Source organism: Barbatula barbatula (genome assembly GCF_947034865.1).
Source record: "Barbatula barbatula genome assembly, chromosome: 14".
In the NCBI taxonomy this organism is placed as follows: Eukaryota; Metazoa; Chordata; class Actinopteri; order Cypriniformes; family Nemacheilidae; genus Barbatula; species Barbatula barbatula.
Window position 1 is genome coordinate 16734759 of NC_136777.1, and position 72089 is coordinate 16806847.

A 72089-nucleotide genomic window follows, 5' to 3' on the forward strand; every position below is an offset into this window, starting at 1 on the left:
GTGTAGGTCTCTGTGTATGCATGTGTTTGGTGAGTGTGCTTGGCTTCGACGCTTTGACGCCTCACGGCACATTTCAGACATCAAAGTGTTTAATAGGATTGCATTGCGTCAACTAACTCTTTTCTAACCAGATCTTTCATGACAACTTTGATTAATGATATATTTGTGTATATTTTTGATTTTTTTTTAAAAATATATCAATATATTGTATACTATTTTCGTGGACGTGACTTATTGTAATAAAAGGTTAAAAAAAGATAATATAATAGATTTTTGTCAAATGTGCATTCATGCATATCTTAAGGGTGCCATCTGCTGGTAAAATATAGTTATTGCAGCTTTTTATTATTTTCTGTCTCAGTTCAGTGAGTATAATAACTAATTCAAAAGGCTTATACGTGTGTACGTATTGGAATATAGATCTGAGACCTTTGGTTTATAGATCTTAAGCTCTTGTCTTCAGACTTTTTCGTTCAGTATTATGTGTCACACCGTAATACTGTTGTGAGTCTCTAGATGGCGCTGAAGGCCAAGAAACAAAGTTTCTCTTAAGACTGGAAGCGATCATATACGACGAGACTGTCAGAAAACACAACTCATAATATTTTGAGCAAACATTTAGGAGTTGCATTGTTTAATTGCTCTTAATAATATATTGATGTTATTTATTAGGCGGAATTCCAATAAACTGCCCTCAGAAATGGTGCATACTTCGTACTGTATGGGTCTGTATGGCATTGTGTGTCTATCATTCTTGGCTCTTATGGACAGTGTCCGCATCTGAGCGTATATCAAGCAATTCATGTTTGTTTTATATCAACGGCATCATGACCACTATTGTAACGGCACTGAATTGTTATTACCATGCAGACACTATAGCTGATGTGCAAATGTTTTTTATTTAGTGCTTATAATGTGAATAAATTATTTGTATTAACTTTATTTCATTTTAATAACAATGTAGTTTTGGTTTAGCTGCTGTATGACTAAGGGTGTTTTCACACTTGGGTCCTCTTTAAAATAACCGTGCTCAGACCCCTGAAGAGAAGCAAGTGTGAAAACGCTCTTAGTGCATAAAGGATTTTCTCAGCAGACCTTAACATGTTAATAGTTCTGGATTAGAAAATGCAATTCACTTCATTCAATTCAAACGCAATCACAATTTTGCATGTTGAAAAGCAGCCTTACATACATATTGCATAAACAGAAAAAAATAGGATGGTATTATTGTCATTTCTTCAGTGAGCATCGACAAAACTTGTCAGTTGAAAGTTTGTGGGCCTAATAGGACAGTTCTGTTAGTAGTGCATGTAGTCGTATTTACTAGTAGGCCTAGTATTAAATGATGACGTACCTGATCTAGAAGAGCTTTCCATTTGCTCTTAAGTACTTGATCGGGATCCACAGCATCAGCTAGAGTCATCGTGACCATCTGTCCCTTTCTGTTGGATCTGTGATGTCCTCTCTGAATGTGGGATTCAGATCCCTTTTGAAGAGAGAAAACGCAAGACACAACCTGAGAGGCGATGCACAAACGGTCCTGAACTGGCTGAACAATTGCTTAAAGAGGAAAAATAAAGCAATAGTTTGCAAGATGCTGCTTAATAACATTGTCAACATGATTGTGAAAATGTCTAAAACCTCCCTTAACCATGATAAAATGGATAAAAACGTGTCCAAATGAGCGCAAATGCATTTGCTATTTAAACAACGCGTGGTAAAGTGAGAACTGCGTCGGGCTGAAACTAGCAAAAACACTTGCGCCGGGTGTCCGATAGGGCCCCCAGAACTTACAGCTGAAACATCTTGGAATTGTATTTTTCTACAAGTTGATTATAAAGTATAAAGATATATAACAAAAGAATTGTAATGTCTGTCTCAGCTCCGCTTCCGAGAAACCATTTCATTAAGCTGTTATTCCCCAGCACCTCAATACAAGATTGGTCAGAACAGATAATTCCTTCCTGTCACTTCTTCTGTAACACTGGCCTCTTACCGTTGACGTCACTTATTTTTACTCTTCTATGCACCGCTGACTCAGGAATCCTCTCAAACAGTTGGCAGGTGCAAAACTAGTTACGCTTTCACATGTATGGAATGGGTTGCATAGTTTAGAAGGTCTCAGACCATATTCAGTCGGTGTTACCCGTGGATACGGAATAATGTTTAACAAGTGGTATACATATACTGTCATGAGTCATTTTCCATTGTCAGCATTATGCAAAATAAGTGAAATTTGTAGCTAACTGTGCTTTCAGACATTCTTCCTATATGTAAAGTGGCACAATACTGTATTCTCTTATAAAAAAAGCTTCAAAAGGTTATTCTATGTCATAGAAGAACCTTTTGGGTTCTTGTGCTGAAAAAGGGTTCTTCAGACTATACAAAAAGAAAGAGATGTTTTTTTAAAAGAACCTTTGACTGAATTCTGTCGCATCGTTGTGAAGAACCTTTTTTTTAAGAGTGTAGGTGAAAATATTCACCTCTATGCTGTCCCTCTAATAACAGACTTCACTCTTAAAAATAAAAGTGCTTCCCGTAGATGTACCTTTTTTGTCGAAATGGTTCCATCCGAAGAACCTTTCTGTTTCACAAAAGGTTTTTTGTGGTGAAAAAAAGTTCTTCAGATTACAATAAAGTAAGGAAGAGTTGGTTCTTTAAAAAACCTTTGACTGGATGGTTCTTTGTGGAACCAGAAATGGTTCTCCATATGGCATCGGTGTGAAGAACCTTCTAAGCACCTTTCTTTTTAAGAGTGCAGGGTCAGAATAGAAAACGTTCCCACATTCTTTTCTCTTAGACCTCCTCAATAATCTGTGACTGACAGAATTAAAACACAGGGACATTGCAGTCTGGGTACAAAGAGTCAAACAAAATGTGCTAATGAAAGCGCAAAAGACTTGTGGAAAGAACAAAACCTTTTTTTTGTTCATGAAAAGGACTTGTAAATGTAACCAGAGGACTTTGTCGCTGGTTGTAACCATAGGGACCAATACGGCAATACGGCGGATGAGAACACAAAACAATGGGATTCTACAAGGTTCAAAGATGATGTAAGACGATTAAAAGAGTTCATCTGAACCCAGGCATCAATCCACAAATACAGAAATGTGTGCAGATGGGTCTGAAAACAATTATAATATGATATACTATTTGTTTTATTTAGCAAAAGTATTTCTATTTAACAGTCACATGACAAAAAATTCAATGATGTGAAGAAAAATGGAAGGTTACATCTTAGGCTTCTTTAAGAAATTATCAAATTTAACTTAATGTTATTTATATTTTCCTTTTGCGTTGCATTTGTATGATAATTGCACTTCCTACATTTCACTGCTGGTTGTATATTCTCTACATACTGTAACTGTGTATGTGACAAATACAAATCTTGAGGTTCGCACACAGCCTACCTTTTCATGACACTGTGCTGACAGGTAACAGTCCATGATGGGTGGAAATGAGTCTTCAGTGCCATTATCACACCAGTAAGCTATCAGATGTGAATGTTTGACTTATAACTTTAAACATTTCTTTCCACAGCATGTTTTGAAGGTAGCTATTGTGCTGTAACTAGTCGGCATTCTTCAATAGTTCTTCCAATTGCTTTTAAATCTCTCAACTGTTTTATTGAAGTTTGAATCATAAAAGGTGTATCATTATCAGCTACTGAACTTCATTCACATCTTATTTGTTTTTCAGTATCCAAACTTGCCCACATTGAATTAGGATTACACATGAATTAAACGTAAGAAAACACTTACCAGATATGCAGCAGCAGTCGGATCTGAGGCATTACATATCAGATTCTAACTCGGGTGTGCTTTTTTATTCTAAAGACAATAAGAATTTGACATTCTCTGATCCCAGAGTCGTATCATAGCACTGTGGGAACGAATCTGTTGTCAGTGTTTAAGGGCCCTGTTACCATAGCGCAACTGACCGCTTTCAGTCCTTTTGGTGTGACTCAGCCCATTCATTTCACCGAGGTCTCCGTTGTTATCTAAACTTACACAAGACAACTTGTTAGAATGACAAAAGATCTCCTCGCGGGTCAGGCAGCCACAGTGGAAACGTTTCAAATGTTTTTAAAACGAACGACATGTGCGTGTGAACATTTTAAGGTGAAAATATATGGTCAGTCGGTTCAAATAAAGATGAAGAGAAAAGTATCAGATTTTATTGTCACAACCCTTAAAAATGACTTGAAACACGGCATATAAACACACCTCCACATTTTCAAATAAATACTGTACGCGTCTGGGTTTCCAGTCCCATAACACACACACACTTTCATCAAGTTTAGATGCGAAGAGTCAAAGGCTCTCGAGCTCGTAAGACAGCTATTGTTTTCTGGCACAAAGGAGAGACTGCGGCCTATACGCATTTCGATGGTTCTCAGTTCGTCTTCGCCATTCAGAAAGAAAACAACAGACAAAACAGTACAATTTCTGTCCATGTGTGAAGTAAAACTTTACGGATTGATCCGCAATAGCCATTAATCCATTAACGGGTCCATCCCTGCGTCGCGTCTGCGCTTTACACTCTTCAAAATAAAATGGACTTTCTTTGCAGTGATGCTGGTTCCCCAACGAACCTTTCAAGGGTCCTTAAAAGATCCGATTCTTTCTAAGCTTTTTGGTTGTCTGTATAGCCTACAATCTTTTGTCCACTACAAAGGACCTTTATTTTCAAGAAGGTTTTTGAATGGTCGCATCCGACAAACGGTAAAACGCGTCTCGTGTTAGAGGTCATTGTTTCTAAAGGTGACTTTGCGTCTGATATGCTATACACCAACGCGTCGGCCGAGATCTTCACATCGGACCTGGACGAAGTTATCAACTCTTAAGGTGAGGCAACGATGACAGTTTATCAACTTTCCCGAAAGCCGCGGCGCTTTCCACGCCTTTCAGCCACTCTTTACATTTCCTCATGACAGTCTCGTCCACGTCTCCGTCCTCCTCCTCGTACTCCACATCATCGTATTTGTACTGATCGTTGAGGAGGGAGATCTTCACAATGGTGCTGATGTCGTTGGCCCCTTCGAGTTTGGCAACAGGTCCGGTGCTCTTGTTGTTGGAGCTGCTCTGCGCTCTCTTGGAAGGGAAAACCCGCCGGTGTCTCAGGTCCGCGGACGCGCAGCACTTCTGCTGCTTGGCGATCATCTGCTTCTCCAGGTTGCGCTTTTGGATGACCAGGATGGCTTCGGGCGTCAGGCTGAGTGAGAAGTGGATCTCCTGCTCGCTTTCTTCTTTTGGCAAAGGCGTCCTGGAGGAATATTTATGGCTGGATTCTCCAGAGCTGGACCGCGGGACGCTTTCGCATGAGGTGGCCGAGGGTTTGGGGACGCTCAGCCACGGATGTCTGCTGTCCGTCTCGGGGTCGGCAAGGACTCGGGTCGACTTGTGACGTCCGTGGTGTTTCAAATGTGCCGATGGCCACGGTGACGCCAGTTTATTCTTCTCCGACTCCTCGTCGTCTTCCGTCCTTGGACTCAACGTGGATTGAGGAGGCGCGACGTTGTCCCTGCTCTTCTTTTTCCTGAATAGCTCCTTTCTTGGCGATGCTATCCGCGAGTGCAGGTTTATCGGCGGAAAAGGCATTTTTCAAGATTATTCAAACGTTGATGGCGTGAGATAGACGTCCATTCGACAGCAGGTCTTTGGGAATCAGACGCGGTTGCCCATCGCGCTCCGCGTCGCACGGCTAGACTGGCGAGGGGCGGGGCGATCGCAAGCCTTATATCGTTTTAAACGGACGGGGCGTGGCTACATCGTAAAGGTAAAAACAACAAAGCCATGCTCACACATCCACAGGTCAGCTGAGAGCACACTGAAACACGTACAACATTGCGTTAGACAGTAAAACATATCAAATGTTAATGTAAATTTGCCATTTGAATTAGTTTTTAAAGACACGTCTATTGTTTCATAATGTAAAACCTTACAAATACGTTGTGTTTAAAATAGCATTTGGTTTGATATTATATACTTTCAAATGTCTTAATTATCTAAATCATTGAATTGATTTGTTTGCAGCCTTTAATCTCTTGAAACAACAGAGATTTTGGCCGATGGTCAATATTTTCTTCTTGGTGACCTTGGCAAAGCGCAGACAAGGTTAAAGACAAAGCCGCACTCATTGTTATTGATTCGTCATTCGTCATTCTTCTTTCCAACTATTTGTAATTTCACAGTGACAGCTGCTGTGGCACCCAGCCACAGTCAAGTGTTTCAGGCTCAGTGTGATGAAGAAAGATAATCGATAGGCTTATCATACAACACACACAGACAGATGCTTATTTTCACAAACGATAGATTCTCGATTTAATTTGATTAAACTCGCCATTTATTGCCATGAACATGTAAAGATTCTGTTGTATTTTTAAAGCATGTGAAACATTATACAACATTACAAATGTAGTAAAATAATAAATGACAGAGTCATTTTTTTACCCTCATCTTGTTTTAAATCCATATTTCTTTTCTGCACAATGAGAATTTTAAGATATCTATGAATTTATTTTGACCTATACAGCCCATGCACAATATTCATCTTCCAAAGCCACATGATGTCTCTGCGATTAAAAGGCAGACATTAAATAATTCATTAATAACCTTTCTCTTTACTGAGGCTCAAATAAATGCGTTAATGAATGTGCCATTTGTTCTTGCACAAACTGTAACAGAACACAATATAGTGAATGGATCTATAGGAGGTTCTCCTTTAAAATTCCATAAAATTTTTCATTTTCAAAGGAAAAACTATTGGAACTGAATGTTATTTAGGCACAGCCTACACATACTGACAGCATTCCACGTAAAGTGTAAAATATACGTATTTTAAAACCGGAAGCATTATATCCTCTCAGGATCTCAGGGGCCACTTTCACTTTCAGGGGTAATTACTGTCATGTGATCAGCATTGTGCACAACAGGAGTGTGCGGTGGAGGAGGGATGCTCAAGAAAACTGAGCACTCCCACAGTTGTCATGGAAACCGCATCTATGGAAGTACAGGCAGTCTAAAAACAGACAAGCCTCACTAGGTTATTAGGTCACGTTAAAAATGGTGGTAAAGAACAAACCTGTACATGCTCATGTTTAGATGATCATTGGTTTATAAAGATTAGGCGTACAGGCGAAAGCCAGAGTCAGACACATGGAATAGCATCATGTCATCTCCTGAGGTTCAGCGTGGCGAGAGACAGCTGTCACACTTGCCCTGGGCTCAGACAACCAACACACATCATTATTCAGAACGCATCTGCCAGATGAACATGACACATTAACTCCATTAGAAGCTGGCAAATAAAATCACACAACACTGAGAATGAGTACTGCATTTATTTGGTGTGTGTAACATTTCTTCATACGAAAACGTTTTTTTCTGTCTTTTGTTATATATTTGGTATAAATGTTTTTTTTCTGTACAAAGTCATCAGCAATAAATGATTTAAATCATAAACATCACACTTAATATTAACGCATTTGTTTTTCATTTAGTTTACATGGCAGTATGTCATCTATTAAGCATCATTTAAAAGAAAAGTACACCCAAAAGGTTATACTTTATTTGCCTTTATGTTTCATTATAAAGAAAACTAAAATGATTGAAATGTTATCCTTTTGAGTTCAACAGAAAAAGAGAATAATACAGGCTTGAGATGAGGCTTAATCATAAAATAAATATTTTGGGTACACTTACCCTTTGAAAGCATTTAGTCTCCACACACGCACAAACAAAATAAAAATAATACAAAAGCCTCAGGAAGTAAAACTTATTTTTACTTATTCCAAATGAAACTACATATTACATTTGCACTCTGACTATTCACACATTTATTTAAAATTATTATATTAAGACAAAAAAGGAAATGTTTTTAAATCACCAAGAACAGTGTGGCAGATTCTGAGATGAAAATAATCCTTAATATGAAGTATTTTACATATTTACTCTTTCGAAGCAGGACATCCAATGAAATACTGGATTATTTAGCTCAAGCAGGAGGTGAAGCACTTGATAACCGCATCTCTGTGAACATTAAACAAAAGACGTATACAGTAAGTGGGGGTTGGGGTTGTTACAGAATTTATGGCTGATATTAAATTTCAAAGAAACAGATGGTATGGAATAATAATAATACAGACATTTAATCCTTAATAAAAAATGCATTCTGTAAATGCTTCTTATAATCTTGAATTTAATAAGATAACAGGACGTGTTTTGATTTTGTCTGTTTTGTGGCAGGGCAGAGCTTTTGCATATCTTATTTTGTTTTGAAGTGAAAACACGATCAGAGTATTTGACCTTCTGGCAAAGACTGGAAACTAGATATATCTAATATTTACAAACTTTAGCCAAAATTCTGTCATCATTTCCTCATCTTCGAAATGTGTATAAATGTCTTTGATTTGATGAACACAGAGAAATATATTTGGAAGAATGCTCATAGCCAGACAGATTTAGCCTCCCATTGACTCCCATAGTAGGAAAAATACAATGGTAGTTAAAAGTGCCCCAGAAGTGTTTGCTGTCCTAAATTCTTCAAAATGTCCTCTTTTGTGTTCAAACGAACAAAAATAATAATATAGTAATTTTTCCTACTACGGGAGTCAATGGGGCCAATATCTGTTTGGTTACAAGCATTCTTTCAAACATCTTTCTATGTGTTCATCAGAACAAAGACATTTATACAGATTTGGAACAACTCGAAGGAGAGTAAATGATTTTTGGGAGAACTATCTCTTTAAGTCAAAGTTTCATGTTAACACCAAATAATTTTAATGCCCAAATTCACTGGTAAACAAATATGTAAATTACTTTTAAATATTGTACATTTCCTCTTAAAATGTTTTCTCACAAATAGCTTACAGAAATAGCAAGGATTTCAACGATTATACAGTTTTGCTATTAAATAGGTCAGATTGTATCAGTGAAAAGCATTTTTTTAAAGACACCGTGACTATGATTATCAAATGATAATGTGTCCTAGTAATCCTAACTTTATGAAGCTTTCTGTTTTGTATGAGACCAGTAACAAATGGATGCTTCTAGAGTTCATGAAATTAATACATTTTTATGAATTTTTGACACTCAAAATGTTGAAGGTTGAATTTGCTGCGAGGCATTTGTAAAGTAAATGTATTTTGTATATGTTGCAGTTTATCTCTTTGTGTTGTTATATAAATACTTTTAATGTGCATCCAGTAAACAGAACGAGAAAGTGTCTTATTTATTATTTCAATTCTTACGGTATTTCACTACATTAAACATCACCACAGCAAAAACAAAAATATTGACACCCACACTGAATATCATTCAGAGACTAAAAAACATCAGGATGTCATTTTTGCTATATCGCCCAGCCCTATTATGGATCGAAGTGATGAGGTAACCATCACAGTCTCCAAGGCAACAGCGGAACAAGGTCACGGTGCCTCCCGCCTCAGTCCCCGCCCCTTTCCTCTCTCCCCTGCTTCTGTCACCCTCTCTAAATGTGTTGCTATGCAGACTTTGAGATGCTCAAAATTCACAGGAAGTGGAGGAGGTGTGAAAGCAGTCAAGGTTAAAAGGAAGAGTAGAAAATCAGGCAAAGGATGAGACAAAAAAGGGAGATTGACGAATGTCTGCAGACGTTACGCGTCTCTTACGCATTAAATGGCCCACACGCCAGACGCGATCAGCCGACTAGTTTAGCCTTTAGAGCACTGCACATACAGCACATCAATAAATGATGGTCAGCTCCTACTTTCTGATGAAATATGGGAGCAACGGATGCCCTGGCTTCAAGAAAGATGGATTTCCAGCAAAAAAGCTGAATAAGCCAGAATGTAAATCGCAAACTAGAAAACACATTATACAAATGCAGAAACATAATGAGATTATTATTAGCATATTATTCCTATTAAAACAAATCTGTTATGTTGCTTGACACATCAGAAATTAGAGGACTGGAGGCTGGGTGTTATAACTAAAAATGATCGAACTTCAAATTATTTCTAATATATCACCATATTTATTACACATTTTTGGTGTTTTTCTTTTTTCGAGTCAGAGGAACCATCATCATCAATAAACCGCAAATATTTTTGAGCAATTAAAATATCTTGAATTTTAATGATGAAGGCAAACTATAGTCAAGTGGCAAAGCATTAATAAAACTGAATTGGCAAAAAAGCACGTTAAAATCATGACAATATTAGATGGTAGATGTATACCCGGCTCATGAATAAAACATCTAAATGTTCAAAACACAGACGTGTGTGACAAACAGCTCATGAAGTGATGGCAGCTCAAGCTAATCCGGTAAAAACACAGTGAAATAATTCCCCAACACAGGATTTAAAGCTACTCAACAACAGTATTACTGGGCTTGGGTGTGGGTATTTCTGGCAAAACAATCAACAATGACACAATGGGATTCAATGAAAGCTGAATCCTCCACAGGTAAATGGAGAGATTGGTCAAGGGTTTGGTCTACAGAAGAAACAAAAGCCGCAGGTGGAAAACCGAGGGAATCATTCAAGGGGAAATGTTTTCCTCTTTCAAGAGGATCCTGAAGGAGGGAGAGTGTCTGGAATGGGGGATGGGCTTTCCCGGCTGTCAGATGCTATCAGAAACATGTACAAGCACCTTTGGCTGAAAAAGGAGGAGGGTGCCGGCTGTATGGACCCTTTCTTCCGACATCCAGTGATGCTCAACTTTCAGAATTAGGTCAAGCGCCACGCCATGCTATGAAACTGAGATTAACGTATTCAAAGTGTTTTGACTGATTTAATATTAATGTTCACAATAGATTTTATCCTTAAAGATAAGATAAATCAGTATTTCAGAGGACAGATTGCAATCTAAAAATCGAAGAAACTCCTCCGTGACTTTTATCATTGCCACTACTTCCTTGTCACCTACATACAGTATAATTTAATGTAAAATAATGAAGATGAATCACATTTTTATTACTGTTAGGGATAATCCTTTTTATGATTTAAACCCTCTCCATGAAAACTAAATAAATAAAAGAACTGGAACGACAAAAGAATGAGTAAATGGTTGAAATATTTCAATTGCACAGCATGCAACTGAAATATTAAAAAGGATTTAACACCATCACCGATCCCAGTCTCCACACAAAGAAACAGATTGGGACGATCCTCCTGCCCAAACACAGCAGATATGACATTTAAATGTCTTTGTTAAGGCGTTAGATAAATGACCTTATGGTGCTCAAGCCGGGCAGGCGACAGGAAAACAAGCTGGGGTTTGTATGACACTGTGAGAGCGGCGCGCTCCAGTAGGGGATTACTGCCATATGGTGAAGGCCAACAGCCGTAAGGCCACGAGTAAATAAAAACATGTTTTCATTCAGGGAATTTAGCTCCCCTTGTGTACACAAACCCAGTCCCACCCAACAAACATCTTCTGAAAGAAACGCTGCCATTTGGAGACAAACTTCAGACTGCATTGGGATTGTTTGGGATATAAATAGGCAGTCAAGCTAATCTGGTTGGGCTGACTCATCAAACAGTTTGTTTTACATTTGTAGACAGATTCTGTTCATACTAGCTAGACTAAACTAACTAAAACAACTATAGAACAGACAATAGAAATGAGGATCGCTTCGTGTCTAAATAAAGTATAAATATTTAAATTAGGGCATGTACTATTTTTATTTGACTATAGGTGGAGAGTGTTGACTAATATCCTTATCCTCATGGAAACAGCTGTGACAAAAACACCAATATGCATTTACATCAAATATACAGGTATTTTCTATTATAAATTTCAAGTTCATGTGTAAATCAAATCAGTCGTTGTTAAAATAATTGTAATGGCTATGATCCATCTTAGAAAGATTTCATGATAAGAAACTGGTGACATGTTGAGTTTTATTTGTTGGAAGTTAGCTCGTCTGAGAAGATTTTAAATCAAATTTTGTTTTAAATATTTTTTTAAATCAAACTGCATTTTAAAATGAAATAAGAAAAAAGGCATAGTATGAAACACATGGAGGTGAGATGAGGTGTCTTCTTACCGTGCAAATGGAATGTAGGAGATGCTATACCTAAGAACACAGAGACACTGTATTAATACCGAAGGTCCTGATAAATTGTTACAGGAAATTCAAAAACAATGTAATAATAATGCAAAGTAAATCTGTAAGTGCGTCATAGACAGCAGTTACAGCTTGCTTTTAAAGTAATGAAATGATGTGCTTTATGCAACACTAAATGTGTTTTTACTGCAAACTCATTCAAATAAAATTCATCAACATGTGGGAATATAATGAGAGAACATGAAAACTCTTACATGTGCCTTTATGGTTACTTTATGGTTAGAAATTCAAACCTTTACCATTCTCTGATTTAATAAACCAATAAAGGAAATGCCATATACATAAAATGAAAAACAAATAAAACCTTATACAGATTTGAAAGAAACCACACAGAAGGGATTTTTATATAAACAAATGACTTCAAAAGAACTGCTAACGCTTCCCAGAAATGTGTGTCATCTCTGATGCGTCTGACTGGTCTTCAGGATTTCCCAGTATTCTCATCATACATGCTTCATGTGGTTGCTGGAGTGATATATCAGGCGGTAAGAGGAAGACTGCTGGTGGTCTGTGACACAGAGTGTGTGTGGAGGAAGAGAACGTCCTGACAGTAAACTGACAGCAATTGCATGGCCAATAAAATCTACCGCGGTGACTTAGAGCTGCGCTCATACACAAACAGGTTTGTTTTTAGACGTTCTACAGATTTTATACTGTACAAACTAACCCTAACCAAACCTTACCATCAAACAAACCAATTTAAATAAATAAGCAGTTTCCTCACGGGGAACAAAAACTGACTGACACACACGCAGTCGTCTTCCCTGCCTGTCCAATTATCTGTCCTTTATAATGCTAACAATGTCATTACAATCTTTTCTAAGTCTAACCGAGAAAGAAGCAGTATGTGTGGAATGCATATAAACAAATAAAACACAGCTAATAAAAGTCAATCTGCAAACACGTAAAATTGCTCTTTTGTCTGGTCTGGTGGAGCGGTTTCCGTTCAGTCCACCTGCTTGTGCACCTGTGCTCTGCTCATAGCACAGTGAAGGGGTCAAGACACTCTTAGAGGATCACATTAGTTTTACTGCCCACTTCTGCTTAACTGCTTTAGTGACACGGGAATACTGCCCACCTCTGTCTCTTTTGGCTCGGCTGGGAATGTACGTGTAACTAAAAAACCCTCTTGTAACAAAACCAGGATTGCACTTATATTCCCTTTGAACAAAACAGAAATGTCACAAGAGTTTTGAATTAAAATAATGATGCTCATCTGCATTGTGTGTCGTTGCCAAGAAGCTGTCTGGAGTGGATTTTAAAGCACGTCTATGTGCTTGCTAAATCTGCGTGGTTGCTAGGGCGTTGCTATGTGATGGGAGAAAATCTTTGAGAGGCCTGAAGAGTAATATTCATTTCCACAATGCTGCCAATTGAGTCATGTTCCAAAGCTTAATAACTTTGATAAAACTTTTGGAAAACTGTAATAGTGATGCTTGCCTTACATTACCAAACACTACTTATATTATATATTGCAGTGAGGTAGGCGGGACGAGAGCCGGGATGCGAGGTCGGTGCTGTACGCACACCACTCTCCAATCACGGAGGAGATTGGGAGCATATAAGAGGACGAACGACCGGACCATTATTTAATTAAGTTATTTTATGTTCGCCGGTTCCCGTCTCCTTCCTTCCCTTTATGGAAATTTGTTACATATATATAACGTATAATGCTGTTGTTCTCAACCAGGGGGGCGACGATTCCACAAAACCCCAACCTCGATCGTGAATGCATGGAGCACCATGATTGCTAATTGACGTAGGACAATGTGCCTTTTCACATATTTCTGATCTTGGAGGGCTGTTTAAAGATGTTAAAGATGTAATGCGCAATTTACACCACACCGCAGCTGTATTATAAACTGCAATTAAACTCTTGCTTGTGTTCAAATCAATGAAACGCTCACTGTTCGGGTGATGTGGCAGATTAATCCTTTTGGAATAATCCTTTTAATAATAATTTTCATATGGTCTTAATGCAAAAAGCTAATGGTTTACAATGGTATTTAAATGGAAACCATTAGCTTCCGTGATGGTTTCTTATGTTTTTATCAGCAGGGTTGTTACATTTATAATGTGATCTCTTGAGATCTGTCATATACAGATATTTTTTGCTTCTTTATACTTCAGTATATATATATATATATATATATACTATATTTTACACATCATCTCATCTATCCTCAATGTACAGTATGGGGTAGTTCCTTAAATGGGTTTTTTAACTTGAGATGCTAGTCGGATGATTCAAAGGTTAAGGGTGTCATAAATTCCTGCTGTTTGTTTTTGCCAGCTAAATATGCAAAGGCAATTATTAGCAATACGTTTCATTTTCTGTAAAATGTACACAAAGCTGATAACAGCAAAGACATCTGATTAGCCAGTTTTTGTGCTGAGCGAATCTGCATTTAACAGAAATCTGTATTAAATAGAAATCGTCAGTTGCAAAATCTACTGACACCCTGACACTCACTACAGGTGTATGTTGCTTTACATTATTCTGTTTGATAAGACATGTTTGTCTCAGACAGTGGCGTGAGTTCTTCTGGCGAAGAGTAGACGGCATAGCCGCAAACCAACACTTTCATCTACATAATCCAGCGTTTAAGACTGGTGTTGTTTGTGTTTGTCATTGTGCTGAAGAACAGTAATAATAGTTGTTGCATAAGAGTTGAAATGTACACCAGTCGTGTATGACAATGTTATAGGGCTGGTTCTTCAATCCTAAAGACCGTTAGCTAAGCATCACACTTTATTTTGCATGTATACTTACCCGACTAAATAAATAATGGTAAATACATGTACATAATATGGGTGGGATCATTTCTAATAATAATTACACAGTTAAACAGTATTTACATAGTATATGCAAGTAGAACAGGAGTGTTAACAGAATAGTAATCTCACGCAGACAACAGATCGTAATATTGTACAAATGCCAGCGGTATATAGAAAACTATAGTTAAAAGTTTTGCTTCAATATTATGTTTGACAGATGTGTCTGTCACCTACCATGTCATGGCCAAAAACTGCAAAATGCAGAAGATGATAGCCAGACCCTTTTTTTGCCACTGGAAGGACACAAAGTTAAATTAAATTAAAAGAATGTACAACAAACTGTCAACAGAAACATCAGCATCAAACCGTTAGTTTAGTTAGCTTACCCAAAAGGCTGCACATAACGTCAACACAAGACACAGCTGAGGAAAAACAACACACAAAGCAACAGCTATTACACATGCACAGAAAGTTATTATTTATTGTAATACTGAATCATTTTCTTGCATTACACTGATACATCGATCGAATGAAAGATCATATTTGAACCCTTTACTATGCACCTAGACATGCAATGCCAAGCATATACAATTCTATATATTGTAATCATGATAATCTGGTCATACTGTGTTGTATTTATACTACCGGTCAAAGGTTAGGATCACTCTTTATTCATATTTGCCCACAGCTTAGAACAATATTAAAACCATCAAAACCATGAAATAACATAAATGTAGCTTTGGGAATTATGTTGTGACTAAAAGCATTCACAATAAATGAACTGTTAGGATATATTTCGTTTACTTTGCACTTTGTCTCAACCTTGGACGTTTTTTATACAGTACTGAAGCATTAAGTGACTCTTATTGACTGCTTTTTATTTATTATTTGGTCCAAATAATCCATTTCAAAAATGATATTCCAAAAATACTTTTTAATAAAAGTTAGGTTTTCTAAAATAAATGATTATGTTGGTACAATTATATTTTTGTCAACAAAAGTGATTTCAAACATTGAAGATCATGAGAAACAAGTGATCCTAAACTTTTGACCGTTAGAGTACATACATAACATATACTGTAATATAATATACAAAATAGCTTTGTTTTCAGTAGCCCTCATGTGTCGCTTTCTCTTACCAGCATCACAACGGTGGCTATGAGTCTGGTGGGTTCAAACATACGCTTCAGCTGTTTAAGGGGTCCCATCAGGAAACATGTGCTGTAGAGCAAAAGAGAACAATGTGAAATCACAAGCCACACATCTACAGTATCTATTACTCACAATATTACTCGACAGAGCAAAAAGAATTTGTAACACTTTACAATAAGGTGCTTTTTGTTAACAATTAGTTGATGCATTAGCATGAACAATACTTCTAAAGCATCTATTAATATTAATTCATGTTCATTTCAGCATTTACTAATACATTAGTAAATGTACATTAGTACACTGTTAACGTAAATTATTTAGATTATTTAATATTTCCCTTAAATAGCCTACATATCTTACTAATTAATAAATGAAAATTGACACACGACATTTTTAAGTGATTCACAGAAATGAATTTACCAACGCTAACATTGTTTTTCCTGCTGAAATTTATATCAGAGATGGAAGGTAACAGTGTCAATGGTTACATTGTGTCTGAGAGTATTTAGGAAACTGAAATGAACGATTAAGGGCCAAATAAAATAAATTCACAATGTTGGTTGCTTTACATTGCCCCTAAAAACATTGCAAAAATAGCATGACTATCTTTTTAAAACCCCATATGTAGTAGTTTTCGATAAAAGTACATTTTGAATTGATTTCAATTTGAGAGGTAGAATGACATCAAAGGCATAATTCCAAAATCAATATGGTTTTTTATAAATTTACGATGCGGGACATCAGCAAAATAAGATGAATTAGAGACACAATGACGCAAACTGACTGACTCATTGAGATGAAATGAAAGGTACTCCGGTCCCACAGGGATCAACCCACCGGCCCCGCATTACCCAAGAAAGCTTAACCAGATCACATAAACACTAATGCATCAGGCAGCGATGACGGCACCCTCAGATGTACAGGATGGACATATTCTCAAATTCACTAACAACGTTTAAAATAAGAAAACTGTATTTGTTCGCGACTTCTATTAAAGGGATAGTTCATCCAAAAATGAAAAATCTATCATCATTCACTCACCCTCGGGTTGTTTCAAACCTGTAAACATGTCTTTGTTCCAAAAAACACAGAGAACCTCACCCACCAATTTACCAAATCATGTTACATTACAGCATTATTTTCATGGCAACCAAGCACATTTTCTTCCCCAATGCTCATTGCAGTAATGCATAAAATGGATATAAAGGAGGGACCAAAGCTGATGTACAGCTTAAGATAATGTATGCCTTCAACGATTGATATAATTATGTTAATTTTCTTTATGCAGGATACAATGTGATCATGACATGTTTTACCCACACAATTGAAAAAGGTTTTTCTGATAGAGTTGATGCACATGCCTACCCGTCAATAAACCTCATGAACTGTGTCCTTCTTTCAGTCTAACTAGGCCTTTAAAAGAAGGTTTCCCGATACATCCTGCTAATATATCCTGCCAATAGTTTTTTTTAAAGCTGATGTTGTGTGTATGTGAATCAGGTAACCCAGACAAGCATAACTTTGAAGGCTTAAGCTCCAGATCTCTGTCCGTAAGCCTCTGTGATTAAGGACAGATTTTGGTTACTAATCAAACCTCATTGAATCTTCACCTCTGAGGCCGAATGGCTCAGTTCAATGATTTGTCACGAGCGCAAGTGCTTCAAAGTGAGAATCAGGCCTCTGATATGCAGAGGTGCAGTCTGGGAGAACGCCAGGGAAATTCTTCTGGGCCATTTTTCCACCTCACTGCCCTAGTTACTAACCGAGCTTCTTACTGATGCCTGCGTCATGATGTGGAATAGCTGACCGCGAGAACACTGAGATACACCGTTGTTATGTTTTCTGGAATTTCAGGTGCACTGTGATTAAATTAAAGTCCGGCTTACATTTCACCCTAAAATTAAAGAAAATTATATGAATTACGTATATCATGAAGAATGTACAGACGCAGAAAAAAAGGAGACTTACGAGACAGAAGTTAATTTCAGAGACTGTTTTTCTGATTTTAAATTGTACTATATATATAGGTACATTCACTATTTATAAAAATATGATTTTTGTTACATTCTGTGAACCACAATATTTCTCCAACATTTCAAATAAAAATATTGTTTCTACAGAAAATGAAAACTGGATAAACAGGTCAAAATAACAGAAAGGATGCTCTGTATTTTTCAGACCTCAAATACTGCCAAGAAAACAAGTTCATATTCACTTTTAAGCAATACAACAGTTACACATGTATTTAGGAAAAGTAAAACATATTTTTTATGTGATAACTTTGTCACTCCTGAGGCTTGTTTTTGTTGAAATTCAATGACCACAATACATCTAGACTAAGGATTAGATGAACATTTGGAATGGTCTCTTAATTTGTTTCTGCGGCTATATACGCCTTGAATCTTTCCTTTAATTTAAGTCTATTTCTTCCCGTTTAATAGGACTGAGCTTGAAATAACAGTGTATCTTTCGTGAAAAAGCCACAGGATTCAAGGCCTTTAAATTAAAGTCTCTAATTCATTTCAGAATGATTTGAACAAACCCATAACTCAAAGTACAAGCAACAGTAATGGTGATGGTGTCCTTAGCAAACGGCACAAACGAAATAACATTTTAGGCAAATCATCCTGTTCAAACACAATCATTTTCTTTCATAAAATCAGCACCACAAATACTAACAGGATGTACAAATCCATTTTATTCTTTTGATTTTGGATTGTCAATAGAAACAAATCTAAGGAGTAACTGTTTTTCCAAACAGTTGCTGCACTATTTAATAATATGTTTGATAATTTAAATTGTTGATATGAAGCCACAGGACGACAGGTATGGAGAACTGGTATGAACGTCAGGATTCACCTGACCTTGATGAACTGGTTTGGCTATTGTCCGTAAAGAACCAGTAACAAGGCCACAGATAACGCAATACCTAGTTTCTTTGATGTGCTATACTGTGTGTTTCATGTAGGTAAGGCAAGTTTAAGGTTGTCGCTAACATATAAAAGTAAATAAGTAAGTAAGGGAATAAACGATCATCCACTCTTCTGCATTGATTTCAGAGAACTAGACAAACGTATTTGAGTCCTGGGAAAAGAACATCCTGCCCCATGGCAACCCAACAACACTGTATGAGGACAAGAACAATTCTCTAAACCCAACGAGAAGACAATGCGAGTGAACACTTGCAAAAAGGAGATCAGTCCGAGTTAAAGGCGTGTTATATTCTTTTTCCCCTAACATGTTTCTTAACAAAATCCTGTGCGGCTGCTTAGGTCATCACAACATGTATCAGAGCTGAACTGATCACTTTATTTAACGATAATAACTTAGTTAACAAAACTGACATTCTCTTATAATCTGTAACATATCAGAAAACAATCATAGGGCTCGTACCTCTCATGAATAAAAACATGAATGCCATTGAATACACCCAGAAAAGAAAAACCAGTACATCTCTGTACATACAGTATGCAGAGTAAATAGTAAGTATAATTATGTACACTGAATCAACATTTAAGAGATGTTCCCAGCTGTTATTAAACTTACCTTGAAAGTGCTGCTATGTTTCCTAGGGTGTAGAATACAGCAAACAACTTAATGCCGACTTTAGGCAAGAAGAGAAGTGCAGTTCCCTGTTTCAGAGGACATAAAGCATCAGTTAATATTCAAACCTTTCTGTGAAGCTAAACGTATTAAATTAAAACCCAATACCACACAAAATTCATCAATTTGACTTCTTTTACATCAACATGTAAAACACTTCTGCCACCTGGTGGTGTTGAAATCGGCCTTAAAGGGATACCAAAAATGAAAACTCTGTCCTGATATTACTCACCCTCTAGTTTAGGTTTAGTTCTTATATAGCACATTTCTACTGCCATAATATAGCCAATAACCATAAAACAAGAAATATAACATAACATATACAGTTCCCCAAACAACCCAAGACATAGTAAAATACAGTAAAAACATTACGAGTGATACATGCCTCTTAAACAAAGTCAAAACGCCACAGTACTTTGCCAAAGCCCTCTTAGTCAGTATCAAACGCCACACTTAGGAAATGCTTTGCCACGGCAGATTTAAAGGCGGGTAAAGAGGGAGCGGATCGAATGGACAACGGAACCTGGAGCAGTAATTTATCAGCAGATCAGAGGTTTCTTGCTGGCTTATATAGAGTAACCATATCTAACATATGTTTGAAATGATGAATGATGGTTGCAAACATTATTCCAAAATAATTTAACAACATTCTCTAAAATATCTGCTGAAGAAAGAAAGTAATACAGGTTTGAAATAACCAGAGGGCCAGTAAATGATGACAGAAATTTTCACTTTGATAAGGTCCTTTGACACTTAAGCCATGCTATAAAAAGATGAGTTCACAAACGTGTTTTAGTTGAGTAACCATTCTTCATCGTTTCAAACCTATCAAACATCCATTTGTGAAATGTTTGGTTTGAAAAGTCTGCAAAGTAAATGGCTGTGTTATCAGTAAAGTGTTATCATGACGTACAAGCAATCAGCAGTTGGCAGGAGGTGGTAAAGATACAACACTTTATACCACATTAACCTGTGGAAATCCACTGTATGTTTCTTTTTAGAATGCAAAAACATCACAAATATTGCTAATCATGCAGTTAAGAGCATAATATCTACTTTTTGGTACATTTTGAATGTACTGTCGCCTGTGTGATTTCATTGCTTCAATGCGCTAATGCTCTTTTCAATACAGCTGCAGTTCATAGTGACAATAGTCAAATGACACCCTGCCAATAACTACACGTGCAAGAACCCATTGTGGCAGTCACCTTCATTTTGTAGAGCAGTGATGAGGCCTGGAAATTTTGCAAAAACACTGGAAATTTTCGCAGACAAATTAGAAAGAGGTTGCAAATAGCAAGTGTCCTTTAAAAACATATTGTACGATATATGGTGTATACCTCTTTGAATCATATTTGGAAATGTTTTTGAAATACCCGTGAATAGCATCACTTTGCCAACATCATATAGGAGGTGGCCAAGTTAAGGTAAAACTGTGGAACTTTATATGTTAATGTGCATGTTAAAATGTGAGATAAACGAAACTCACAAGTATTGAGGACAGGATCCCTGCTGCGAAACAAATGACAAACCACTTCACCCGTGTGCTGTAACTGAGTGTGGTGCCATCCAGAACCTACAAAGAAGAATCACAGGATGTCACGTGACCCATAATGCCTCACGAACAATGACAAGTGCACATGAGAAAAAGAAATGTATGCATAACATTAAATACACAGATTCACAGAAAGAACACAAAAAGAATAGAATTACTCTACAAGGTTTTTCTTAATAGATTTTTCATATAGATGGTCACATGAATGGCATCACAAGCTAAACAGTGTTGTAGAGCACAACTTAAGTCACACTATGATTTTTTTACTAACAGACATCTGACGAAAAGGGTCAGATCATGCATTTTTATACTTTCTCTCTCTCTCTCTCTCTCCCCGGGGTCTACTCGTGTTAGTACAGATCCTTGTCACCATAAATATTCTCCACCCAATCTCGGACCTCAGTATTTAGGCCATTGGTTATGTGTTCACTTTAACGTAAATGCCAAACACAGTTAAAAATATATTTTTTTACAGTTAACATCAGAAGAATTGATCGGATTATTATATAGCTTTTTTATGCTTGGAAACTGATGATTTTGTGTCGCGTGCAACACACAACAGGAACAGCGCAAGGTTTATGTGACTTCATCACTAGTTCTTCGGGTGTTTCAAATAACAGTGTCTGACTCTTGCCTACTGTCTCTCCATGAACTCACAGTAACCGGATGAGTCTTTTTTTGATCATTCAATAGGTGTCGCTGATGCGTGAATGTAGGCGGTCCTTTATTAATGTATTCGACTGTTCGATGTCACAAAGTTGTGAAGTTTTAAGACGAGTTGTATTTCCACTGAGACTGAATTGCACTCTATAGTCCAGAAAGAGAGTTAAAACGTTCCAGCATGTTTACAAAATACAATCAACTTTTTTTCATGATATGACCCCTTTAAACACATTTAAAGGGACAGAGGGAGTATAAAATACATTGCAGACTTGCAGAAAGGAAACAAATCCGGAGGCCATGACCTTACCTCACATGATCTTTTCCATCAGGAAGCATGGAAAATCATCAGTTAACAAATGTCATTATCACATAACAAACACAATTCAACATAACTCTATCATTTATATTATCCCATTTAGAACTGTGTTATTTGGACATGCTGGTTGGTAACGTTAATACCATATGCTTGTTTATAACACCCTGAAAATACACAGAATGTAATCATTTGGTAGCACAGTGTGTTATAACTATGAGTTTCAAACGTGATAGTACTACTGTAAAGTTATACATGCAAACACGACACAGACACAGCAGTTTATAAGCGTTACAAGGGAAGTAAAGAGAATATCAGCACTGTGAATCGACTCAATGTGGCCTGACGTGACTTGACGTAACCTTACGTTCACTGCTGTAGGAGGAAAGACTGCAGATGAAATAAACTTCGTATTTATATACCTGTGCTGTAAGACCCACTTCCTCATTCTCCTCTCGACCGCTTAACACACGTCGCAATTTGTCCATTGTCGTAAAAAGTTTCTTTAGGTCAGAGATTCTCGGACACTTCCTCGAAGTTGAAGTTTCTTGACAACTTGACGCTTTATTCTGACGCCCGTATTTCTCCAAGCCACGCCCTGAAGCTCCTCTCTGCCTGCTCCGGTTGGACCGACTGAATAAACAACTTTTCATCTGGCCAATAGAAGACAACAGAGAGACTTGCTAGCCAGTACTGACTCAGAAGGCGGGACTTATCGTCATACCCAGTGGAATGGCATGCTCGAGGCGCATGCCCAGATTGGCGCCGTTTTTCTCTCCAACAGTGTCTGTCTGCGGTGTCCAAGAAAGGGGCGTACTGGTAAGGGGGCGTAACGTGTAATGGGCGTAACCCCTAGCATCCGTCAAATAGAACCACGCGAGATGTCAAAACGAGATGTTGTCGGCAAGATGGCCGCTCGCAGAGACCTTTAAACAAATTTGCGTCCCAATTCGGCTAATTCTAATAGAATACTTCTTTTGACGGCAGAGCAAAAGAGTTTGCCCACACTGGGACATCTTGATATATTTTTTTGTAAAACAAGCAAAGGTTAGTATGGGGCACAAATTAAGCCTATTAAAATTAATATATTTTTTTTATTTAAATAATAAAATAAACAGATACGTAAACTATTTAAAGTTTATATACATTGTTCAATAATATAATATGCATATAGCAAAATGTATATTGTCTTTTTTTTATCAGAATATTGGTTTATAGTTTGCACTGTTTGCCTGCACTAGATAGTGTCACTTGCCTTCTATGGAGCATTGCATCCAATACTTTCACTCACCAATCCTGGTTATATGACAAAGGTGATTTGATTTGTTAGATACTATTTGTGAAATATAGCCATATTTGCATTATGTTTTAAAATGTCATGTTAAGTCCACCTTTAGCTTTATATTATTCACATTTTATTTAAATGTAGTATTTTATAAAATACTTGAAGCTGATCTGATTTAGATTTCTCGACTGGTTGTATATCCTCTGTATGTGACAAATAAAAATCTTGACCCTAGAATGTGTTCCATTAAATAGTTCGTCACACACATTTTACAAATGGATGCATTTAAAAAACACAGAAAACATTTATTCATTCATTAAGTTTATTTATTGAACTCACCTCACTCACCGTTAACATGGCATTGACTTTTAAGCCATGTTCATCAATACAGTACGATAAAAATGTTTCCATGTCTTCTTGAAAGTAAAAAATGAACACAAAGGCATTCTTGTCCATGGAGACCTTCCTGAGTGCATTTTCTTTATCTGCGCTCTTCATTCCCAAAAAGGCCGGCTTTGTTACTTCGCCAAGGAACAGCTCTTTGTGACCCTTCACCCAGTCCCATGCTGTAAGTAGGTTCTTATTAATGGTAGGCTGCTACTCCTGGTGAAGTCAAGATGCAAGTTATATGTATTGCGGTTTTCCAGTAGCTCAATGGTTAGAGCATGATGCCATCAACACCAAGGTCATGGGATCGATCTCGGGGATTGCACATACTTATATACTATACACATATATAGTATAATCAACGCAAGTTTATTTTGATTTAAGCGTCTGTCAAATGCATAAATATAAGGCATACATTTTAAAATGTACTTTAGTTAACAAATGCAAACTTGATCCAGCAAATTCAACTTCTCTCAGAAATAGTGAAACTTTCAACCATTTAAACCTATTTTCTTATTAAGGACTGCAAGTAAATAACTGCAATTGGGCATCTGAATAAAAACTAAAACTATTTCATAAGACAGTAAATTGTGCACATTTTTTTTCCAGCAGCTGGTTTAAAAAAAAAAAATTCTACTTATTATACTCCCACAGTAGCAGCAGTGGTAATGATGGCTTTTTATACAAATACCATGAAATCTGTACATTTTATAACCTACAAAAATTCTCGTACACACTTTATTCGTATGGCAATGTTCAATATCAACACAAATTAACATTGGAAGAAACTGCTTAACATTACTAGTGGTCAATTTATATATGCAACGTGTATATAAACTGACAACTACCTCCATGCTTAACAGCGGTCTTCTCGTGGCTTTCCTAGAGGAGTTTAACTGCACTCATATTTTAATGTATTTTATAAATAATAATAACAACTTTATGAATAAATATCTCCACAATAATTAAACAAAATTACAAAAAATAAAGTATGTAAGTGGAATAAGACCCTCAAACTACCCCAACATATTGATTTAATCACATCAAATGAAAAGTTTTTTAACCAGTGCTGTTTATTTACAAACATTTGGTATGCAAGCCAACGTATAGCAAAAATTATGTTTTTTCTAGGAAGGATTGATCCCAATAACACTGAAGTTGGATGTGACTGCCAAAACTTTACACATGATGAATTGTTATGAAATAAATCCGTTCCTCTAAAACACATGTGATTTCTGTAAAGATCAGCAGCAAAAACTCATCAATTCATTTAAACAAAAATAAGCCACACCAGCAACACATTGTTTGGCTGAATGTCGTCATAATCTTACAAAAATATCGGGCTGTTTCTGAGCGTCACTTTATCAAAATAAAGATTCTTTCATGTTTTAGAGGCTGCTACAAATGTCTATGGCATGCAAATATAATTCATCTAAATATCCATAAACTTGTTTCATGGTTAGCAGCCTGTTTTGTGAGGAGAATTATTCAAGTTTCCTAAATTTAGTCGTGATTTCCAGATCCAGGGACTAAACACACACAGTCAATGTACTGTACAAATGCTGTCCAGGAAAGTACATGCACATATTCGTTTTTAAAAGTCTTCATCTTATTTACCAAGTCTAGTGCAAAGGTGTGGCACTTGTTTAGCTTTCGTATTTATGCATGAAGGTCACTTCAAAACAAGAATTAGTCAAATAAACATAGCAGATATATTTAAAATAAACAAATATATGAATACACAGATAAACAGGCATATCAACAAATAAATTAAAAAAAAGTTCAGTCCAAATACATGAGATAAAAAACAGATTCGGTTTACTATTGAAACATCTGTTTTTGTACAAAAAATATTCCCCAGACGATTACCTGTACCCATTACATGGCCAAGGAAAAATCAAACAAATACAAATAAAAAAGCAATAAAAGGCTCTAGATGATCTTTGTGCTTTTATTAGCATAGAGAAAATGTACATGCCATGCATGTTCAAACAATGCTAATAATGCCGACATAAAGGCGCAGAGCTGTCACCATGAACAGCTTTGAGCTGCTGACGTTTAAGGTTTGCACAAGTATTCCTTTTTACAAGTCGACTAGTCAAGAAGATCTTGTATATTTACAACAGTCTCACAGGAACTCGTGACATTGTCACTGTAATCTATTAATTCGTGTTAACTGACACGAATATCCCTCTTTTTTCATATCACCCAGCACGACGTATTCATAAGTTAAGCTGTATCTTTCATGTGTATAAACATATAGACACAATCTGATGGTAATTCATGTTTTGTTATGATTTGACTTTTCCCCTGTAATGTTAGGTTTAGGGGCGGGGCTAGGGGAGCCATTTAGGTGGTTTGCCAACTCGTCAAACTCGCGTTTTTAGCCAAATTAGCCTTTGCGGCTGTGATTTTAGGGTTTGGGATGAAATAAGGTGTTGTTTATCCACATCCTAAAATATGTACGACTTCTATTAGCCATCAGCTCATAAATGTAAATACACACAAAGTCCGTATATATTGAAAGTCGTGCTCACGGACACGAAAAAAATGGGGATATTCCTGTTCATGAACACGAATTAATAAACTTCAAATTTCGTGTCTACGTCACAATCTGCCTTCAGACTGGGTTGATACTAACTGAATTATCAACTAATCGACTAGTAATCCAGTGCAACCCCAACGTCTACATGGCTCAAACTGAACAACTGACCCTTAGCAACAGGAACGAAGGGGGGAGGGTTTTTGCGATGTTCGACAAGTTTTCAGCATAAGCCATTTGTCCCAGTGTAAATTTACGCACTCCATTGGGAAATGGTGATGAATTTCTGGAAAAATGAAACGCTGATTTCAGACAGAATGGTCGCAATATACATACTATAATAATTATTATTCCTGCATCCACACAGCAGATACATTAATTCCAAACTCGTGTGAAGCATAAGGCTACTGTCACACAAATGGATGTATAGCTAACCTAAATGTGGTGTAATACGTTTTTATATTTGCTCTGAAATTTGTAGTAATGGCAATTTTAGAGAGAGAGTATCTGCAGGCAAAGTTTTGTTCGGCCGTGATCCTTCTTTGTGAAAACTCAAGTAAACTTTTAAATTTGAGTTCAGTCCAGAAGAGCAGTCCATCAGTGTCTTAATCTTTATCTGTGTTAAATGCAACAAACACAGTAGAGCTGTTGCTTTACGACTTCATTGCTGGAAACGTCTTTGCTTTAAAATGTCTGCAGCTCTCTGAAGGCTGAAGGTGCGCCCGTCACATCACAGGGACGCAAAGCACATCTTACAAGCTTGCTCATACTTGTAATATGCAATATATGAATAAGTATTATATCACCATTTTCCGAACGCTTCCGTCTGCAATTTGTAATGATTCCAACAATATTGAGTCTTGTATCTTGTATAGTTGTCATGTGAACTCGGCTTTTCTCCTTCTTTTAGAATGAGTTATCGTTTATCATTATAGTGTGAACGTCCATTAAAGCAGGGTATATATCTCTCTGTTTACTATTACATTCATTAAAAAGCAATTTTTTCATATTAATCACCAAAACTCTACTACGGCAAGTTTGTCGGACAAAATGGCGGTCAGTCACGGGGGCACATAACATCGGTGTTATGATTGGTCAGATCGCCTGTCAATCAAACTGATTGCGAAGGGTCAATTACATCTGATCCACAGTTAAAAATGAAAACCACTTTATAAGAATGACAGCCATGCACCTGGATCTCCTGACATCAGGCCTGACACTTTGCAGATCCGATCGGTCTGACACTCCAGGTGCTCTGCTGGTCCTCTGGTGTCATGGACACTTTGACTCAAATGGCTGGAAGGTACAGCCGCTCCTGTGTCTGGACTCGATGCTATAGACGAGTGGATGTGAGTCTCTTCATGCCTCTTCTCTGAGCCAGACCGGAGGAGAGGACTGGCTCCAGTTTTGGGGCCTGCGGTGATCGATTCAAAGCAGAGTATGTGGCAGCCATCGCCCCCTAGGAAATGATATCATATGTTATTTCAGAATATAATCAGTCAAAGCAATGTGCATTATAAAGCATCAATATAAGCTGAATTATTCGACGAGAGAAAATCTCCCTGTTACGGAGTAAAGTGAGAAGTATTCGCTTGATCATGTTAGCTGAACATCCACATGGTATTTATAGTCAGAGGCAGTTGATTTTAAAATGGATTTTAAGTCATGAACCCCGCATTTAAAGGGATAGTTCACCCAAAAATGAAAATGATGTCATAATTTACTCACCCTCTTGTCATTTTAAACATGTATTACTTTTTCGCGAAATACAAAAGTACTGTAGATATTTTGAAGAAAGTTGGTAGCCAAACAGCATCAGCCCCCATTCACCCTCTATTGTGAACACACAAAAAACAATGCAGGTGAACGAACAACTTTCTTCAAAATATCTTCTTTGGTGATCTGCAGGAGACAGAAAGTCACAAAGGTTTAATATGACAAGAGCGTGAGGGTGAGTACAATATGACAGAACTCCCACTAAATCCACCATGGAAGGTGCAATGTTACTGGTAGACATTAGGTGGTGATGCTAGTCTTTGTTAGTAAATGCAGAATCTGAGAAAACACCTTTATCCTTACGAAGTCCTTGGCATCGCATTTGGCGCGTGCCCTTTCCGGTGTCCTTTATTTATGACAACAAAAATAATAAATGACATTACCTTCACCAGCAGAGCGTCCTGTCTGATCAGCTGACTCTGAGATAACTGATCTCCATTCACAATCCACGGATGTCTGAGAACCAGTGGTGCTGTCAGCCTCTGGTGAGGGTCCACGTGGAGCATTTTAGTGACAATATCCTGTTTAAACATGCCCAAAAATTACATTCTAATCTTGTTTCAAGTTGTCTATGAAACAGATTTAGATTAAAATTGTAAACATGCATCATGTAGGTTTCTATTATAAATCTGTGTTAAAATACAACTGGACGATAGTCACTGCAATGAATAATCACAATATATTAACAATGTTTTTTGCTGGTGATACTAAACTAAACATTTTAAAGGCATGATTTACCCAAAAATGAAAATCTGTCATCATTTACTACCCAGTGGATGTGTCTGTAAATGTCTGTAACCAAACAGATCCAGATTAATTTTCCCTACTGTGGTAGTAAATGGGGGGCGACGTCTCTTTGGTTACTCACATTGTTCCAAATATCTTCGTTGGTGTTCAGCAGAACAAATGAAGCTATACAGGTTTAGATCAATCTGAGGGTGAGGAAATGACAACAGCATTTTCCTTTTTGGTCCCTTTAATGTGTTTTCTATTTAGCTTATAAAAGTCTAGTTTAACAATCTTCAAATTGTCTATTTGAATCAATTGATTTGAAACTGCAATGATTCAGTAACATCGTGAATCAAAAATGTCACACTACTTCTTAAAATCAAAGTTATGGTCCTCAGACTAAAAAGGCTTTCAAGCTATTTTAGAGCAATCACAGTGTGACACAAGGGTGAATAACATCAAGATTATTTGAGCTATACCGCCCAGCCATCATGATACCCAAGAGACAGAAGAAAACTGACTTTAGCTGCATCCGACACGGTGTCCCAGTTGCCTCCTGACAAGGCAAATTTCCCGCTGCCGATGCGTGCCAAGATCTCCTCCGGTGTGTCGTCAGGGCCGTTGGCGAAGGGCGTGAATCTGTGGGACAGAACGAGTGCTGAATGTGTGAAAGAATCAGTCAATGTGCCCTTTCAAATGAGAACAGAAAGAAAGAGAGTGCCTTAATTTGCAACATCCCCATTTTCACAAGTTATTTTTAGAGTACACATACACTATTGGAAGTGGAAGAGACGGATTTTTTTTCAAATGTCCTGATTTAAGCGAGGATTAAAGCTCAATCCATATCCAGGAACATTAAATGAAGAGTAATCCCATCTGTACAATTATTCTGTCTAGTGGGGACTTGACCTCGTACACTAGTAATCCTCTCCGCTCCAGATATTAGAAGTTATCAGGGCAATGGAAGATGATCTAAACCGCGTTTTGGTTTGTTTCTATTCATCCCGGATAGGCCACACATAACTCTGTAGAAAACGAGGACAATTAAGGGTTGAAATACTGAACCGATAGGCCCACTTTCATTTTCACTTGAAGAAAACTCACGTAATGGTTGCTGTAGAGGAAACATCATGCATCAGATTGAGACGTTTAACATAAGAAAACATTTCAGAGTGTGCACATGTGACTCTTGGAACAGATCCACCATCCATAATGGGCATGTTTTCATTTTATGATGTGAGCAATAAACTATATTGTTTCTGTTAATGGAAATTATTTTTTTTGAATGGCTAATCTTCTTTTCACCGCAGTTATCACGGTTTAGTTTTCAGATTTATTGTAATTTTTTTATTGTTTTACATTAGCTTTTATGCTTTTTAGTTTAATTTTCTCTTTAATTTTGTCGTTTGTATTTGTTTGTTTTTCTATATGCCTGTAAAAATACAATTAATTTTTATTTCAGTTTTAGCTTTCCCATTTAAAAAGATAACCTTGCTCTTCACTGCTCTTGAAAGTGGGGTATTAACTCTATTGTGGTGTCGTTCTGTAGGCCTGAACTATCAGATAAAAGTTTGTTGTTTATTATAAATCAAAACAATGAAAGTAAAAGTGTTAAAATGTCATTAATGGACATTAATGGCTGACTTTCATTTATTACAATAGTTGTTTTAACTTTAGTGTGCGTGTGTGTGCAATGAAATTCACATGTACACACAGTTTCTGGTAAAATAATTTATCTAAACCATGAACTTAAATATTTTATATTTAGAAGTTTTTTTAGATCATGAGAAACATGTGTCGGTGTATATCACCATATATATTATCATGTGTGATATAAACATATATCCAGTTCCAAAACGTGTCCTCTTACCCTGCCAGCATGGTATACAGTAAGATTCCTAGACTCCAGATGTCACAGGCAGCGTCATAACCCTGTTTCTTCAAGACCTGCATGAATCACAGAGCGTCATCGTAAACGTGAGAGTATAAATGTTTATCACATATTCTATATTAAAACACCAAGCTGCCGTTGCTTGGTAACTGTAAAGGGCTGGCAGCAAATGATCATGCCATATAAGAAACGTATTACAAAAATACATGTAAACTAATTACTATACGTTCATATTCTTTTAATGTATTGCTGTTGACACTATTTTACAAAAGCAATAATCCACTCGAGGCTCTGCCGTCTGTACGGAGGTTTGAAAAACATATTTTTCGATATTACATTTGTTTTAGTTATTTCCGCATTTTAAGCAGTGAATAAATGAACCTTCTTCTAGAATATTGTTGACCTACATATCATATATGAGAAAAATTGACATTGACATACAATGACAAAATTTGTATTTGTTTATTATTATAATTCAAATGGCTCATAAGGTACCTCTGGTGCCACAAAGTTAGCAGTGTAGCAGGGCGTCATGAGAAGCCCGTTTTCTGCTCGTAACTGTTTGGCAAAACCAAAATCACAGATCCTGATTGATTCTGGGTCGCCGGTCTCATCGACATACAAGATGTTACTGGGCTTTAGATCTCGATGCACGACCTGGACAAGAGCAGACAGAGTGAGATTATAATCGGACTTCTATTATCAAAGCCTAATGGGTTTAGTGGCATATCATATAACCATTTACAAATTCTGTTAAGCGTGAGCTGGTGTGCACACTGACCCCCTGTGAATGCAGATACTCCACAGTTTTGGTGATGGTACAGAGCACAGCGGAAGCCTCTCGTTCTGAGAAGCACTTCTGTCTCAGGATCCGGTCCAGCAGCTCTCCTCCTCTCATCAGCTCCATCACCAGATACACAAACTTCCCGTCATCGTACACCTGTAGCACACAGCACGTCACTCACGTATCTGTGATTCACAGACATCAGGAGAACAGAGAGAAGTCGTGACACTGGCTCACTGATAATGCAGGTTAAGATGGTGAGACCGCAGTTTAGAATACAAACAACCACCGAAAATGTCAAGGAATCTATTTGCTGCATAATTTACATTTATATATTAGGCCAGTGCCTTTATCCAAAGCAACATACAAATGAGAATGCATTTATTCATTTTGTGGTAATAAAGATTCATCAGAAAGCTAAGACATTCTGTCATCCTAATGCTCAACAACACAGTACATAGATCTGGACATATCTGAAGCTTATGGTTTATAAATCTCAGGCCGTGACTCACATCTTTTAGAGTAATGATGTTTGGGTGCTGGCCGTATCGCAGCAGAATCTCAATCTCTTCAGACGGGTCCTTCTTAGCTCTGTCAATAATCTGAAACGAGGTGAGTCAGTCACAGTAGCTTCTGATACAGCAAACATTGACAATGAGTGACGTCGTCTTCTTCAGCAATTCATCTAATAAAACATACACTGCCTGTGATGTTCATTAAATAACACTGTTAAACAAACAACAACATTGGTTGAAAAGCAGTGTTTTTGGAGATTACTCACTTTAACAGCGTACTCCACACTGGTGATCCTGTGGACACAACGCTTGCACACTGAATACGCCCCTATACCGATGTCTTCCTTTAACTCAAAACCATCAGTGAAATGAATGTTGTTGCCATGAAGCTGCTGAAAATAAGACAACAACATACTTTACTTTCGCAGATTTGCTCGCTTTGTCCAAATACTTTTTGGGTCGACTGTAAATGACTATTTTACATTGTGAAATAAAGTATGACCAACTGCAGTATGTCACAACTAACAGCCTCTCTTTAGCAGTTTACAAAATCCTTGCCGATGTTGAAAAGAGAATACATACTGTGAGAAATATGCTTAAAATAGTGTGTGGGAATAGTTTGTGTTTTGCATTGCTATGATGTCACTTCCTGTCATATCAATAGGCTTGTTTGAGATGCGCCTTGCCTCGCCTGTAATGTAGGCGAGAGTAGGCAGCTGCAGTAAGGGGAGGGGTAAAAAAAACCTCTGAAGTCGGACACTTTCTGAATTTCCCTGTTTTGTCGATGTAAACGTGAACAATGGAGGAGATCACGTTCGCGTTTCTTATCGTAGACGAAGTGGATGTAATCGAAATACCACTGTTTTTACATGAAGATGGTTACAATAATAATCACTGAATGTACCGTCAAATAATGTCCAAATAAACAGCTTACACAACAACAACAACATGTAAGACATTTTCAAGGATTGTATAAACAAATGGTAAATGAAGTAAATAGCAAGTTGCTTTTGAGAGACAGAGGTCATAACAAATGTTTGTCATATTTAATAACAAGCAGGTTTCTGCCACCATTTCACGTCCATAGTATTTTTCCATACCATGCAAGTCAAAGCTGTATTGTAGCAAACATTCTTCAGAATTTCTTCCCTTGTTTTAAGACCCAGACACTTCTCAGATGAAACCACACAAAGATGAGGCATAATGGCTAAACAGTCCATTTGTATATGATTATATTTTTTTGGTTGATATTATGTGATGTATACTTTCTCCTTTGTTATGTTCCTGTTCTCCTTTGTCATGTTCCTGTTCTAAGCATCAATAAAAAAATGAAATATTTTTTTTATGTGACCTGGGGGTTTTAAACTGTCATTTATGTGAACATTTGTAAAAAAATCGATTATTGTCTTTGCCTTGTTCATAAAGAGTTTATTTGAAAAACAAATCAGATAACTCATGTTTTTTATTATGTTACGTTTTTATAGTGTTAGGTAGCTAAAGAAATTCCAAGCCAAAATGTTTCTTTTGAAAAAATCTCAAATTGTGATTGCACACTGAATAAATACGTCAAAATGATGCAAGATTGAAAAACAATACGTTTTTCAAAATAAAACTCTAGTCTGGACCAGTATCACATAAATGTCACATAATTAAGTTTAGAACAGATTTGTTTTAACTTGATTGGTTGGATTTAATAAATCAAGTAAATCCAGCACGTTCATTAAGATGCTATCACAGTTTTTTGGTTACCTATTTTTGCATTGTTCCGAGTGGTCCGCATCAGTGCGCGGAAACAAATGCTAATATGAAACAGACACGTGGCACGGATGCCATAATCCGTCAGCATCATCAGGTGACTTAAATGTCTCCCGAAACCAAAAGCATTTCACAGCACAGGTTCAGCGATCCTTCCACACATAGCAGCAGTCATGCATGTTCATGAGAGCCAACATTGTAACTTAATATCGTAGGCTGTGTGTAAACATCACATCAGATTAAACAGCGCTGCATATCTGTTTGTGTCAGGTACACGGGAACCAGCATGCTCGGACCGATCAATAGGTCTCATCCTCTTTGCTGCCAGCTACTTCAATAAAACCTTTCTTCAGGTGCCAAACCTCTGGCGGAATTAGTTTAGCTTATGTAAGATCTTCTTTGTGTTTATTTGTGCCACTCGGCTGCGGTTCCCTGAGGAACAGGCCCGAATCGACTGTGTGTAAAGCCGGCCGGAGGTTAAAGTGATAAAATAAAAATTCTGTCATCGTTTCCTCACCTTCGAGTTGTTCCAAATCTGTATAATTGTCTTTGTTCTGATGAACACAGAGAAGCTTATGATTGTAACCAGACAGATTTTTTCCCCCCATTGACTCATCATAGAAGTGGGGGCAAGATCTGTTTGCTTATAAGCATTCTTCCAAATATCTTTCCCTGTGTTCATCAAAACAAAGACATTTATACAGATTTGAAACAACTCGAAGGTGAGGAAACGATGACAGAATCTTAATTTTTGGGTGAAGTGAATCTAGAAAACAGTTTGGGGTAGGTTGACTAAAGACCGCAATAGTTCGCTATACTTCTAGTGAATCATTTCCACTTTATATAGAATATATGAGAATCTTTTTAATTGATAGTTACATTATTTGTATTAAAAACACAACAAGCATGCATCAAAAAACACACCAGGCAGTTGCCAGGTTTTTGTTTTAGTTGCTAGGGTGTTGTGGAGGAACGGGTCGCTAAGGTGTATTTACAAACTGCTGTTTATTATAACAAGACTGAAAATGGGGATCTGAGAAGGACAGAGTGAATGTTCATTCATGAGTCATAAGAAGAGGATATTACAGATGTATTATGGACGAACTCAGAACCACTGGAGAGTCCTCCTCACCTGTACAATAGGATTAACCAAATGCAGTTTGGTCTCGGTCAGAGGCTGTTCCTGATCCAGGTTAGAGGCCACAAAGCTGAAGCCACGAAAGAGCTGGTGAGCGTTTGCGCTGGGAGGAACGCCAGGCGAGTCTGTAGACACACAGAGACACAAGTCTATTTAGAAAGGCAGCAGAGTCTTTCTTTGAATGGAAACTAACAATCGATGGCGGGATGAATTGACTTTGCCCACTGTGTGGCTGCGCCTGATGGTTTCTGGTAAACAGGTCGGGCAATAACAGCTCACTGTAATTTGTTTTTTCACTCTCGATGTGTTTGCTGGACACACACGGTTATGTAAGAGCGGCTATAGCCCCTCTCACGTGGAGTCTCATTGTGTGTGATGCATGAAAGCGATCAATTCAAAAGGAACAATGATGGCTTATTTCACCCAGACGTCTAATAAAATACCGTATGAGAGTTACGTGTGCAATATAAAAGTCGTCTGAAAAGCAACGTCAGTCACCTGTTGGTGTGCGAGATGTGAACTCCCGATCAAAATGGAAGGTGTCCTCCGGTCGGCCCACTGCTGGTTTAAACGGAGGCTTGATTTCTCGTCTGTACAACTTCTGTTAACCATTAAGACAGAACAATTTAATGGGTAATGAGACACAGGAGGAAAGCTATACTAGGAACGAGAGGGGCGGGGCCAAATGACGAGACTGGAGAGAATGCATATTAACTCCAGATTGACAATAACATGCTTCTCTCCACATAAAACACGTGAGTCTGTCACGATTCTGCCCCTAGACCAGAAAATCAAGACAAGAGAAGGCAGAATCATGACAGTTCTCCGGTAAAACAACTCTGAATTTATTAAATAATGTGTTTTGTCTTGAAAAATGTCTTGTTGCCAAGGAAAATATGAATTCCTTACCATCAGCATAGAAAAGAAATGTAACTTACATTCCAGTCTATTGTTGCGAAGAAAATATGTCGTTTGATTTCTTCCACTCCATCGGGTCCTGCGCCTAATCAACAAAATAAAGACAAACATCCAGTGATATAATGTGTTGCATGGACATATTTATTTATTCTGTACAGAATCTCATCAAACACACTTGTCACATAAAAAACTATTATGTCTGTATGTCAGTGAGTCAAACGAGTGTTGCAAACCCCTTTACTAATATTCTCTGACACCTTGGCCGTTTCTCAATATGCGTCCTTCAGCGGTCTTGTGTCCGTGTGTTCTCGCTCACCTTATCGTAGTATCAAATCAAGAACACAAGAACAGAGAATGCATAAAAGTAGTTTGTACCGAATACAAACTTGCGCGTTCTGAAGCCACTTGAAGTCCCAGAAGTTTGTTCCTATGGGGCTGCCGTTCTTTACGTTCTTAGAATTGAGAAATGGCCCCCGCGTCCCATCCTGCTTGCTGTAGCTAACCTTTCTAACAGCCATAACCCACTTTCTAAGCAGTATTGGTCCTGGAAGGATTTTTTGATTTCCATACATAAATCATATCGCTAACTAAACCACGAACGAAAACCAGCTAGCTTGCGATTACGCCCCATTGCCCGACCACAACATCATGCATGAAACCTGACAGCACTCACGAGTGAATCTGGCTGTGGATGTATACGGTCAATCTGGGACAGAGGGATATTAAGCCACAGTCAACACAAGGTCTCAGAGGCATTCATCTGTGCCTTATACATTATAGATAAAATGATTCATCCAGCTAAATTCAATCTCAGTTTTGAAAAAACACTTCGTAGCGGCGTCTGGAAGCCTGACTGCGCCCAGGAAATCATCTACTTTGACTCAGGTGAGATTCTTCCCCAACCACTGCTGTCAGAAGAACAATGCAGAAAGGCTTTAGACATTGTTACTAAAAGAGATATCACTGACACGAGAACAACATCTCTTTCGTTGAGCATTTCAAATAGTTCATTCCTTGTTTTAAAAAGATACCAGGAAGTGATTTGCTGGTCTTGGATGTCTGAGAGAACTTAACACCAGCTTGGCTGAGCTGGCACATCAGCTTTAAGCCAAACAAGTCTCTCATCATTCATGTCATTCAAAACCTGTATATGCCTCTTTCTTCAGAAATATCTCTAAACAATGAAGGTCAACATCTCTTTTTTGTGTTCGGCAGAAGATGATGCAGGTTCGGAATGACATTAGACTTTTCGCATGAATTTTTCCCTTTATCGATGAACTGACCCTTGAAGTAGCAAACTCTATTACATTGGTTTCAACCCTGTCGGGTAAAAGCAGCGTTTCGTGTTTAACGGAACCATAACCTACCTAATCTATTGGAAGGGTTTCTTTTAAAGAGAGCCCGCAACAAACTCTGGACTTCTGGGCTTAAGAACTGAGGCATGCCAAGTTTTGCCCTGTGAAAGACAAAATAAATGATTAAATCTGTTGTTATCTTTGTAGTCTGTAATGCAAAACCACAACATCACAAATCATCTTGACAGGAAACCACTGAGGAGGACAAATTCAGAATTAAAAAATCGCTCATTCTGAAAGAAAAAACAAGCCTGTCAGAAAACACACAAATTTAAGATCAGCAGGCAATACTTACTTGAGAATAAGTGCCATCGTCTCTTTGCGATCTTTGCCTTGAAATGGCAGGGATCCAGTAAGCATTTCAAACTGGGGACAGAAATAGAAGCATCAGGCTTTGGTCTACCAGGTTTATTTGGGGTGATAAAATCAGAGGTATATTCAGCATCTCTTCACAGTAACAGCGCACGCTGAAACGTCACATCTGCATGTGCTCGCTGTTAAAATAAACGGCCATCTATATAAAATTTGCTTAAAAAGAAACTTGTTTTCACGTGTTTACATGCAGAGTAATAAACCGGCTATGCAGAAAACCACGGAAGTTTGAGACTTGCCGGGTTTCTCGCGTGCAGTGACGTCATCATCGATAGTCTGTTTAGTAATAAAAAATGCAAAATGACCTTACATACAGTATATCAGCTTATTAAGCATAATCGGCTTAATAAGACTGTGCATGTAAACTTGCTCAGTGTTAAATTTGTTCTGTGTTCATTTTCAAAGTAACCATTTGAAATGAACTATAATAAGATGCACCGATATATCGACCAATAAGCGTATCGGCCAATAGTTTTTAAAAACAAGCGATGATCAGGGCTGATAAACCCTGTCAATCAAAAGAGGACAGGAAAATGCAATGATTTTGTGTTCTGTATATAGAAAATGTTAAGAAACATCTTGATCTTGAAACGCGAAATATTGATAGCCATAATATGGATTTTATCTTCGGCAGATATCACTCTGAATAATCGACTGTGGTATCGGTGGAGAAGTTTAGTATCAGGTCCAGCTCTTAAACTAACCATGGAAATATTTTTGAAATGAGCAAACTAAAGCCTAACTTTTGTTGTATACTGCCATCTCTGTTGAAACATAAAATCGCACATTTACTTGTACTTATTTAACGTGAAGTATATATATATTATTATTATAAGTTTACAGTTATTAATCATGTAAAGCTGAGGAGAAAAGTGAAATCAGTAGAATCTTGAACACAAACGAGTCAATTTGCATAAAACACATACAACAGTTGCATGAAGAAGACTGCAATCCTTTTATTTTCACTGTTCCACATCAATCACAAATTTTTTTTAAGTTAGATGTAGTTCCGGGCTGAGCACTTCGTACTTATAAGCGCTTCTTGAAATGTTATTTGCTCCAACAATAGCGCTGAGCAAATCGCTTCTGAGGAAATGGGAATTCTCAAAGGACGTACCCTCATCTAGAAGTAATTACCAGACACCGCTCACAGCCATAATAAAGTTGCTGATCTTGTAGAATGAATAGAAAAATCTTTGGCAACAAGAACACACTGTTGTCCTCCAGCTAGTCAAGTCAATAAATCGTTTTTAGACCGAAGTGTTTATGGTATGTAATGATGATGGGCAATTCCGTGATAATGTCAACCTTACCATGAAAAATATGATTTTTACCAACGGTTTTTACTGTGGTGACAGCACAGATATTAACATTTGGTGGTTCAAACAACCATGTGAGAAAACATTTGTTTTGTTTTTGGTGCATGATTTTTCATTGTCTTGTAAGTGCCATTTACAGGATTGTCACATCCATTACGCTACGTATTCCTCATAAATGGAAACATGAAAAATAAAATAAAGTAACTATTTTATGTCCCATAAAGAAGGATCCCTTCTCCATTAATTGGGTATTATTTTATCAGTATTTTGCATTTTATTTAACAGAAATCCTTAAAAGTTTGTCGTCTCCCAAAAACCACATTCTTTTTTATAAATCACATCCATAACGCATGTTTATTTCCCTTTTTTTAAATAGAAAATTTGTTCATAGACTGACACATTTTGATGTTTAGACTCTATCAACAAGAGTTTAGTCAAATATAAACAGATGGTTCAAAATATTCGAAACAGATTCATTCTCTAAGCATTTTTATGTCACTTCCATAATGCAAAATGTCACGTAATTTAATATTGCATATATTCCATAATGTAGCCATGTGACATAATACACTTGCATCTAGTGTCAACAAGGCGTGGATATTCATAGTTTTTTTCTATTGCACTTATGCAGAGTTTATGAGTTATATCCAGTACGGCATAGCAAGGACAGTTGTTCAGCGATATTTAAAACACCACCCAGCCTAATGCCATTTCTAATGTCCTCCATCATTTTGCACGAAAATCCCAAAGAGGAACATTATCCTGTGGACAAGGAGACTTACCATTAGGACACCAAAAGACCACCAGTCAGCGCTTTGGGTGTGACCTCGTCTATTGACCACCTCTGGGGCCATGTACTCGATGGTCCCGCAGAATGAGTACGCTCGCTTGTCGTTGTCTATCGCCTCTTTGCTCAGGCCAAAATCTGAGAGATTCAACACATAGTAGCATATCAACCAACGGCAACTGCAGAGACAAAGAGCCAGATTTACTAAACAGGGCTAAGCGAGAGCGCAATTTCTAAAAAGCGGAGATGGAAGTGGAAATTTCTGCAGGCACACATAAAAAAACACAGGCACAGTATCTCATTCCTCATTCCCATAATGATCAACGTAATCTACCAAGAGCAGCGCATATTAGCACAGGGTTTAAAGGCCCAGTCAGTAATATCTAGTGGCAAGGTTGCGAATTGCAACCAACTGCTCACTCCACCCCTCCTCCTCTTTGTTCGAAACACTACGATGGCTGACAAAACAAGGTGCAAGGGGACCCGCGGTGTATGTAGATAGTAATAGAATGAGTAATAAGGTAATAAAACTCTTTATTGTGTAAGCTCTTTATATACCTCTGAAGAAATAGCTTTGTACGTTGTATTGCATTTCTATCAATAGATCATACCAAAAATTACACACTGGACTTTTAAAACAGGCTTTTTGGACGGTAAATAAAGCCAGTGCAATGAGCGCGAACCTTGATAAATCACGATGAATGATTCATTTAAATGCTTTTCTCCCATAAAGTTTGCGTCTGAAGAGGAAACTCTTACAAATGCACACTCTCAAAGTGTGGATTAAATATACACTGTGAGAGTTCATTTGACTTTTTTAACACTGGCGATTGTACTGTGATATGCAATAGGGTCAGTCGCAAAAACAGCTGTGTAAATCTGGTCCATAGACTACTAAATATAAAATGGCAAATTTTTGTCATCTATATATATATACTGTATATATATATTTAAAATTTCTATATCATTTCAGTGATTTTTGTAAACCGTCCCTAGTGTTTTTGTGTTTGTAAATGTATTTTCTGTAAAGGTGTTTTGCCATCGAATGATCAAATCGTCTATGTCGAAATCTACTAAATTCTGCTCACCTGTGACTTTTATATGGCCTTCCTCATCAAGGAGAATGCTGAGAAAATGAAAAACAGGTCATTAAATTGTATTCCTATAACAACACATAATAAAGTAGATACAGCTAGAGCTCCACAAAGAACAATGTTTTAGTCTGCATAGATTTGGCCACACTTTTAAAACTGTGGTAAAAATTAGCACAGCCGTGTGGGCAAGATGATTTATGTCATGTACAAAAACAGCGAATAAAAAGTGAAGTGAAAACACAGAATATGCAGAACTTGTTCCTAAAAAGACGAGTTTGAAGTGTTCCACATTACAGTTTAGGCTACTGTAATTCATTTGTTGTAAATGATCTTTTTGGTGCATCAGAGAAAATATTCAAATAAGAATAAGAAGGAAATTTCATTGGTAAATATAAAATCTGACATTTAGCACATGCTTATTAAAATAAAATAGTCTTGTGTTATCTGCAGCATCTAAAGGAACGGTTCCACTGTACAAGCTGCATATGACGGAAATTATAATAAAGTTCTCTCAGCCTGCTAATAAGATTCAGAAGAAGTAGCATATAAGCCTTTGGTCATATCACTGCTCTACCTTCTTCAATGCTTTCATAAGCGAACAGGGCTGACAAGATTGAGGATATTGTTTCGTAATGAATGTACTGCTGTATTGTGCTTCGGGTTGGGTTAGGGTCATCAATCACGTCTGGCAGATCTCAGAACAGAGAGCGTGTATGAGATATGGAGCACTCCACCAAGACATGCCTCGTAGCACATCCACGTGCGTCATCTGAGACGACAGCATGAGGGAATCTATTTCTCTCTTTGACCGTACTCAGCGCCCTTTCATAATCCCCAGCAATGAATCTCTCTGAAGAGCTGATTCGGTAAATGGGTGAGTCTGCCTTTGGTCTATTGTTTGAACCGATATAAGAAGCATTACGATAAGTGGGAGTAAGGGAAGGATTTTATTAAGGAAAGTAGTCATACATCAGGGCTCAACAAAAAATACATTTTCCCACTCGCTTAGCCGTCTTATGAGTTAGCATGATTTGGATATGCTCTGCATATGGATGATATACCATCGTATATGCCTGCAATATTATACGATTCAAATTTATTAAAAATTTGGGCCAAACTCAATGTACAGTATATCTCAATATTTATGCTTTTGTTTCAACGTCAAAACAACGTCATGTAATTTAACCTAGTGACCACTTAGTACTTTTTATCAAATAAATCTGTGTCTCTTTCCACATGTTACTTTCTGTCACCATTTTGATAACTTTATTTGCTACTCACGAGACGTAATATTGACCCATATTGGTGCCATCGTTGGCACGTTAATCCTCATTTTCAACAATATTCACAATATTCTGTATTTTTTTATCTGCAGCACAATTATATTGAATATTTAATGTCTAAAATTTGATATATAACAAATATGTATATACATTTCTATTTAAATATTATTTACATTATTTATAAATATAAGGGATGTCAATTGATTAAATCCAATCGCGATTAATCGCATCCTTTTCGTGTGGTTAACTGTGATTAAACGCACACGTATAGTGAAACTAAACATTCACTCTTTATTTTGTTCACTTTTCTCATATTTTATTTCAGTGCTGTCAATCGATTAAAACAATTGACTAACTAATCACACAGCTTTGATGTTTTAAAATGTGTACATTCTAATTCTTAAAAAGATGTATGTTTTTGTATTTATATATATAGACATATTAATGAAAAATATACACGGCATACACATATAATATATAAACACAAACATTTATTTTGGATCGATTAATCGCGATTAATTGATTTAACAACACTAATATAAATATACTATATAGTATCAATATCACATTAACAAGCATATACTATTAGACCAATTTAGTTGAAACCATAACTTACCCAGCAAGCATGACAACACATGTTTGCTGAAAAATGATGGCACAGTGTAAAAACTCAACTTCACACTCTTGAAATCTAATCTAGGTTTGGCAGTTAAATATGTGACGTGTTTAAAAAAAGAAGGAACAATGCTCAACACCTCTCCCAATGGCCCTGAGCCATATGCCTGCTGACAATATTGAGGCCTGTACACATTTCGATCAAATATAAAGAAAAAAAGCATTTGACAAGCACTTTGAAACAAGCAGAGAGACACAAAACAGTCGCTGTCGTAACTGCAGGAAGGACACAGAAAGAGCTCTGCCGGTGTTGCATCACCCAGTCTGAACCTCTGAATTATAACTGTAATTACATGACAGTTTCTTTCAACTCTAATCCAGATGTGGATTATACTGTATGGGCGCTTGAAAAACCAGGACTTAAGCTCCTCTCCTGAACAGAACGTCCAATCAACATCCTGCAGAGGTTATCAACACAAGGTCACTGCTGAGGCTGTGCAGGGAGAAGGTGACATAAGGTCCCTATCTAGGGCGTCTATGTAGGCTAGAGTGTAAATAAGAGCACATGGTTGGAATTGACTGTGAGTGTAGCTTTAGCATGACTTAGTTTACACTTACTTCTCGGGTTTGAGATCGCGGTAGATGATGCCAAGACTATGAAGATGATCCAAAGCCAAGGCCAGCTCAGCCAAATAGAACTTCACATCCTCCTCGGTGAACATCACCTAGAGTCAGAAACAGAATGGTTACTGTGACAAGTTAACACAACCAAACATACTAAAGGGTGGTTATCTTCACTAACATACCTATAAAAAATACTCATTTAATAACAAAACAATAGTATATGAAGTCATCATTTTGCAAGAATGTGGATTATATTATGTATGGGTATTTCCAGCAAACATGTAAGGTTCAAATGCTTTCCATCGTAATTGATGTTTATTTCCAAAGTTACCCATTGCATGACTGTTATAAAGACAAAGTCAGTCAACCTAACCTCTCTACACTGTAAATAAATCTAACTTTTTAAGTTAAAAAGCTTCCTTCAATTTTTAAGTTAAATCAAGTTACCTTTATGGTTCACTTGAACTTAAATTACACTTTTAAAAAATCATGTAAAATTATGTATATAATAAACCCTAAAATAACATTTTACCAGTAACATTACATGTTTTCCCCATTGTCTTGCAAATGTGCGTTTTTTTCTGTAATTTTAAGTTTTAGACTGAAACGGAATTCAAATACATGAAACATCTGTAAAATAAAGAGAGTGCAATTTTGTAAAATTATGTTTTTTTACATTAAACATTGAAAAACTGTAAAAAGATGAAATTTGGAATAGGACTAAAGCCCTTTACTTCCCGGGTACATGATGTCACTATTCCGAGTGTTTTTAATAACCTCCGCCCACAGGAATACGGCCAAAAAGGGGTGGGGCCTTACTTAGAGAAGAGGAAGAGTAGTGTTTGGTTTTCAGAGATTGTAAACATTTCACTGAGCTACACGCTAAACTACTTTCAGCTTCATCACAGTCCTACAGCTGGTAATGGGAAATCAGCGACACACATTTGGATAACCAACGGTAAAATAACAGCTTCCATGACTTTAACATCGGCTGTGAAAGCTGTTCTGTGTAACACACTGAGTCCTGCTTGCATACGTCTCCTGGTCAATCTGCTTGTTTTATTATCCAACTTGGGTCCAATATAAAAAGACAAAACTCTGTTATTAGTAAGTAATGAACGTTATGAGCATGCTAATTAACACGTAACACCACCTGGCACCATAGTGACGTGTTATAATAGATTATGACAGATTTTTTACGAGAATAAATGATTGAAATAATTTATTTGGTTGAACTACTACTTTAAGGGTTTATGTATTTACCTCGTGATCATAAAGAGCCAAATACATTCTCATAATGACTTGACCGCTGACAGATATTCAATAAAATGGGGTATGGCCGATGCAAAATACGTAAGTAAGAAAACCTGCTCTTTTCACAGTTCATTTGAAGCACTGGGAGATTTATTTTGACGGTGTAGTGAGCATTAGAGGACAGCGCCATATTGAGAGGAGCAGATTGGCGTAACAAGCCAGAAGAGTAACAGCTGCCGTGGCCAGATGAGAGATTTCAGCTCCAGCGGTAATTCATTTATGTCTTGAGCACGGTTCTGCACAGAGAATCACCATTAAGAGTCTTGATCTCTTGGTAAAACTTCTGCAGCGTTGTCTTTTATGCTTTTCAGAAGGATAGGATTATAATGTCAGGATACAGATATTTTTACACAGTCAAATGTAACATTATTGAACAACTTAAGCCACACACATATGCACTAAATATGAACCCTACTGTACTGGCATTATGAACATGGACAAAAGAACTGAACAAATGTACTTAATTTACAAATTAAGTTCTTTATTTTTGCTCTTTTCATTCAGTGACACACTTTCTATACAAATTCTTGTTCTCTGGACAAAATTCTGTGTTGTTGAAAACCTTTACATGGAGCTGGTTTGTGTGTGTAATATGATAATGTCTAAGCTCAGTGTCATGATTCTGCTGCATCATGTCATGTTTCTCTTGGTTTAGTGGCAGGATCATGACAGAACCTCATGTTAAATGTGGAGAGAGACAATTATTGTTCTTATGGCCTTCCATACTCTCTCCGGTCTCGTCATTGTTCCCATCCTCTTGTTACCTCGTTATTGATTAATGCCTACACCTGTTTCCCTCTTGATTTGCTCCCTTATTTAATGCCCTTGTGTCTTCTGTCTTGTGCTGGTTCATTGTGTTTGTGTGGTGAGTCCATGTGTCTTGTGAAGTCTAGTTCAGTGTATTTGTAGTTCTTGCTTTGAGTTTATTTTAAGTCTTTGTGTAGTTATTGTATCCATGTTTTGTTCTGTTACCCCCTCGTGGGTCTTTGTTTTATTATTTATTAAATTATTTGTTAACCCCTTACCCGCTGTCTGCACCTGGGTCCTCTGTCCGTGTCTCACCACGAGACTCATGACACTCAGATCACAGGCGTCATTATCTTCCTGGACAATGTATAAAAACCATCTGATCATGCATGCAGAAATGTATAGACGGTTTCATCTTAACAACGTAAACAAACGTTACTACGCATGCACACTTTGGTGACCCCAACTGAACTTCCGGTACACATTCACAAACAATAGAGTGCCTGAAGATTATTTCTGATAACAATCAAAAGAAACCGAGAAGAACCGTTACTTGGCTTAACTTGTCTCTCCAATATTCTGAATTTAGACCGTTATACCAAGCTCAACCGCTAGGTGGCCATAAAGTTTGTTTAAATGCGACAAACTGCACGACCCTTTTCAACAAATTATTTATGTAAAGTCTATCTATTACAATATCCTTAAAATGACATTTCCTGCAGTGTGTGTAATGTAACTGTGTGTGAATGTACGCAGTCTGCCAAGTTGTAAAGCTGAAAGTGAACGAATAACAAAGTTATTGGCTCAGAAAAAAAGAGTCGAAAACTCTTCTTGTGATGTCACATACGTTCCATTTGTGACACTGCACGCAGAAGACCAATCACAGCCCAGATAGCACGATCCATCTGGCTTTCGTCTATTTGATGTTTGATTTTGCATCTGTAAGACATGTGCAATACAGTTTGCTCATCTGCAATACATCTCGGAGACGTCTGAACGTCTGTAATACGTCTGCTGAAGATCTGGAGATCTGGAAACATCTGCTGTGTAAAAACATCTGCTAAACATCTTAGAAACACCAGCTTCACATCTATTCTACATCATACACATCTTACAGACATCTTCTAGATGTTTATATGACGTCTGAAAGCAGACGTCTCGGAGACGTATTGCAGACGTAAGCCAGATGTATGTGTGCTATCAGAGCTAAGTCTAGACCATCGGACCAATCAGATCAAAGTAGGAGTGGATTAGACAGTTTTTACACTGTGTATGTACGTAAACTTGTTGTTGGACACTCCATAAACCAAAACCAAAAAAAATCACAAAATATTTACTACATACAATAAAATTCAACAAATCATTTATACAATTATTATACAGTAAAAAATTCAACAAATGTATATCAACGTAAATTAAAACAAATATAAATTGTTATTTTATTAGACACCAAACACAAACCGGAAGGTAGTCTGATGAAACGGTCTATACCAAATTTGGGTAGTAAAATTCCTGCAAGAACGAGAATGTCCCTGCTTCTAACTGTAGACTAGCAACTTCGCAAACATATTTTAATAGTGTTGTTCCACAGCTGTAGAAGAAGGCAGACATCCAAGAAACTAAACCTCATGAAAATCACTTTCCTCCGGGTTTATTCCAGTCAACTCTTGATGCGGGACATTAATTTTGTAATTTGCACTTGCTTAAAATTAATCGTCCAGGAGTTATTTAATAATTGAAAGAGCCATGGGAGGAAATTGATTTCAACAATTTATCTTTAGATTAACATAATCTTGTTATCCTAATGCAAAGTGGCTTGTATGATGCACAATGAGACGTGCAGGTCCAGCAGCAATTAAAAAGGCAATCCATCTCCATACAAGCAGAGCAAAGACAGAGCAATGTTAGTGATGAAGGAACTGGAAAACGGGTTATTTAAGTGAGCAAATGAGCGTGGTCAATGATTCAGATGAATCAATGTCTGAAGAAAAAGTCTGCTTGAGATAAGTGTGAGAGCGGCCAGATATCCAATCTCCATCTTACTGGGCTGAAAGCAGAGCTCCCTTGAGCTTCTGAATCATAGGGGACAAAATTCAACACAAACAGCACAGCGTGAGCCCCATAGGAATTCTTTGTGTAAACATGAGCTAAACTGAAAGCAAAAATCTTGGTAGCGACTAACTGATTTACTGATGTGAGGCATTGGATCATCATCGTTTAAAACCTGCAGCCACTATACTAAAGTGTTTCAAGCGTGTTGCTATGTGGTTGCTTAGGTGTGCTGTTGCTATACAGGGGTGTTGCAATACAGATAGCAGAGAGTTTTATGCGGTTGCCAGGTGTTGCTGTTTGGCTGGTTAGGCGTTTACGTCATTTTAAAAGCACTGCTATATGGTTGCTAGGCAGACGCTCGGATGCACGGAGGGTGGTTACCAGGGTATTGCTTTTCGGTTGCTAAGGTAAATTGCTAAAACGCAAACTTTATTGTGTAAAAAAAGCATACTAAACTACAAGTAATGGATATTGTCACAAGAACGCGAAGAATTCCTTTTCACTGTCGCCCATCAACATTTCATGGCTTGAAATACTGAACGTGTAGATCAGATTCATAAAACTTCACACTGAGTGGGAAAATGCAGCGCACGCGGCAGATCAGTACAGTACAGTATATCACATCTTAAATGCCCTATATTATGCTTAATAACAAACTTTGCCATCTCGCATCTGATCACCACGGCAACAAAGTTATTCTTGGTGGAATAAGGCTGTGTGCTCATTTTACACACCTCTCACTTACTGTATCAGCTAGAGAACTCTCAACACCAGAGGAGCTTGTTATTTCTATTGTCAAACTTTAGTAAGACTAACTGCCATTTATCGTCAAAAGACCCAAGTCTTCTAGTTTGTTTTGACTACTGTAATACATTTTTGGATATAAAAGGATATATACACTATATGTAAACCAAAGGACATTCCAAATCAAAGGAAAACAATTAAACATTCATATTTTGCTTAAAGAAAACAAAGCTTATGATGAATTTATAACACAGCAATATTACTTTCATGTTGATTAGTCATTTGCCCCAAAATGCACATTTCCATAACACTATAATAATCTCATCTGCTAAAATAGAATGCCACTTTTTTTTAAATAGTGTAATGTTCATACTGCCTTAAAATGAGGCTTATAATGATTTAGGGATGGTTGGTTTAGGGATCAGTGTCTGGTGTAGGCAATCAGTACTGTGATTCACATGACCAATAAAATCTTTAGAATCGGCTGCAGGGCGGGATTTTCCGCTGAAGTAGTTTTGGGGGGAAAAAAACAGCAGCATCCCGAGGATGGACGTACATGAGTGAGAGATTGCATTGGAGTACCTGCTAAAAAGCCGAAATCTTTCTGCAAGTATCTTAAAAAATGGGAGAGGTAGGCTTCGTACTTAACAAAGAGCAACATCGGGCAAAGTCATGCTTTTTGTAAAATTTGCAAAAACATGCCCAGCCAATGACTGCATTGAGGCTGATCAAGTGACCAAAATAATAAATGTAATATGTAATGAATAAACTATATATTCTGTTTTGTGGTGGTATCTTTGGGGCGGCCCTGAACATTTATCTTATTTTCAAATCTCAACAGGTATGACTCATCACCACCTGTGTTTCCTGGGACATTCCATTACAGGTGCCAGAAACATACCGTAAAAGTAACAGTTATTTTCCCCGTACAATTAAAGGTTTTTCCAGTTTTTCTTGTAAAACCAGCAGTATTTTCCCGTAATTTGATGGTTTTCAAAAATAGCTTAAAAATCTGTTGAAATTGTGTTTTTTACAGTCTTGAGCAGTTTGTCCGTTTAGGGCTACTGTAGAAACAACATGGCGAATTCTGTCCAAGGGGACCTGCAGTATATAGATAGAAAAAACTCATTCTAAGGTAATAAAAACACAACGCTTCATTATGTAAGGTCTTTATACACACCTGAAGACAGTTATGTATATTATAATGCCTTTAATTCACAGCTCGGATCTATCAAAGGGAATAATCAGATTTGTTCTCCACGCGAGAAGAGGCTCATATCCTCAGAGGGGGCTTTTATTGACCCTGGCAGATATGAAATGTATGTGATCCTGAAAACCAAAGACTCCATTAAAGAGAATTAAAGTGAGTGGTGAGAGGGACCAGTTTCACCATCCATTACACCCATTATAGTTCCACGTGTGCCTGCGGCTCTGTTATTGCAGGTGGATATCTGAGCAATTATTAGACTGTCAACTGCTTACAATACACCATTCAGTAACTGCAACTGATACTGAGCTCAGACAAAATATTTACAAGGGAACTAACTGACTGATGTCGTTAACAACCAGTAAACCAATGTAAATTCACCAGTTAACATCAAGTTCATTAACCAGGTATAGGACTCCATTCAGGCTTATTAGAGTCCAGATTAGTTTATATTTTATATAGTTTTTTTTTTATATGGTTTATCATGTTTTCAAAACCCCTACAAACATAGAAACATTGCTACTAGTTTGTAATTGATAAAATAATTGACATGCTGTTGTCACACAAGCCTTATGGGAATAAATTATATTTGATCCTATCAGGCGGGGAGGAGACGGGGTGGAGATTGACACGTACGCACCTCTTACTGGGATTTTTTGCAGGTACTGGCCTTTGGCGCATGGTTTCATAAATCTGAACACTTTCGTGTGTAAGCAAAACCGAGCTTTTGTCCGTACGTACACTATGAGTATGGAATCTATGGAGAATTTGATACAATAGGGCCCAGATGTTTTATCTGCCACGTATCATAAGCCTGAATTGCAGAATATACTTCAATAATGTTCTGTATCGTCTGATTTTTAACCAGGCCGGAGGACAACGGGACGCCTCTAGTAGACCTCGCTACCAAAAGAAGCAACATATTACATGTTATGCAGAAATGTAGGCAGAGCTATTGTCAATGCGTAGAAAGTAGTCAACAAGACTGGTACACTTCACTACAATCTTCTGAAGTTTCAGACAGAGGTATAAAAGTTCAAAAAGTCTCAAACGAAAACTGTTTGTCCCAAGTGGAGCTCTTATTGTTTAAAAAGGGTCATATGGGTTTGGAATGACATAAAATGAATTTTCTTTTTGGCTGAAAGCTAGAGACACATTCACACCACTGGTAAAAGCATAATGGTTTCGTTGAATGGAGCTGTTTCAGTAGAAACTGACCTCTTTGGAAAGACGTGTGAAAAGATCTCCCCCTCTGAGAAAGTCCAATATAAGGTACAGCTTCCCTTCTGTCTGAAAGGCTGCAGAAACAAAAAGGTCAAATTCAAACTGTGTTTTCTATGGCCAAAAGCAAACTCCACCACTCTTGTCACCTGTTTGGTTAAATGTACGCTTTATGTTAAAAGAGTTGGCAGATCTCTTTACGCAAAGTGGATGTGTTTAACATATACTGTACATCTTAGTATTGGGAACAATTTAAAGCAACAATAAGGAACATTTGCTCACGGCTCCCCATGTGGTTGATCTGTCGCTGAATAAGCTTTCCCATGGTCAGCATTATACACGTGAATTTTGTTGACTAAGCTGAAGGAACAGAAACGATGGAACGAATGCAGGAGGTCATTTGGAAACTCTTCCGCAGGCCGGGGATGTGTACCGACCAGAACACAAAACTTACACCGGACACAACAAAATGTCAAATTATAATGTCTTTATAATTGTCTTTCGTCGTGGCTCGCTTGCCGTGTCCAGTGGAGAGAGTTGATCTACCACTGAAATTATTGTTTTTTTATTGTCGAAAAACTACAAAGTGTTGCTTTAATATGCTGTGTGACAATTGTAAGTGAACCACCGATACCTTGCTGTCGCTATTATGTATGAATTTGTATAATATTCATTGTTAATTGTAGCTTTTGTAAAACACACACTTGGGTCTTGTGCCATGCAAGATGAAGCGTTCAGCAATAATTTGGTGTTTGTGGTTGCCATAATACCTGATTTGCATCCATCATTTAGTACAATTCGTAGAGAATTTCTCTCTTGTTTGTGACACAGAAGTTCACTTAACTTAACACACCCATGTTCAACAACTCACCATAGTGGAGTTTGACAATGAAAGGATGATTCACTTCAGCAAGAATGTCTCTCTCCATTTTGGATCTCACTCTGTCCCGCACTTACAATGAGACAAGAACAGGAAACACAGATACACAACATTAACCAAAGATGCTTTTGTCAACAAAGTATGATGATTGTCAAAAGCACGCTGCAAAACGTTAATAAAAAGTTAGTTTTTTTAGTCCTCTTTTTCTCAGGAGAAATGTCTGAGACGCAGATGAGACTTTCCATTTGCTCTTCATTTAATCTCATTAATGTCTATAGGAGAAATACATGAGTTAATAAGAGATCTCGTCTTTCTTTCTTATTGGGGGAGCAATGCAGATCACACTTTGCCTGACAGTGATGTGTTATTTTCATTCACAAGTACACGAAGAACTTGCACAACATTAACCGGCGAGAGCAAAGACTTTGGGAGAAGACTCTGTAACCATGGTTACACCGAGAGAACAAGTTATGTGGGTTGTACAGGTTGTTATAGATTACCACTCAAAACTGAACACTATGGATCAATATGCTAAAATAACTATAATCCTGCTTTGTTTCGTATATAAACAATGCGATGAATCGCAAAAAAAAATGTGTAATGAGGAAAGTCATCCCGCTACATGTCTATGAGCTTTATTTGTTTGTTACATGAGATCATTTTCTCTGTCGCCATGGATCTGAAGAGCATCCTGATGAGAACCAGTCACTCTGTAAAACTGAATGGGCATTTGAGTGGAAGCTTTCCCTGAATTAACATTCAATGATTCAGATGCTTCTTGAAAATCAACCGAAGAACACTTCAGCGGATCAGTTATGACTCACAGGTTGGATATCACATGCAGCGCTGAAACCATAACTGCAGCGTTTGGATTTCAGAGAAAGACACAAATCATTCAGTTCATAATTCGAGAGCTGAGCCATCAGTTTTACCTTTTAGAGTTGCTTTTTTTAACACCTTCATGGCATAGAGTTGTCCTGTGTCTGAACCTTTGATTTTCCTCACCAAGAACACCTGTGAAGTCAAGGAAGGAACAGAGAATGTCAAAACCATCTTGAATTCAGGCAAGAAAGGTCAATAAGGCTTCACTGGTGTTTCACAACGGGGCTCTGTCAATGCACGTTGGTGTATTACTATGCAAGACCAATGTCTCCTGAAACCTCACTGGAACATATGTTGAAACGTGAAGAAATAAAATCATGTTTTTATTATGTTATCATGTTTATATTGTGTTTTATTGTGCTAGTTAGCTGTGTTTTCTGAGTTATTATGGCTTAAATTCAAACAAACCAACTGAAGTTTGATTGATATTAATTGGAATGTACAACAAAAAATATAATCAAAGTAATCTCACTTTGGACCAAAACTCTTCATATATAAGCTATGATTTTTTTTGAATGACACATGGTTCAGTGAGTATGACATAAAACTGTGATTTTGGTAAAAAATGATCAATACATTTCAGCATTATATCGTGCATTTACACTGCGATAGTGGCCAGTCTTTCTCATCTCATCCAGATGATTTTTACTTGGCATGTGCAATGCATTATAGGATTCCTGTCTCTACAAATGATACATGTGATATCATTTTTACAAAATAAGTTATATTATAAAACAAGCTGTTCATTTTTGGGATAAAACATACAACTTTCTTTTTTGGGGAAACATAATAACCATTTAAAATGACGCAACACAAACTGCAACAACTGATTCTTAATTTCAAAACCTCCCCCACACCAAAAGAGTCACTGAATTCAACGCAAGCAGGTTTAAAAACACAAAATTAGAAATGTTTTACTTTTAAATCAATACGCCCATTACCCAATCATTTTACTAGATTTACATGACCAAAATTACAGTCAACCGCAACATCCCTGGCTTTACATGATCCTGCATAATGTAAGAATAAATAAAAGAGCGTGTGATGCTCACCTTTCCATAAGAGCCTTGACCCAGCACCTTCAGCAGCTCAAACTGTGACGGATCTGCTTTCTCAAAACCTTCTTTCACATGATGGCTGATATCAAACTCCTTTAAGATGCTGTCATCCTGCAAATTCAACAGATGGCACATGCATCACTCAGAGGAAAATAAACAAAGGCTCTTGCCATAAAGCTGTTTTTAAGCATATTCTGAGATATGATGCCAGCTGTGATTGTAAACAACAGTAGTAAACAGATCCAGCAGAAGGGTTTAACTGTATGATTAAAATTGTGTGTTCTACACTCAGGGTTGGAAATGAGGAGTACACAGGCGACACAGAGTCCGGGGAGTGAATTTCAAGAGGTGTGGAGTTCAAACTCAAAATAATGTATGGCCTCCAAACGCTATGCGCATGTTAGAAAATAATTCATTTGATTTCTCTAGCGCTTTCACAATGTGCATTGTTCCAAAGCAGCTTAAAAGGAGAAAATAAGAAAATAGAAAAGGTATGAACACCGCGCATGGTGTTTATAGAGCAAGCAAGATTATTCTAATAAATAGTAAATCATATCTAATATAAACAGTTTCCCGGTGAGCAAGCCAACACGGTCCGGTGGCGAGGAACCCAAACTCCAATGATAAATAAATGGAGAAAAAACCTCGGAAGAAACCAGTCTCAGCCGGTAGGACCAGGTCTCCTCTGATGTGTCACAGCTGCACTCAGTGACTTTGATTAAAAGTTACTGAGTAAAGGTTTATGAAAAATAGGGAGAGCTTATTCATTGAAATTTCATTTGTTGAAACTGTTTATGTCTGATTTTGTCTTATTTTGTAATGGATATCAGACAAAAGAAGAATGTTATAAGCGGGGAAAAAAGTAATGGCATAATGTCACTGAATACAGCTATAACTTCAAACTGTAATCGTGTGATGAAAGTTTAGAATAAAATACCAAGTATTGTAAATTTAGCATTAATGTGACAAGTAGTACGTCTTTGCTCTTGGTTGGGGTTAAATACAAACAATGTCCCCAACTAGAGTCCTCCAAATAATCCAGCACTGACAACATTACATTTTCTTCAATAGAAATTGTGACTTTCTCTCCAAGCGAGGGTTATTTGTATACATTCAGGGTGTAATTTGTGTTTAATTAGTTTCTCCCGATTTATGGCATATCCAAGTACTCTCTCTCTCTCTCTCTCTCTCTCACTTTTTCTCTCTCTTAGCCTCGCCAGACACTGAGGGTGGAAGCCTGCAGAGGAGACGGTCTGGACTGCACTTGTTGCCATGCTGCGGAAATGTGCCTGTGATCTCAAATGCTGAGCACAGCGGAATGATGCACACAGCACTGGGAATGACACAGCTCACCGCCTCCTAAACCGGCTTATGTCACACCACACACAAGAAGAAATAAATGTGCTGCTGTTTTACGTAATCCTACATGTCCGCTCGGACCATTCCCATGTTGTGATCAGAAGAGTACTTAGTATATTATTGTTCAACATCAGGACATGAAGTTCATTAGCAGTTATAACAGCCCCCGGTGACCTGAACACACAAGAAATTCAAATTCAAGCAAAAAAGTCACATAAATGCACATCTGCATTTTTATAAAGTTGGCTTCCCACACAGGGATTAGTTAAAACCAGGACTAGGCCATAGTTAAATTAGGATATTTAAGTGGTTTTAAAAGAACATACCTTATAAAAACATTACTGGTGTGCATCTCGAGACAAAAAAAGGCACTAAAATATTTTTATATATGTCAGTGTGAGTTGTTTTCAATCAATACACCTTAACATTAATATTTGAGTTAATCTGGGACTGAGCCCTGTCCAGGAAACCATGCCTAGATATATAAACTCTTCCTTAGTGAAAATTCACTTTCATCTAAAGAGATATTGCATTTACATCTTAAATACAGTATGATAAAATAAACACTATTTTATGAGAAAAGAAGCTTAAATGTATTGTTTAGGGCTGACGAACGATTAATCGCATCAAGAATAAAAGTTTGTGTTTACACAATGTATGTCTATGAACTGTACGTATTAATTGTATATACTGTATATTAACAGATACATAAGTAAGAAAAATATAAACATTAATAAACGTTATATCTCATTTTAATTATGGTAAATAATAAATAAATACATTTAAATATTTCATAAAGCTATATACATGTATCTATATGTTTTTGTGTTTATAAATACAAAATTAATATGCACAGTACACAGACATATATTTTGTAAACACAAGCATTTTGTTCTGGATGCGATTAATCGTGATTAATTGTTTGACAGCCCTTTAAATGTGTTTTTTTTAGAAAGAATTTGACATTTTTTTGCTTGCGTGTCACGTGATTCATGGAGCCTTTGTATTTGTGGTGGTGACAAATAATCTGCTCTGTTTAAAACTAATTTAAACTACGATCTGCTTCACCAAATTTCAGTTTTCTCAAGCATCTTAGTAAGAGCTATAGAACCGCCCTCTTCACTATTTAAAAAAAATATTTCTATTGCAATATTGATTAAATACACATTTCAGCAGTTACACAGAAGATCACAGATCTCAGCATCCCAATGAAAATGTGCTTGTGATATCAAATCTGATGGGCTGGCTGAAGCTTTAGAAAAAGAGCCAATCAGAGGGAAGACTGATTATTTTATCATGTTTTATATTTATAGAAATTATTTCCGTGCGTATAATTATATGTGCATGTGACCTTGTGTCCATTTCCGCATTTCGTTTGTATGTTTGATGCATGCATTTGCCTCATCTTAATATAATGCTATAGTAAGCAAGTAATGTGTACTGAGTAATCATAGTGGCACCATGTCTTGTGTCAGCAAGAGTAAATATACCTACGAATCTCAAGCTCAGCACAATTGTAATGTATAGATTTACTAAGAAGAAATGTTTTGTTGCACTGACATAAATATACTAATCTGTAGTATCTGAAAAACGGACATCGCATAACTATATAAGTCATATAGTGAATTGCTAATGATCTTAACATGCATCAAATGGATGCAATCCCATATGTTAACACAGTATAGAATTAAAATGATTAAAAGAGAATTAAAGGTGCAGAGATAAAGACTCAGTGATGTTGTTTCAAATTAAACCATTTTATAATAACATCCACTGTTGCTTTAAATAGTACATACTATACAGTACATACAGCATTAAGTATTTCAATTCAAGCAATATAATACACAAATAACAACAGCAAACAATTGTAATATACCCGTGTAGGATAATAAATACATTCAGTGAAATATTATGTACACTTGCTCCCTATTGCATCTTCAGTAATCTGGAGACACATCAGTTCAGATGCTCGGCGTCCCCTCAGGTGTCTTGTGGCACAAAAACTTATGTAGATAATAGACAAGAATGAATTGCATGCAAGTTTACGTCAGAGTTTGCTCTTGACCTCAATGTCTTAACCCAGAGATATCTTCAAACAAAAGCAAAACGCTTTGAAATCTCTTTGAAAATAATTCAAATTTAGTTTTACATTGCTTAAAATGCAACAAAGACATCCTAAGGTGGTGCAAGAAACCAATGCAAGAAAGGGCAAAAATATGAATGCATCAAAATATAATCTAGTTTCAAACTTTAGAATGAATCAATAGTTCTGGCAGAAGCTGGGGTTGGTAGTATGTCCCCTGACATACTAGATATATTTGCCAAACAGTAGCTTTTAATTGATGATGATTCAAACACAGCGGTTTCATTTATTTTGCGAACATATAATTGCAATTTCTTTCTATATAAAGTAGATACTTTCCAGTGTAAACTTTACACCTGTTGTCTTGTTTGTTTATTGTCAACTGCACAGCAATGTTAAGGTACTTCAATGACAAAAGAATAAAGAGGAATTGATCATTACTATGTAACAAATACAAATCTGTTGAAAAAGGGGTAATTATTCATGTACCTGTTAAAGTCAAATCTAATTCAACCTGTCAAAGGTGAAATGAAGACATGACTGTTTGCCAGTCAAAAGGTGCAAACCATGTTATAAACTGAGCTTCCCAGGGTGACCGCACTCCTGATGTCAAAGTCGGACGATTCTCATCATTTCAAGACGAGTGTTTATTTATTAAGGCTATGGAAAATATATTTAAACACATGTGATTAAACCTGTGCATCTTAAGCAGGAGCAGCCAGATATTTTATATAAGGTTTTTGATATCTAATGTACGTGGCAAAGTGTGGCAGTGTTTTACAGATAATTGTTTACTGTCTATTGGATGAAGAGAGACAAAACGTCACTTACTTTACTTCTACTGTTTGCCAGTCAACAGTGTGGCCTAGATTTCCATCTGTGGTAGCAGCAGCATTATTTTAGGATGTATGACACAAAAACTTGTCGACTACATTTAAAGGGATAGTTCACCCAAAATAAAAATTCTGTCATCGTTTACTGACCCTCTTGTAATGTCAAACCTTTATGACTTTCTTTCTTCCGCAGAACACAAAAGAAGATATTTGGAAGAAAGTTGGTAACTGAACAGCACTGCCCCCCGTTCACTTCTATTGTGTGGACACTAAACCAATACAGGTGAATGGGGGCCAGTTATCAATATTCTTCAAAATATCTTCTTTTCTGTTCTGCGGAAGAAAGTCATACAGGTTTGAAATTGTCTCATTGCCCACGAACCGTTGGCTAAACGTCTGATGCATAAGGCTAACTTTTCTGGAAACACTTCAGCACATTCAAAGTCGTCATCTGATTGGTTGAATTTCACAGGATTTCCGGGAGACGTGCGTGACGCGTTCTTTCACCGTCCGTCTGGAAACAACAGGAAGCCGTCTGATCTAAGAAGTAAGCTGTCGTGTTTACAACGTTCGCTGCGAGAATTCATGACAATCGATTAAATGCATAAACTAATATCCTTAGTTGCTGTTAACTTTTGACACATTCGTAAATTTACACCGGTCTGTGATTGGGGGGACATTTCCACGCCCCTAAACATGACGATGCACAAAACAAAACACGATTGGTTGCTTTATCTGTTAGTTATATGGCCTCTTGGGCGGGCCTTGTCCAAAGAAAGCCACGATAAGTTCCTGGGTCTGGCAAGAGGGCGAGTAAATGATGACAGAACTGTTATTTTTGGGCGAACTATCACTTTGAGGCTTATTTCTTTCGGTTGACTTTTACTTTCCGAATCTATAAAAGATCACCAACTGCATCACATAATAATAACTATCATATATGTATAACAACAACAGCAGCAGATGAAAAAACAATCCGCTGTAAATTCATGGGCAGTTGACATGAAATGTCAAGCCACAGTGTCCTTTATTGTGTCATGCTTTTATTGATAAAGACGATATGAAATAACTGTACCTGTTTAAGTGTCTCTTACACCATAGGCCAATTCAAGAAAGTATTGAATTAAACGAAACCAAGCGTTGATGTCATTGCACGGAGATCAGGAAAATGATATTTAATCATCCACCGGACATCATGACAGAAGGACACAGGTGCTTCACAGAAACTCGTCCGACAGAAGTCTTTTGAGGCCTTAAGTGTTAATACCGGGAGACAGGTATGTCAGGTGGCATTATCTTTGCCTACATACATTTGAGGATTCAGCAAAAGCAACATGACTGAACGACAAAGGTCAGACGAAACCCAACAATGTTTATTGCGTATGGTGTCTCTATCTGATGACGATGTCATACTATTAGTTTTCGCTTTACTTAATAGTTCGTTTTTATTCAGTACATGGAGAGCATATCCTCACAATGAGCAGTATCATTTAATTTTCAGCATTTATTCTTATGTTAGTAAGTGCCAATTGTTAATGTTAGTTCATTGTGCTTTAACTACTGTTAACAAACAGACAATATAAATTGTATTAACTCTCTAGTACTGTAGCTACTTTGTTAATAGTACTTTTTATAGAAATCCAATGCCACTCTTTCTATACGAATACTTGCTTTCAGTATATGGCTAGAAGACAAACCTTAAAGCTTTAATAAAAAACAACAGCAGTATTTGACCGGGTTTGGCACTAAAACTGTGGTCTCCATCCAGCACAACTTCGCACCGCAGCCAATGCGTTACAGGCAGATTGCAGCATTTATTAACGCCCAAAACACACCTGTGTTTCGAGATCCATTCACGCACACTTCGCTTTACTAAACGCACAAAGTAATGGCCAAAGTGATACTCACCTCCAGTTTGCATAAACTCGAGCTTTTGGACCGCGACTTCCTGCGCAGGTACATGGAAAACCATCTTCTCACCGTAAATTTGCGCATGTTCGTGTCCATTGTCCCGGAGCGGCTACGATTCTGTCTTATGGCAATTTATCTCTGTCCAGCGTTTGAGCAGCGCACAATAGCAGGGATTTACAGTCGCCTCCCCTCCACTAATCCATAATGCTCAGTTATGAGGGGGGTGAGGCCATGACCGAACAAACACTGTCCCGCTGTCGCCGTGCGCGGACCCCGGGTTGGTTTCGGTAGTGGCGCGGTGGAGGTGACGGGAGCTGTCCTCAGCACCACCTTCACGCGATCCCTCCCGAATCAACGAGCTTCTTAAAGGTGACGTGTGGCGTTTCGTCTTGTTTTAACTACTTCATCGCATGCCAATTTATAACGCAGAGAGATTTATCAGCAAAGCCAGTCTGAGGTCGATTTGCTTAGAAGTGTAAATACTGTCACAACGAGGCGCTGCATGGCACGACCAATGGAGTGAGGCGTGGGGCGGGACTATCTGTTTGTGCGACCAATGAAAGACTGGGTTCGTTTTCCCCAGTTGTCTATTAATACATTTTTACCCTTTCGAAAGCTCCACGAAACAATGTCCCCGGATTCACATACATACATATAAACTGAAGATACTCCTTTATCATTGCTCTCAAATGTTAGATAGCATCATTTTGATTGGGAAAAAGTCATCAAAAACATCAAAGTCATAGAAAACACATTTCTGCCATGATAGCACACATACATTTGGCTTACGCCTATTTGATGTCTGCGTTTACATCTGTAATGCATAGTTTGCTCATCTGCAATGCCTCTCGGAGACGTCTGCTGTCTGAGACGTCATATAGACCTCTAGAAGATGTCTGTAAGATGTGCATGATGTAGAATGGATGAACAACAGCTCTTTCTAAGATGTTTTTACGCCGCAGATCTTTAGCAGACGTATTACAGACGTCTCGGAAACGTTTTGCAGATGAGCACAGATGTCTTGCAGATGTAAAGGAAGACGTCAAAAAAACGTAAGCCAGATGGATTGTGCTATCTGGGTGGTGTGAGCTGAAGTCAGAGTGGTCGATAAGTTCATGTGAAAAACCAAATGTATCGGATCAAACCGTGTTGCATAGCTTATATTCAGTCAGATACATATTTACATTTAGTCATTTAGCAGACGCTTTTATCCAAAGCGACACAGAGAGTTCAGGGAGCAATAAGCGATATCTCATAAAAGAGCAATAGTACAATACTAGCTGCTAATACAAAGTTACTAGTATAAACAAAAGCTAGACCACTACCTGTTGACAGAAAGAGGAGTTTTCTTCCTCATATGCATATTTTAATAATAATAATATTTCACATATAGCTACAGTGATCTTAAATTGACATGTGTTGTTGTCACTAAATAACACACTCTGTGAACTGAATCAGATCGACTGATTTTTCTTCATGAATGTTTTATTTGATTGTGGCAGTAATCTAGTGTAACACTGTGATGCCTGGAGGTTTTCAGCAGTTAATGTTAAGTGCTCTTACTGAGGCTCTTTCAAGCCACGGGGGGTTTATGTTGAGAGCCGATGAGAAATCACACTTTTTTAATTATTTGAGTTCTGTTAGTAACGTTTGTTTTTTACCTACTTGTGTATTGACTTCACCCTATTATGTCTTAAAAGTCACAACTGCATTTAATTTCTCCGTTAATACATTTATATGCATGAATGTTCGGTAGAAACATGCTATAATAAATATTACAAAATTGTACAGATTGAATGTGAACACCGATGCGACTTTATGTAAATGCCATAGATTTCTTTTCTGGTCATCCCAAGTGGAATACACATCATTAAATATCAGAGAAGTTTCAGCACATCTGAAGAGTAAAATAACTGTTTTAAGAAGCGCATTCCATGTTGATCTATGTTGAAGTATTCATTATTATTGACTAAATGAGACAGTGAGTCATCGGGGACATGAAGACAGAGTTGACTGGCTCTATAAATAGAAAGGAGTGACCTGGCCCCCTGGGATAATCTCACTGTGATAGAAAGGCTGAGCGGGGACATCTTCAGACGCTTACGGGTACCTGCAGTCTTATAGCTGTGAATCATGATGTTATTGAGTGGATCAAATGTGTAATTATGAATAACTTCTATTAGATGATGTAACCAAAAAGCATCGTTCCCCATTCACTTATAGACACAACACTAATGCAAGTCAATTGGGACCAATCTATTTCTGTTACCATTCTTCAAAATATCATCTTTTATGTTCTGCAGAAGAAAGAAAGCCATACAGGTTTGAAATAACAAGAGGGAGAATAAATGATGACAGGAATTTAATTTTGGGGTGACTAGCCCTTTAAGACTTTTGCATATTTACAGCTAGAAGAAGACACAACACTCTTAGCATCCCAACTGTTTCATGTGGTCACATACATTTTTTTATCCCGCCATTCCTGTTTCTCTCATGTGTGTTTTGTCATGTATATGCAATCCTGATGAGTTATTTTTTATATTTATATTCCAGATCTGGTTTAACAGAGCTACACAGAGTACCTGAAGCTTTTAAACACAATACACAAGTACACAGCGTGTTCATAACCGTCTTTAACTGTGTGTAAGTCTTGTGGGGATCTGACTGGGGAGGTAAGAAACAGGCAGTCATACAGTAATAGACTCGAGCTTTATGCGGATGCTCTGTAAATTATCCTCAGTTCTGAGGTTACTCTACACCGTAAGGTAAGAAACACTGAGTGAATGGAAATATAATATCTGTTTGTACAATAATGTAGTGTGTATGAACCAACGGACGTGTATTTTATTGTGCAAAGCTTGCACATTCTTCTTTACATTTGAGGCATTCACCTCAATAACTGCGAATACATGCAAACATATTATTACAGCAGAATTATACTAAACAAAAAGCAACAGCAGCAATATAAGAAAAACATCATCATAATGCAAATTTGATTACATAATAACAAAGGCAAAAGTAGAATTGCAATTTAAATTTAATTGTGATATTTGCAACATTTTAAAGATGGGATAACATGCAGTTTCTGCTAATCTCATGTTGATCTTGAGTACCGATACAGTAGTATTGCATACGGCATATATTCGAAGAGTATTTAGTTTGATCACATTTATAAAAGAGAGATACAGCTGTACGATTATTTCCGGAAAAAAGACGAGCTGCTGGAGGCTGGCAGTGGGACGGAACTACAGCACAAACACCACACATCATCGCATTATTCCCTTTTTTTTGCCAATTAAACAAACTTAGTTTGACTTACAGCGTTTGACTAACCATCTGTCAGTTTAAACAATCTCCAAATCCAGCGTTATATCCACCGTTTAAAAAACATCCATCACTGAAATGAACTAACATACCTCAACTTCTCTCACTATCGCAAGAGTAACTAGCTGCAGCTGCAAGCCCACAGTGCAGCCAATCTTGATAAACAGGTCTTCCTTTCGCTCGTCGGTTGGTGCGTTCGCCTTGCCACTCTTTTCCGGGAGAATTGGCCAATAAAAGGAATATGATCCCTGCTACGAAACACGGATCCAGACCGAGAAAAACTTTCCGAAACAAATTGGAGTGCTAGGGGTGTGGTTAAGCAAGGAAATACCAATTATACGTCCGAATCGAAAAGTTGAGCATGAAAAGCCAACTTGTACAACAGTGTGAAGAACTCAGAATGCATGACAGAGCATGTTACCCCGTTATTAAAGAACTTTAAACACGGTAAACGGTGTACAGTATAGAGCCTTCAGAGAGACAGGTACTGTACCCTATAAATTAAATCTACTTTTTTATTTCTGTTCAAATTTAGGATCACAATTTAACTCTGGCAGGTGTGATAAAGGGCCAGGATGATGTCGCTATTTTATATGGGTTATTTGCTTCCGTTCATATAGAAAGTAATCCATCAGACAGGAGAGAGCGATTTAATTCAGTTTTTCCACATAATCCCTCTTTCCGTGTGTGTGTAAGAGTGACAGAGAAGGGATCAGTAAGCATTTTTTTCTCAGACGCGAGAGATTTTTTACTCAGTCCTGTGCCACGTTTCTGCCTGCAGTTGAGGACAAATACAATGTATTATATTTTGTATCCAAATGTGAAGTGCACATACACACATGTAACATATCCACTGTATTTACTGTAGTATGTTGTGTTCATCAAGAGCCTCTATAAAGATGGAGAGACGGGGTTTTGACCTTGCCAAAAATGTGACTTCAATGGTAAATGTTTGTTTTATAATCTTAATTATCAAATCTTGTCTTTTAAACAGCCACGTTTAAAAGCTTTGGACGGTTGCACTGATATGTCTTGTATTTGAGTGCGAGGAAAAAAGTTCATAAAATTGTATTTAAAGTGAAAATAAATCACTGAATTTATGACGTTTATGATTTTTCTAGTCCAGCGAAGGATTTGTCTGAAAATCTTCAAAGCTCTCTGTGGTGTGGTTTAATGTTAAGAGATTAGTGTGAGGTTAACTAGATTTCATGGAATTAGTGTGTTTAAACTCTGTTGTTTTAACAGCGGGTACAGATACACTGAAAACTAGAACAATAAATTTCAGCAACAATTATTTTCTATTTCTGACGTTGTTCCATTATTGTAAAAGTACATTCGAATGATACACTTTAACCCAAAGCCTTTTTAAAACAACACCTTTCCTGAATCATCTCTCAGAAGTAATTTCCTTTCATCATTTAAGACATAGTGTACTTAAAAATATATATATCATGCTGTTTTTTGTAGAATAAGACCGTCTTGCCCATTATGAGAAATTGTCTTCTCTAAGCCCTCATGTTCTTAACTAAATCTGTTCTCTGTAATTGTGTTTTAATAGCTGTGCAGACAAACAATCCATCATTCCTTGTCAAATGCAAACAGGTTTTGACACTTATTTGTATAAGGAATGGAAAATGTGAGGAACCCATTGCGAGTACCAGTAACAGTTTATGTGGGAGGTAAGTTTTCAAAAAGTGAGAACTAGGGCAGGGGTGGTCCAGCACCACTGGGCAAACTAGATGTTCAACAGGCAACTAGTAGAGAAACTGTGGCTGACCAATAGGGCTGACGCTGCAGGGAAGAGAGCGAACGATGAACCGATGGGCAGACCGGCATGTGAAGCATGTGCAGAAGAGAGCGAGCAGCCGGGCAGAGGATAGCAGGGAACCAGCAACAACAAAAAGAGAAAAACAACAAAGCAAACTGGAAATATTTTGCACACATAGCAATTACATTTGTTGCTAATAAAGCATTTACTGCAGCGGGCACTTCTACTGATGATGCCTTCACTATGTTGTCTTCTGTGAGCTTTAGGAAACTTTTGATAGTTTGTGTTTTCATGGAAATACTGGACAAAGAGTGTTTTGGCAGCATGAAAGTTAACTTTTTCATTCTAGGTTTTTCTTTTCGATACCTCAGTTGGGTGCGCAAGTCACCAAATCCAACCTTATGATTACAATTTATTATGCATTTTTTATAACTGTGCATCCTTTTCAAATATCTATCCATATGTTTTGATCTATAATAGAGGGATGGTTAGATGAGGGAAGGGCGGGATGATAGATGAGTGGATATCTAGACAAATGTACAGGAGGTTTAGTATTTAGTATGTACAGGAGCCAGTAAGTCATTTATTCCAACGAGCATCACATTGATGAACAAAAAGTTACCTGCAGGACAGCACTTTAAATAGCACCATGCACTTTCTTTCCAGCGGAACTGTCACAGTACTTACAACTACGCTTTGTTATCCCAGCCATATGTAGTGGGGTTTGTGTTTTTCTTTCTGTTTTGTCTGAACGTTGTGAATGTGTGGGGGGTGGTTGGGGATTTTGATTCCGTTTTTTGTATAAGTGTATCAGACGTGCTGTATGGTGCAGAACAATTTTCCGAAATGATAAATAAATTGATATCATATGTACAAGCAATAACCACCTTTCGTTTATTGACAGAAAATTCACAATGAACCCCAGCCCTTCAGCCACTTCTGCTGTATATACTAAGTGTTCATTGGTAGCAAAGACCATAACTAGACAGTTTAATCATGTTAATATTCATTTATATTATCATTAAATCGTTCAATAATTTTATTTAATAATAAATTTGTTGAATTTTATTGCATGTTAATTTTATTAAACAATTTGTTAAAGGGGTCCTGCTGCATTTATAGAAAGCGTATGGGACATTGCCATCTAGTGGCCGAGTTTGGTATTTTCGTCTAAAGATAAAATAGTGTTGGCATAAGATGACAGTGGGCCGTTTGTCAGCTGAATGAATCACAGTTGGTGTCGTCCATTTCCAAAACAGTCAACCTGAAGATCTCATATACACTATTCTGTATGATAAACCAAATATCAGTTCCTTTCTGCAGTCAGACAGCGATTTACATTATGTGTTCCCTTGGAATCAAAACCGCAACCTTTTACGCTACTAAACCAATCCTCCAACCACTGTGCCACAGGAACAGAAAGAATCAACTGACTAATAGCGGTTCAATTCAACTTCGTAAGGTAAGAATAAGCGACTATATTCGTGAGGTATTTTATGCTTTAATAGTAATTTGACATCAACAGAAATGTGAAATCTGTGAAAACCGTGACATTGTTGACAACAAGTATATGGGATCGATCCTCCTGTCAATCATTTAACAGAATGTACTCAAGCAGACTCATACCTTTGTCTTTATTCAGCACTTTTGACATCCCTTCACCACCTGACTCCGTGCAGACTCTCATTGGCTTCATCATCTGTGGTCATCATGAGGTTGAGCCTTCACTTGACCTGGCTCCGTCAGACTCAGATGACCCGAGAATGAGACAAGAACACAAGACAAACTTATTAGTGAAGAGGCCTTATTGTGGTAGTTTTTCTGTCAGGTATGACTTTCACTGATGGTTTAGAAGAGTTTTGAGTTTGAATAATATCATAAGGGCAGTGTGTTCCTGCTCTGTGGTAAAATCAAGTTCAGGATTGTTATGATGAAGTTATGCAGAAATAATAGTTTGATCACATAAATCGTCGTCTGTCCCTTATGAAGAACACAATGCACTTTCATTTATTTGTTTATTTTTGCTGCAGTTTCAGTCATTTGGTGTCTACTGGCTCCGGCTCTTCAGCTGCAAAAACAACAAATAAACAAGTACAATTATAATCAACAAAACATCTTAAATGGTGATAATAATGTTTATGTTCTCATATCACTGTACCTGTCAGCTAGTCTCGGACGTTTGCGCCGGAGATTCTTGTCTCAGAGAGAGGGCTCAGGTTTAGGGTGGGGAGCTGGTGAAGGCCTAGAAATACAGTTTCTGCAAACCATCAAATAATAAAAATAAATAATAATAATAACACAATGTTTAACGCTACAACTGAGAATTTGTTATACTTACTCAGAAGCAGTGGCAGGTGTAGGCGGATTTGTCCAGGTCTCTTGTCCAGCCAGAATCTGATGTGCAAAACCTGTTGGGAAGAAATACAAATAGATAAATGACACGCGCTCATACAAAGATGATCAAAACTAAGATTTTCATGTTGAAACTGTTGGTCACACAGAACAAAATATACAAACTCACAAAATCTTTGATGGGTTTTGAAAACAAAACTGACCGGACGAAGAAGAGGCTTCGGTCTGTCTGGTGTTGAACAGGATGTTTTCTGAAAAGGCTTTTCGGACAGGTGCAGCGCATCCATCATCTTACAGAGATCCTCCACACTGCACACTGTCCTCAAAGAACTCCTCGCCCCCTGCCTCGGTGTGACAGCTGTTGAGAACAAAGAGTAGATGAATAACATCCAATGACTGAAATCAAGAGTTTTGATAATTGAAGAGCATTGATGCTGTACCCTTTTCAGTAGTGTCCCTCTGTTCCTCTGGTGGGCTCACTCCGTTTACTGTGGAGGAGCTTGTGGAAGATTCTACATTTCTAAAAATACAAGGAAGACTGCTATAAGCACCGTTTCAAACATACAAACATTTATAAACCGAGAGAATTTGTTCAACAAATATTTATAAACCGAGAGAGTTTGTTCAACTCACTGAGGCGGATCTTTTGTGAGAGGAGGCCTCAACTTTTGAATGCAGCCCAAAGGAAGAGATGTATGCCTAGAAACACAAAGAAATGTATATCAAGTACAGTTTTGGCAAACATTTATAATTTGCAAGAATTTGTTTACTCACTCAGGTTCAGGCGCTGGTGTAAGTAAGATGGGGGGCTTAGATATTTCTGGCCCACCCATCTCCTGTTCTTGTTTGTTTTTTATGTCTGTAATGGTCTCCGGCCTTTTACATAAGCCCAATGTAGGAGGTTTACGCCTAGAAACACAAAGAAATGTACATTAAGAGAAGTTTCATCAAACATTAACAGTATAGACAGTATTTATTCAACTGACCGTGGTGGAGCCTCCGTGAGAGATGTCCTGAACCTTTTGAAGGCCGAGGAACGAGATGTTTGACTAATAATTCAAAGAAAAACTACTTCAGGTACAGTTTTGACAAACATTTATAATTTGACAGAATTTGTTTACTCACTCAGGTTCAGGAGCTGGTGTAGGTGTGATGGGGGGCTTGGATATATCTGGCCCACCCATCTCCTGTTCTTGTTTGTTTGTTTTTTCTGTGATGGAGGGCTCCGGCCTTTTAAATAAGCCCAATGGAGGAGGTCTACGCCTAGAAACACAAAGAAATGTACATTAAGAGAAGTTTCATCAAACATTGACAGTATAGACAGTATTTATTCAACTTACCGTGGTGGAGCCTCCGTGAGAGATGTCCTGAACCTTTTGAAGGACGAGGGACGAGATGTTTGACTAATAATACAAAGAAAAACTACTTCACGTACAGTTTTGACAAACGTTTATAATTTGACAGAATTTGTTTACTCACTCAGGTTCAGGGGCTGGTTTAGGTGTGATGGGGGGCTTGGCCCACCCATCTCCTGGTCTTGTTTGTTTGTTTAGTCTGTGACAGAGGGCTCCGGCCTTGTAAATAAACCCAATGGAGGAGAAATGTATATTACACAAAGAAACACAAAGAAATGTATATTAAGAGCAGTTTCAAACATTTATAATTAGACAGAATTAGTTTACTCACTCAGGTTCAGGGGCTGGTGTAGGTGTGATGGGGGGCTTGGTGGATATTTCTGGCCCACCCATCTCCTTCTTTTCTGCAACAGCTGTTACAAAGACATCCGAGTAGATAAATGACACACATGTTCATCCCCAATCATGGATATTAGAAATAAAGAGCATTGATGCTTTACTCTTGGCCGGAGTCGAGTTCTGGCCGCCCTGTGGGCTCAGTCCACTTCCTGAGTAGCAGGAGGAAGGACCTTGATGCCTGATAACACAATGAAATGTATATTAATTACTGTGTCAGCAAACATTCAAACAAGACAGTTTCTTTTAAACTCACAGAGGTGAAGCGCTTTTGAGAGAGGGCTCCGGCCTTTCAAAGATCTCGGGAGGATGAGATCTATACCTAGAAACACAAAGAGATGTATATCAAGTACAGTTTCAACAAACATTTGAACACAAACTGAAACTATTTGTTTAACTCGCTGAGGTGGTGAATATAGCTCGAGAGACTTTCAAGTACTTTAGGACATTTATCAAGTGAAATTATTTTTCGACTCACTTAGATGAATTTCCTGGGACTGGATGCTCCTGTCTATTATAGAAGCCAGAGGGAGGAGATCGACGCCTAAAAATACAAGAAATGTACCTTTAATACCGTTTTAAACATTTATAACTGAGAGAAATTGTTCAACTAACCAATGCAGAGAAGCAGGTGTGGGTGTCGTGTGGGGCTTGTTGGAAAACTTTGCTCCACCCGTCTCCTGTGGAAAACCTTTTGAGAACCAATCAGAGTAGAGCGGTTCATCCAATGATGGATAAATCCAACATTTTCTAAATGTTACTTTCCAAAAACAAAAGAGCATCGATAGTAGTGGAAAAGAATGTAATAACTTACCAATGTGGTTCTTCCTGGTCCTTTTCCTTGGCTCACACGGGTCAGGAGATGACCTCACTCTCAAGCTTATGGTAGAATGACGACAGGCATATTTGTCATGAATCAGACCTCTGTGGCTCTCTCTGATGGCCACCGGAGGGCACCCTCTCCTGAGTATTGACTTTCCCGGACTACATTTCCCATGCACCCCGCATAGAGACTAATCACCTGCACAGGTGTTCTCCATGATCTGCTCTACTTAAGCAGCATTTACACTCTTACTCATTGCGAAGTCTTGTTTTGTCCTGGCTAACATTTCTGAGCGTTAACCTTGATATTCTGTGACCCTTCTGTGTATTATCCTGGATTGTTTGACTACTGTTGATTCTCTGCCGCCCGCCCTTGTGACCTTGCTCTCTGGAACTTCGACTGCTTTGCTGCCAACCCTGACTCTTGCCTGGTATCGTTTCTGTTTCTGCTCAGCCTCTGATGTTCCTGCCACTGTTGTTTGATCACTGCCTGTTTGACCCTGATCTTGATTATTAAAGTTAATCTGCAAATGGATCCACATGCTTCCGAACCCTCATTACAATATTAAATGGTGTTTCTACAGATATTCAAGCTGTGTATGAATCAAGAATTGCTCAACTCACCCAGATGAATGAGGTGCTGGTCTTCTCCAACCAGTATAATCCGTCTTCTGACTGAACTCTCTCCTGACTGAACTCTCTGCTGTTGAAAACAAATAACAAACACTCATGACAATAAATACCATTTTGAATTTTGGGTGGTTCACTTTTATTTACTTGCTGTGCAAATTATACATTTTTATTTGATCATAACATGGAAAGGACGAGATAATGTCTGATGTGTCTGTGAAATTCAGGCTAAAATCGCTTCTATTATAAGATTCAGGAGCATGAAAGTAGTAAATGGGTCATGAGAGACTAAACGATAGATTTCTGAGGTAAATGAGTGATTTAATTGATGCTTTGTTTGACCATTTTACACATAAATAACTGAAGTTTGCTTTCTCAACTTTGACTTCACTGTCATGGTAATTCTCAGTCTATCTTAAAGATTCCAAATGTATGTAACAAACTGTTAATAACAAATGTATTACTGTTTTCTCTCATATAAGAGCATTTATAGTGGTGGTCAAAACAAATCTACAACTCACGATTCTCGAGTCTCTTGTGGACTGGAGGTGAGGACTAGGGACCTTGGGGCTGAGCCCAGGACGGCATCTTCACGTCGGCCGGATCGACTTCGGTTTCTTCGACTAAATCCGCCCATGATGTTAAGGGCTGGATCTCGTCAAAGTCCCCAAAGGCCTCAGCATACGGAAGAACATCGGTCGCTGTCATCGTAAGGCGTAAGTGCCGTCGATCTGTGGCGCTGTTCTAACGATCCGGTGGAGTCAACGAATACATCGCCTTTCGGTAACTCTTCGGTCTCACAACTTCACACAAGAACGACACGCCGACAGAAAAAAACACGAAAGCACTCGATCCAAGTGACCTGTGGCGCTGATCTACGATCCGGTGGAGTCAACGAATGTCACCGTTAGGCTTCTTCGGTCTCACAACTTCACGCAGGATCAACAAACCAACAGAAACACGCAGGAATCTAAGTAAAAACACTTCACGCCACGTCTGCTGAGCCAGAGCTTCATGCCACGTCTGCCCAGCCAGCGACCGTGCACGTCACGTCTGATCAGCCAGAGACTTTTCACGTCACGTCTGCCCAGCCAGAGCCAGAGCTTCACGTCACGTCTGCCCAGCCAGAGCCAGAGCTTCATGTCACGTCTGCCCAGCCAGAGCCAGAGCTTCACGTCACGTCTGCCCAGCCAGAGCCAGAGCTTCACGTCACGTCTGCCCAGCCAGAGCCAGAGCTTCACGTCACGTCTGCCCAGCCAGAGCCAGAGCTTCACGTCACGTCTGCCCAGCCAGAGCCAGAGCTTCACGTCACGTCTGCCCAGCCAGAGCCAGAGCTTCACGTCACGTCTGCCCAGCCAGAGCTTCACGTCACGTCTGCCCAGCCTGAACCCTTGGACAAAGTGGCCACCGCCCTTCCAGAGTCTTGCCCTGTAATGTCGACCCTTCTACAGTCTGAGCCTGTTCCCAAGCCTGAATTTGTTCAAGAGCCTGAGTCTGTTCCTGTTCCTTTTCCTGAGCCTGTTCCCGAGCCTGAATCTGTTCAAGAGCCCGAGTCTCTTCCTGTTCCCGAGCCTGAATCTGTTCCTATCCAGAGTCTGAATGTGTTCAAGAGCCTGAGCCTGAGCCTGAATCTGAATCTGTTCCTGTTCCAGAGTCTGAATGTGTTCAAGAGCCTGAGCCTGAGCCTGAATCTGTTCCTTTTCCTGAGCCTGAGGAGGAGGCACTGATTATAATGGTCACAGCTATAATGTGTGTGTGGGCTGCACACACATTGGCCTCATCCGTGTCTTCGGACAAGATGGCCAAC

The 72089-nt window shown here is 37.9% G+C and overlaps 4 protein-coding genes across 4 annotated transcripts in view; all 4 read right to left on the reverse strand.

The window, feature by feature from the left end:
- LOC306903911 (uncharacterized protein) overlaps window positions 1–1423 on the reverse strand; it is a gene marked incomplete at its 5' end in the record, with an annotated part of 14175 nt that extends 12752 nt beyond the window's left edge. The window contains one exon of the mRNA XM_079473453.1: window positions 1355–1423. Within this exon, the coding sequence (XP_079329579.1) occupies window positions 1355–1423 (69 nt within the window). The remainder of the gene's footprint in view (window positions 1–1354) is intronic.
- Window positions 1424–4156: 2733 nt separating this feature from the next.
- Window positions 4157–5600, reverse strand: prr18 (proline rich 18; the record flags this gene model as incomplete). The annotated part of the gene is made up of 1 exon (XM_079473740.1): window positions 4157–5600. One exon carries the CDS (start codon window positions 5598–5600, stop codon window positions 4836–4838), a length of 765 nt encoding a protein of 254 aa, XP_079329866.1. The 3' UTR covers window positions 4157–4835.
- A 1728-nt stretch (window positions 5601–7328) lies between these two features.
- Window positions 7329–22968, reverse strand: sft2d1 (SFT2 domain containing 1). The gene is made up of 8 exons (XM_079472778.1): window positions 22598–22968; window positions 21134–21220; window positions 19588–19673; window positions 16029–16110; window positions 15276–15311; window positions 15124–15182; window positions 12031–12060; window positions 7329–8030 (listed from the first exon to the last, which is right to left on the reverse strand). The coding sequence occupies exons 1-8, from the start codon at window positions 22826–22828 to the stop codon at window positions 7991–7993; spliced, it is 651 nt and encodes a 216-aa protein (XP_079328904.1). The 5' UTR covers window positions 22829–22968; the 3' UTR covers window positions 7329–7990.
- A 1940-nt stretch (window positions 22969–24908) lies between these two features.
- On the reverse strand, window positions 24909–60104 carry rps6ka2 (ribosomal protein S6 kinase, polypeptide 2). The gene is made up of 21 exons (XM_079472488.1): window positions 59633–60104; window positions 53444–53560; window positions 52442–52523; window positions 51501–51581; window positions 50627–50706; window positions 43339–43445; window positions 40817–40854; window positions 39724–39866; window positions 37546–37616; window positions 37263–37351; window positions 35916–35980; window positions 35476–35578; window positions 34972–35102; window positions 32351–32476; window positions 32082–32171; window positions 31567–31725; window positions 31281–31442; window positions 30765–30841; window positions 29416–29533; window positions 28549–28686; window positions 24909–27848 (listed from the first exon to the last, which is right to left on the reverse strand). Exons 1-21 carry the CDS (start codon window positions 59729–59731, stop codon window positions 27723–27725), a joined length of 2202 nt encoding a protein of 733 aa, XP_079328614.1. The 5' UTR covers window positions 59732–60104; the 3' UTR covers window positions 24909–27722.
- Window positions 60105–72089: the final 11985 nt, after the last annotated feature.

What these genes read in the sequence shown, in the direction of transcription:
- sft2d1 (XM_079472778.1), bottom strand. Translation starts at nt 22,828, where the DNA reads ATGAAAAGTTGTTTATTCAGTCGGTCCAACCGGAGCAGGCAGAGAGGA. An exon ending in AAGTGGGTCTTACAGCACAG is followed by an intron (nt 21,221 to 22,597) that starts GTATATAAATAC and finishes TCTTCTTTGTAG; the next exon opens with GTTCTGGATGGCACCACACT. An exon ending in TAGCCACCGTTGTGATGCTG is followed by an intron (nt 15,312 to 16,028) that starts GTAAGAGAAAGC and finishes GTTTTTCCTCAG; the next exon opens with CTGTGTCTTGTGTTGACGTT.
- rps6ka2 (XM_079472488.1), bottom strand. Translation starts at nt 59,731, where the DNA reads ATGGACACGAACATGCGCAAATTTACGGTGAGAAGATGGTTTTCCATG. An exon ending in GTGTGGAGTACGCTGTTAAA is followed by an intron (nt 32,172 to 32,350) that starts GTGAGTAATCTC and finishes ACCTCGTTTCAG; the next exon opens with ATTATTGACAGAGCTAAGAA. An exon ending in CTGTATACCATGCTGGCAGG is followed by an intron (nt 29,534 to 30,764) that starts GTAAGAGGACAC and finishes TCTGTCCCACAG; the next exon opens with ATTCACGCCCTTCGCCAACG.